The sequence below is a fragment of the Equus przewalskii genome, chromosome 29, assembly GCF_037783145.1.
Source record: "Equus przewalskii isolate Varuska chromosome 29, EquPr2, whole genome shotgun sequence".
In the NCBI taxonomy this organism is placed as follows: domain Eukaryota; kingdom Metazoa; phylum Chordata; class Mammalia; order Perissodactyla; family Equidae; genus Equus; species Equus przewalskii.
This window is the reverse complement of record NC_091859.1, coordinates 26159393-26210685: the sequence shown is the minus strand read 5'-3', so window position 1 is coordinate 26210685 and position 51293 is coordinate 26159393. Positions and strand designations below refer to the sequence as shown.

The 51293-nt window shown below is 36.9% G+C and overlaps 2 protein-coding genes across 8 annotated transcripts; one reads left to right on the top strand and one right to left on the bottom strand.

Moving 5' to 3' along the window:
* Positions 1 to 9100: 9100 nt before the first annotated feature.
* Positions 9101 to 19934, top strand: SYCP3 (synaptonemal complex protein 3). 5 transcript variants are annotated; one of them, XM_008527454.2, is made up of 9 exons: positions 9101 to 9607; positions 9698 to 9756; positions 10419 to 10564; positions 10999 to 11065; positions 11233 to 11267; positions 13320 to 13437; positions 14287 to 14386; positions 17120 to 17218; positions 19513 to 19638. In XM_008527454.2, exons 3-9 carry the CDS (start codon positions 10432 to 10434, stop codon positions 19636 to 19638), a joined length of 678 nt encoding a protein of 225 aa, XP_008525676.2. In that variant the 5' UTR covers positions 9101 to 9607; positions 9698 to 9756; positions 10419 to 10431. The 5 variants fall into 5 exon arrangements, with proteins under 5 accessions (XP_008525676.2, XP_070455894.1, XP_070455890.1 ...); XM_070599793.1 differs by lacking the exon at positions 9698 to 9756 and adding an exon at positions 19743 to 19934 and having other exon boundaries at positions 9502 to 9607; positions 19513 to 19617; XM_070599792.1 differs by having other exon boundaries at positions 9520 to 9607; positions 10415 to 10564.
* CHPT1 (choline phosphotransferase 1) lies at positions 19655 to 50972 on the bottom strand. Of its 3 annotated transcripts, none has more exons than XR_011534598.1 (9): positions 50517 to 50953; positions 38033 to 38180; positions 37600 to 37741; positions 30429 to 30513; positions 27666 to 27797; positions 25298 to 25456; positions 24700 to 24825; positions 22275 to 22474; positions 19655 to 19822 (listed from the first exon to the last, which is right to left on the bottom strand). XR_011534598.1 is itself a non-coding variant. In XM_070599787.1 (9 exons), the coding sequence occupies exons 1-9, from the start codon at positions 50787 to 50789 to the stop codon at positions 19778 to 19780; spliced, it is 1221 nt and encodes a 406-aa protein (XP_070455888.1). In that variant the 5' UTR covers positions 50790 to 50972; the 3' UTR covers positions 19655 to 19777. The 3 variants fall into 3 exon arrangements, 2 of the variants coding, with proteins under 2 accessions (XP_070455888.1, XP_070455889.1); XM_070599787.1 differs by having other exon boundaries at positions 22364 to 22474; positions 50517 to 50972; XM_070599788.1 differs by lacking the exon at positions 22275 to 22474 and having other exon boundaries at positions 50517 to 50954.
* Positions 50973 to 51293: the final 321 nt, after the last annotated feature.

The window sequence follows — 51293 nt, the reverse complement described above, 5'->3', positions numbered from 1 at the left end:
CTGTTGGTGGGGATGCAAACTGGTGCAGCCACGATGGAAAACAGTATGGAGATTCCTCAAAAGATTAAGAATAGGAATACCATACGATCCAGCTATTCCACTGCTGGATATTTATCCAAAGAACATGAAAACATAAATGCGTAAAGATACATGCACCCCTATGTTCATTGCAGCATTATTCATAATAGCCAAGACTTGGAAACAACGTAAGTGCCCATCAAGGGATGAATGGATAAAGAAGATGTGGAATATATACATAACGGAATACTACTCAACTATAAAAAAAGATGAAATTTTGCCATTTGCAACAACACAAATGGACCTTGAGGGTATTATGCTAAGTGAAATAAGTCACGGGGAGAAAGTCAAATACTGTATGGTCTCATTCATAGGTAGAAGATAACAACAATAACAACAAAAACAAACACACACACGGATACAGAGATTAGATTGGTGGTTACCAGGGAAGGGGGGAGGGAGGAGGGTGAAAGAGGTGACAGGGCACATGTGTGTGGTGATGGATGGTAATTAGCCTTTGGGTGGTGAACCTGATGTAGTCTACACAGAAATCGAAATATAGTGATGTACACCTGAAATTTATATAGTATTATAAACCAATGTTACCTCAATAAAAAAATTGTAAAAAGGGATGTCTAGGAAGTTTGTTTGATGTGCAAAGTGTCACCTCACTAAACTTTTAATAAAATCAATATCATTTAGCAATTATAGGCAAAATTGGATGGGACAACATGTGAGAGACTGGCCTCAAGATTGTGAGAGCACTGACTACCACAGGGTCCTTCTACACCCGTCTGTGCAAGCGGTTTTCCTTTTGATTAAATTAACTTCTTAGATCTATTTTGAGAAAACTTCCTTAAAGATTCAGAAATGCCTTGTGACATTTTATATACTCTAAGTAACTCACATTTGAAAGAACTATTATATTTTCCATCCAAATATCCAGATCTGTTAATAAAATATTAATTCTAATTTTTATGATTAAAATTTTTATTCTTTATGTTATTAAATATGTCTGCCACTGGTAGGCATTCATATGTTTGATATTCAGAAATAGTATACGAGTGACTCAACAAGTAATCATTATAACATTATTATGTTGATATAATATTATAATATTGATAGCTTATATTTATTGAATACTTGCTGTATGCTGTCTAGTGCCAGTAAGAGTTTTCATGCATTATTTCACTTTTTGAAATCCAAAATTCAGGGGCTGGCCCCGTGGCTGAGTGGTTAAGTTCACACGCTCTGCTTCAGCGGACCAGGGTTTTGCCAGTTCGAATCCTGGGAATGGACACGGCACTGCTCATCAAGCCATGCTGAGGAGGCATCCCGCATGCCACAACTAGAAGGACCAACAACTGAAAATACACAACTATGTACCGGGGGGCTTTGGGGAGAAAAGGAAAAATAAAATCTTAAAAAAAAAATCCAAAATTCTATGAGATAAATACATTATGTTAGTGAAGAAAGAAATGGAGGCTTAGAGAAGCCAAGTAATTTGCCCAAGGTCTCACAGTTAATAAGTGGCAAAGCCTAATTTAATTTTGAAATTAAAATTAATTTTAATTTCTTTTTGAACTTCCTCTTGGTAGGAAGCAGCTATTGCTAGCTACTCTCTTAAATCGTCGTTCTTCTTTTCCTGGGTCCTTAGCTAGTCAACATTTCCCAGCCTACCTTGCTGTTAGGTGTGACCCTGTGACTGAATTATAACCAATAAAATGTGAGCAGAAATGATGTGTGCCATTTCCAGGCCTAGCCCACAAAAACTTCCTACCTGGTGTTCCTCCATACTCTTTTCCCGTCTGGCTGGCTAGGATGGAGATCACCTCGAGGGCAACCTTGGAAGCCACATGTTGAAGATAGCATTTTCCATCAGCCTGGGGCCCTGAATGACAGCCTAGGTGAAAGCTGCCCTGAGGACCTATTCACTTCCCCAGTACTGTTAAAGGAGAAATAAATGAAAGTTTTTTTTTTTATTCACTATCATGCTTGGTTTTACTTGTTGCAGGACACGGGGATTAGTATGGCCATCTCTGCAAATAAGCCATCACAAACCTCTCAAATTTTGCATCTCCCTGTAACCCTACTTCAGTGTGAGTATTTATATTTGGTTAAGCCACTATGTGAAATGCAGCCAAATGCAATTCTAAATAACATACCAGTGCATAACTGAAATTTATTTTTTACCCAGTTTGCACTAGCTAAGGTAGACTATGTCAGAAGGAAGGTCTAAGATCCAAGAAAGAATAATGAGCACAGAAATTGGCAAATACATAATTATCAATTATATGTATATATTAATAATTACAATAATAGTAGTGTCTAATTTCAGGGGTTAAAGCCAGAAATAAGTCATGGATAACAACAACACATAAATCAGGAGGGGATGATCAGAATCAAAGTGTTCCAAAGTGTTCAAAGGAAAGGGGGCTGAGATATTAATTTTAGACTTTGTGAATGGTAAAATCAAGAGTAACCATTGAAAGAATAAAAACAGAATATATAACTTCCAAACCAGTAGAGGAGGGTAAAATGTGGAATTAAAACAGAAACAAAACCAAAAAACTCCGTTCAACACAAAGCACAGAAGGAAAAAAAGAAAACACAAGAAAATAAAGCGCTAAGTAACTTGGTAGGAGGAAGCCCAAATATATGAGTTAGCCACGATAAAAATGGACTAAACTTATCAGTTAAAACAGATTATTATATTGTATCATAAAACAAAAACAGATATTCACCATGGGATACACATGAAATATAAAAGGATATTGAATGTTAGAAACTAAACAGATGAGAAAAGATGTCCTAGATAAATATTAAACAAGAAAAAAATTGGGAAGTTTTACTAATATCAAGCAAAATAGAATTTAAGACAAAAATCATTATTAGGGTCACTACACAATGATTAAAGTTCAACTGATAGTATTAATTCTAAACTTATACGTGCCTAATTAAATAGCTTCAAAATACAAAAATTAAAAAGTTGATAACACTATAAGAAAAAATTTACAAATCCACTTTCAGAGTCAAAGATTTTAACACATGTCCAATCATTCCTCAATTATTCCTAGGTCAAGGAGACAAAAATATCAGCAAAGGCATAAAAGATTTGAATGACACAACTAATAAGCTTGATTTAATGTACATATCTAGAACTCAACATCTCCAAATTAGAACATACTCATTCTTATCAAGCATGCATAGAACAGTTTTTCAAAGGGACCTTGTGCTAGGTCATAAAGCAAGTGGTAACACATTTCAAATCATAGGTATGATTCAGATTACAGGAATATCAAGTTAGAATATTCCAATAAAAAAGATAAAATTTAAAAACCACATTTTTTTGGGGGCTGGCCCCGTGGCCGAGTGGTTAAGTTCGCGCGCTCCGCTGCAGGCGGCCCAGTGTTTCGTTAGTTCGAATCCTGGGCGCGGACATGGCACTGCTCATCAGACCACGCTGAGGCAGCGTCCCACATGCCACAACTAGAAGAACCCACAACGAAGAATACACAACTATGTACCGGGGGACTTTGGGGAGAAAAAGGAAAAAATAAAATCTTTAAAAAAAAAAAAAAAAACCACATTTGTTTGAAAGTCTAAAAACATACATTAAGTAACTCATGAGTCAAAGAAGAACTCATAATGGAAATTTTAAAATACTTAGAACTAGATGGTAACGAAAATATTGCATGTGGCAACTTGTGGGATTCAGCTAAATGGTACATAGAGAGAAATTTATCATCTTAAATGAGTATCTCGGAAAAGGAGAAAAGATGAAAGTAAACAAGCTAATGGTCCAACATAAAAAGTTAGAAAAAGAACAACAAAAGAGAGTAGAAGTAAGCAGATAATAAAGTGGAAATTAATGAAATAGAAAACTAAGATTTAATAGAAAAGATCAGTAAAATATAAAAGTTAGTTTTTTAAAAAGATTAATAGCAAGGATACATCTCTGATGATATTTAAAAAATGAGGAAAGACTTGGGGGAGAATTTGGCATATGGAGGTTAATGGTGGCCCCCTGAATCTGAATCTCTCTACACATCTTCCCTGAGAACCATAAAATAAACAGAGTGAAAGTCAAATCACGCAGAAACCATGCCTTTAGCATTACCAGAAGATACAGAAGACAGTGAACTTCTCTAAGTACAGACATAAACAACAAATTCCAACAGAGCTTGTGCCATTTCTGTGAGCACAAGTACAAGCCTGTGGGAGGGGTGGCTTAAAGGACTATACAAAAGACGGCTGGGGAGCAGCAGACCTAGATGAGGCACAAATAAAGTAACTCCCCGAGAGACAAAGTCTAACACTAAGAGCCAAAGTAGGAACAGAGGCTGGGGACTTGGTAGCTCACAGCACTGGCTGGGTTTTCAAAGTAAGCAGGACCAGTAGTGGCGGCAGCCTCAAAGAAACATTGCTTCTGGAGGAGAATTGGATAGTAAAGGAGTGGTGCTCCTTGGAGATTGGAGAAAGACAGACCTAAGGGGGAAAATGAAAGATCCTGCCCCCCAAAAAACGAAAGGAGACACACCAACCTATCTTCCTCACCCCCACCCCATTATTTCTTAAAGAAACTGCACTTCATTTTACTGTCAGAAGAAGGTGCTCTCGAGCTAGAAACCCTGTACAAAAATGCTTCGGAACAGGAAAAAAAAAAAATCAATCTAACTTCAAATGAAATAGAGAATTCCTCAGAAAAAGATAGTTTACCATAATTGACCCCAATAGTGACAAATGCTTAAAAAGACCAATTTCTACAGGAGAAATCAAGAAAACTATCAAGGAACTACTCACAGGACATCACTAGGCTCAGATGGTTTCACAAAAGAATTCCAACCAAACATTTAGGACGAAAGAGTGCCAACACTACATTAATCATTTCAGAACACAGAAAATGAATGAAAACTTCCAAATTATTTTTATGAAGCTAGTATAATATTATCTAAACCTGATAATGGCAGCAACAAAAAGACAATTACAGACCAATATCCCTTAATGTTAACGGAGAAATCCTGAACAAAGTCCAATACTACAATAAGAAAATAATACACATGGCCAAGAAGGAGTTATGTTAGGAATGCAAAGATAGATTAATATTAGCAAACATTTTAATATAATTTACCACATTATTAGGTATAAGAAAAAAACATATGATTATCTCTATAGATGCTGAAAAGACCTTCAAGAAAATCTAATACTCATTTTTAATAAAAATTCAATTGTAAAGTCATCAGCCTAGTAATGGGGAAATATCTGAGGCATTCCTACAAGTTAAAGAACAAAGCAAAAAGGCCCACCACCTCCACTACTATTTAACATTGTATTGGTGGTTTTGGCCAATGAAACTTAGCCAAGAGAAAATAAAGACACAAAAATTGGAAAGAAGTAGAATTATCTCTATTTACAGATGATATGAAAACATACTTGGAGAACTCTAGGGACTTAGTGACTAAACTAACTCAAACATTAAAAGAATTTTGCAAGGTGGCAGGATATAAAAGTAACATACAAAAACCAAAAGCCATCATATACGTAAAAGATAACCAGTTAGAAGACATAATGGAAGAGGAAACAAACTTGATGTATACTAGCAACAAAAAAGATAAAATATTTAGGAATAAACATAACAAGAAACATTCAAAACCTATATTTAAAACACTAAAAATGCTTCTTCATGATACAAAAGTATACTTGAACTAGTGGAAAGACATCTCTTGTTTCCCATTAGGACATTTCAACATCATTAAGATGTCATTTTTCCCTAAGTTAACTTATAAATTTAATGCAATCCCAATAAAAATATCAACAAGGTGTTTTTTTCCCCCTGGGAGAGAGACAAGATGACACTAAAATTCATATTTAAAAAAAATAGCTAAGAAAACCCTGAAAAAGAATAGATATGAGGGGAAACTGGCTTACCAGATAGTAAAATATACTCATAAGCTTCTATAATTCAGTGTGGTACTGGTACATGTACATCAGTGGAATGTAACAGAAAATCCAGAAGTTGACCCAATTCCTTATGGAAATCTACTGTATAATAGAGGGGGTATTTCAAATCAATGGGAGCAAAGATTGTCTTTTTAGTAAATGATGTTGGAATAAGTGAATACTCATTTGGAAAAAGATAAAATTAGATGTTTCTCATACCATTTACAATTCTGTCCCTTCTTCAGAGTTTACATTCTAATGGGGGTTGGAGGAGACCACAAATAAACAAATTACACACTACATTAAAAAATGATCAGTGCGAGGAGAAAGGTACATGGGGAAGGAGGATAGGAAAAGAGGAGAAATAAGGTTCAGAGTTTGCAATTACAATATCTACAAGCAGGGGGAGAGAGGGCCTCACTGAGATGAATAGTGGCATTTGAGTAAAGACTTGAAGAAGAGGGAGTAAGTCATGTGAATAAACTTGATTCCAAACCAGAGAAGGACAGCAGGATAAGGGAAAATTACAAGCCAATCTTAGTCATGAAAATGGACACAGAATGCAGAACAAACCAAACAGTAATGTGCTTAAAAAGTTAATATACCATCATCAACTTGGGTTTATCACAGGAATGTAGGTTCGGTTTAACATTAGAAAAATATATAAATATTACTCACTATATTAACAAATTAAAGACAAAAGATCATTTCAACAGATATACAAAAAGAATTTAATAAAATTCATGATTTAAAACACATTCATGATTTAAAACAAAATAAAATAAGCAAACAAACAAAAAACTCAGCAAACTAAGAATAGAAGCTAAACTTTCAAAAAGGGCTACTACTAAAAACCTACATACAACATCATCTTTGTTAATAGAAACTTTAGAAGCGTGACCTTTAAATAGGAAAGAATGTCCAATATTGATGCTTCATCTTTGTACTAAAGATCCTAGTCAGTGCAGTCAGATAAGGAAAAAGAGCCTAAGAATTAGAAAGAAAGAAAGAAAAATGCCATTATTCAAGATCATATCGTTACCAGGTACAAACAGATTCTTTACCCGCCACACAAGAGGGGCCAAATAAAAACTGGAATGCCTGGCTTATGGCAAAGAAAGAGTTTTAAATTCTGGTGATGTCAGCCAGGAGACGAGAGTGACCCCTCAAGTTTGTCTCATCTCCTTGAAAGATGGGAGGCCAGGGGTTTTAAATGTTGTAAGGAATGTAGCTGCTTGTAGGGAGGGGGGAGCCTATGGGTTGGTTAGTTGGTGCTTTTCCACTAGCCTGGGTTTGGCCTTGTGTGGCTGCTGACAGAGAGGAGGATAGCAAGATAAGGGAATCCGCAGGAGGATGTCCTGGGTTGTCTGCCTCCGTGGCACATAGTGGATTCTGGTGCCAGGAAGTCAAGGAGTAAGCAGGGAAAGGAGATGAGTGCTTTGGTCTTAACCTCATATATGCTAGGTTTAATGTAGGGGAACTGATATCAGGGCTGGTATCAGTATGATTGTAAAACCCCAGATTTTACAGACAAATTATTAGAAGTAATAAAAGTGTTTAGCGAGTTGCTGGATATAAGAATAAGATCAATATCAGAAGTCAATTGGATTTTTATATACTGACAACAGTTATAACAAAATAGCAATGAAATATAAGTTATTTATAAATAAATCTAATAAAAGTACAAACCCTGCATAGAGAAAAAAATTTAACTTTATTGAATGGTATTAGGGAAGTTCCAAATAAATGGAAAGTATACTATGTTCAAGAATAGGAAGAAGCAGTTTTCTGCAAATTGATCTATAGATTCAGTGCAATTCCAATAAAAATCCAGGGTTTTTTTCATGGAACTTGGAAAACGAATTCCAAAACTGACTTGAAAAGCAAAAGTTCAAGAATACACAGGATACTCCTGAAGAAAAAAATAAGGTGAGAGACTTGCACTATTAAATACCCAAGCTTAATAAAGCTGGAATGATGAAAACTGTGGTTTTGGCACAGGGATAGGCAAACTGGCCAGTGAACAGGCTAGAGAAGCAGACTCTAAAACATAGAAACGTGACATACGACATAGCTGTTTTAGGGAAAGCATGCACTATTCAATAAATTGGTGTCCACACAGGGAGAAAAAAGTAATTGGGTCCTACCTGAAAACAGGCACAAAAATCAATTCTAGATGAACAAGGACTTAAAAATAGAAAGTAAAGCCTTAAAATCTTTATGTTTTTATGACTTCAAGATAAAGATACATTTCTTTTAAAAGATACAGAAAAACAGTCACAAAGATTAATATCTAGCATATATAAAGACCTGTAAATCCATAAAAAACACATACTATCCAATAGAAAAAACGAGCAAAAAACTCAAATAGACATTTTAAGGAAAAGGAAATGCAACTGACCAATAAGCATAACAAGAGCTTAATCTTAGGAGTTATTGGAGAAATATAAAAGAAGACTCTAAAGAAATATTTTATACCCACTAGTGTGGCGAAATTAAGAAATCTGACTATACCAAGTGATGATGAGTATATTGAACACTGGGAACTCATTCTGTTGGTGGGAGCATAAATTGGAAACCAATTTGGCATTACTGAATATCATACAGCCTATGACCTAGCAACTTCACACCTAGATACTCTAAAAACTTTAGTGTATGAGATTAGAGTGTTTATACTAGCATTGTTTATATAAATCTGAAAATAACCCACGTGTCCATGGACAAGAAAAGCAAACAAATAGTGGAATAGAATCATAATGGAATTTTTTTTTTTTAAAGATTGGCAGCTGAGCTAACATCTGTTGCCAATCTTTTTCTTTTCTTCTTCTCCCCAAAGACCCCCCAATACATTATCATGTATTCTAGTTGTGGGTCCCGGTTGTGCTACATGGGACGCTGCCTCAGCTTGGCTTCATGAGTGGTCCTATGTCCCTGCCCAGGATGTGAACCAGTGAAACCCTCAGCCGCTGAAGCCGGAGCACCTGAACTTAACCACTCGGCCAATGGGTGCCCCACAATGGAATATTACAGAGTAGTGAAAATCAAAGAACTGGGGCTACATGTAATAATAAAAATTCTCTTAGTGACATAAGTAAAAACGTGAGCGGCAGAATACTACACAGAATATGGTACAGTTTTTTGTACTGCCCAAACACAAAACGAAGCGAGGTTGTTTAAGGACACATATATGTGGTAATAAAACTTAGCAAATGAGCCGGGTAAATGATTTACACAAAATTCAGGATAATTAAAAAAAATATCTCTGAATGGGGAACGGGGGGGATGCCATGCAAAGGACTTCCTGAGGAGATTCAATGCCTTTTGGTAAAATTCTACTTCACAAATGAGGTAGTGTGTTCATCATGTTTCATAACTTACGTATTCTTTTGTAACTTTCAACTAGTATAAAAATTTAAAACAAATTAAACAAAGAAACTGGAAAGCAACACTGCTCAATCGTCCTAGCCTCAAGCCAGGGCCCGCAAGGTCCTCTGGGTCAGCAGGGGGAGGAGCTTCATGGTCTGCTGCACGCATGCGTGCTGCAATCAGCCAATCAGTGACGCTCCCGGGCCAGGCGAGACTGGCTTTTCTCCCCGGGAATTCTGAGTTGCCTGAGAGGAGCGTCGCGGCTGCGAAGCGGGGACGTCAGGTGAGGAGCTGTGGTGGGGGAGGCTGGAGGGGTGGACCACCTGTCGGGAGACCTGTCGCTGTGGTCCTCGGCCATTGGGGTTCTTTTCAGGTGTGAGGAGGGCAGGAGTTTGTCAGCGCGGGAGTCGGGCCAGAGGCGACTCTTGAAGGGTGAGGAAAATCTTCCTAGTGGGCCCTCCCTGGGGCGCCGACATTCTGACAGGAAAGTGAAGGCCGGGAGGCTCGCTGAGGGCAGGGCCGCGAGCGGGCGTCGCCGTCCCTCGGGTTTACGGCGGGGGAGAGGGGCCTTCGCGGGCGCGTCTCTGCCTCCTGCCCGCCCCTAACCCGTCAGGAACCATTCCCGCCTCCTGGGGCGCCTCGGCCCTTGTCCTCCAGGTGTGTTTGGTGGAAATCTTAGTGGCCGTGAATTTTCCGAGGCACGGGGGGCAGAGCGTTGTAGTTTTGTATTTGTGTGGCTGTACACTTGTTTTTGGCATGCTCACGATCCAGCTGTCAGCAGCTACGATTTCACTTGGTGACTGAAAATCCACAAACTCCATTTGCCCCAATTTGGCGGGACTCTGGCCCATCTGAAGTTCAGATCGCCGGGTCCCCGGGTGCAAACTCTCCGTCCCGGCACCCCTGGGATCTGGGTTCACGCGCTCGGTGTCTTCTTGGTTAGCTTTTGGGCCAACAAGATAAATGGGGAGACGCCTAACATATGGTTCAGCTAAGATCATCTTTATTTGATATCTACTTTTGAAATTTGCCAGTTTATTTAAATACTGTCTTTGGATTCGGAAGGCTTGAGAGATTTATTTTTTTAAAGTCAGAGCACGTCCAAATATGGTGCCCTCTGGAAGAAAACGTGCCGGGAAGTCTGGGAAGACATCAATGGAGGATCAGATTATACGAGCCTATGACTTTGAAAAAGATGATAAAAAAATTCTGAGTGGTTCAGAGGAGGAGGTTACTGAAGGTACCGTATGTCCACTATTGTGGGACAGTGTCCATGTCCTGCAGTTCGTTTGTTTTGAACCCACTACATTTTAGAGTATAATAAAACTTTGTTTGAAAAGCATTTTCATGTACTTCATGTTTATCATTTGGAGTTAGAGAAGCTTACATAGCATCTCTTGCCCTTGCAGTCATTACTCCCAAAATGTCTGATAAATAGTACGTGTCTTATTATGACACTAACACGGGAAGACTTGGCAAATTGTTCCTATAAAATGGTCCTCGATCCTGATTTAATTCCATCTAACCTGCAGAGCAAGTATTGCATTTAAATGTCTGCTTTAAAAACTTATGTTGGCAAAAAGCCTGAACCGCGTCAAAATTAAGATATTCCTCCATTAAAAACTACCACAATAGCATACTTAATTTCAAAAATATTTTTTATTGTCAATGCAGGGAAGACTCCAGTAATTGATAAGCATGGGAAGAAAAGGACTTCTGCAGGAGTAGCTGAAGATGTGGGGTAATGTGCTGAAAATAATTTTTGCCTCTTAGATAAAATACTTCAAGAAAAGTCTATTTTGGTTGTCCAACAAGTATTGTATGTAAAATACTGGGTGTGTGATTTCTTCCAAAACAACTATGATATTTTATGGATCCTTAAAGTTTTTTAATGTAATTTCTTCACAGGGGTGAAGTACAGAATATGCTGGAAAGATTTGGAGGTAGGTTTTAGGAGATAGTTGTATTTAAAGAAAATTGTTTTAAACCATATAATTTGTATAATGGGAAATGCCAATCAGTGGACTACAAGAGTGTTGTTTAATGCCTTGTTCTTGTGTATAAAATTTTGCATAAGCATGTGTGATTCAGCTTCATAAATTTCCTTACTTAACCTTTTCCAATTTTTGATGTCGAGTGAGAATGGTACTAACAATGGTAAGAATAGTGCTTTTATTTTATACATGTGTGAATTTAATGAACTGTGGAATTTTAGAACAAAAATGGATGGGAAAAATCTCTATCCTTCTTTGTATGGATTTTCACGAACTGTTTCATGGACTAAGTGATACAAACACACATACATATCTGTATATATGTCAGTTTTTCATTTTCTCAATTTAGTTATTTTTTTTTTTTAAAGATTTTTTTTTTTATTATTTCCTTTTTCTCCCCAAAGCCCCCCGGTACATAGTTGTATATTCTTCGTTGTGGGTTCTTCTAGTTGTGGTATGTGGGACGCTGCCTCAGCGTGGTTTGATGAGCAGTGCCATGTCCGCGCCCAGGATTCGAACCAACGAAACACTGGGCCGCCTGCAGCGGAGCGCATGAACTCAACCACTCAGCCACGGGGCCAGCCCCTCAATTTAGTTATTTTTTAAGACATTCCTGTGTTCTTTTCTTTGGGAGGGGCAGTGTAAATGGAAGCCTTTAAAATAACTCTTTATTGTTATTTTTACATTGTCAAACTATGTAGTTGAGAACTAAAGATAACCTTGCTAGCTAGTGTAATCAGATAAAAAGTTCATAAACTTTAAATGGTATGTCAAATATGAGTTACATTAACTGTGGTAGGGGATAGTACTCTTAAAAAGGAGTCAATATTTGGCTCCTCTCTATGGATTATTCATAGAATCAAGTCTTTTTTGAAGGCTTTGCTCTATTTGGCAGTGGCAAAATGCTTGTTTTGTAATCTGTCTTATAAATTTATTATTACAGATGAATATTGGAAATATAAAATACTTATATAATGCAGCTCCATCATGATTACTGAAAAATAACTATTGATGGTAGATCCATATGCATGTGTTTAGCAAAGAATTATTTGAAGAATTAAAAATTTTATGAAGTGCAGTGCTTATGGTTAAAAATGTCATATAAAAGGTTCCATGAAAGTTTCCCAAAGGGTTCTTGAATGAATTTATCTAGATATTTACTTAAGATTTTTGTATGTTTAGTCTTTGTCTCTTTTAGTAATAAAATATATTTAAGAGTATCACTGACTAAATTTTTGAAACTAATTTTCTTATTCTTTAACTATTTTTATCCTTTTTTGATTCTTTTTAAAAATAGTTCTGTGTGTTTCCTATAATGAGTTCTAACAATAATTCATCTAAATAATTCATCTAAATTTGTTCTTTCAGTTGGAGAGTATTTTATAAATTTAGAAAAATTTAGCCTTTTTTAGTGTTTTCTCATGAGGAAGTTAAAGTCTGTCCTTGAGACCCTTTTTTCATTTATTAGCTCTTTTTATTATTTATTTTTAATTAAAAAAAATTTTTTTTTGAGGAAGATTAGCTCTGAGCTAACTGCTGCTAATCCTCCTCTTTTTGCGGAGGAACACTGGCCCTGAGCTAACATCCATGCCCATCTTCCTCTACTTTATACGTGGGATGCCTGCTACAGCATGGCGTGCCATGCCGTGCCATGTCCGTACCCGGGATCTGAACCAGCAAACCCCAGGCCACCGAAGCAGAACGTGCGCACTTAACCACTGCACCACCGGGCCGGCCTGTATTAGCTCTTTTTAATCATCTCTAATTTAAAAAATTATCTGAAGTAGGAAAATTAGAATTGGGATACCAATAACTAAAAGTTTTCTTAGGAAAAAAGTAAGCAAATAATCTTGCTTTTTGACAATATGTCTGTTTTAAAATTTAATTTTAAATGTCTTTTCAAAACTGTTGAACAAACTTTACTCATATTTATTTGAATATGTGGGAACAAAATAATTTTCCTCAACATTAATTTTTAATGAATATTTATTTTCAATATAGCTGACATTAACAAGGCTCTTTGTGCCAAGAGAAAAAGACTAGAAATGTATACTAAGTCTTCTCTCAAAACCAGTAACCAGAAAATTGAACATGTTTGGAAAACCCAACAAGAACAAAGGTAAGGTCATTGGTTTGTTCACAGCCACAACATTTGTATCATTTCTTAGTATTCATTGGTGCAAATTATGAAAAATACTATCATCTTCTATTTATTGAGGTCTCTAGTAAAAACTATATTTGGCTTGATTTTTCTCTTTAGTCCTTTAGCCCTGTAATTTTACTCCTTCATAGACTTGCTACATATTTCCTAGAAATCAGTGAAGATTACCTATTTCTCCTTTTAAGTAACAATTGAGTTTTTTTGCTATAAAGGTAATTTATATTCATTCTAGAAATACACTAGCTGAGTAAAAAGTAAATGTCATATAAACCGTTCGTCTTGTGTTAGTTAACTGTTAAACAATGTAGAAAAAGGTCAATCTTATATTGTAAATAATTTGTATATTTTAGCCGAAGTGAGTTAACTATTGTTTCGTACAAAATCGTTGTACCAAAGTGGGGAAAAATTAAGTGAAATATTTCTATTTGGAAATCTTATATGATAAATATAATAACCTTATTGAATCTGTTTATCATATCAGAACCTATATACAGTAGGAAAAATGAAAAATAAACTGCTTGGAGATAAAATGGACCTTTCTGGAAAATTTATAAAATAAAACTTTCTTAGTTTTCAAGAGCTAAAGTATGTGAGTGAAAGGGCTTTTCTTTTAGCTGGTTAGGAAAATAAATACTTCTGGAATCAGCATAAATCATAATTTTACTTCTTGGTTTCACATCTGAAAATTTAAGGTGTTATTATTTCCTTCTTTTATTATATAGTATAAATTATGTCAAATCAACTTTGTTTTGAATATTTTTCCATATTGGTATAAAATGTGACAATATTCATTATTATGTTTTACAGGCAGAAGCTTAACCAAGAATATTCTCAGCAGTTTCTGACTTTGTTTCAGCAATGGGATATAGATGTGCAGAAAGCTGGGGAACAGGAAGAAAAACTAGCTGTTAGTATCATGCTTAGCTTTATAATTTATCTACTATAACCAAGTGTCAAGTAGGAATGGAGAGCCTAGCCTTGTAGTAGACCCATGGAACTCAGCCAGGTTTCATTACCCATTGCTGGCTATGGGTTTTGGTCTTGCTGGGTGGTAAACCAGAGAAGTACAGGCACATACAATACTCATAAAAGCTGTTGGTCTTTGCTTCTTATATTGCTTGGGATTCTTGGAGTTCCAAGTGACAGAAATTTGTCACAGTACAAAAGAAGGATTATTGGTTTACATAAAAGAAGTCCAGGGGTAGTTTAGCTTAAGGCATAGCTGAATGGGGCTAGGGAAGGATTGCTCATGTAGTGTCATCTGGGCTCTGTCTCCAGTTCTTAGTAGGCTCTCTCAGTGTGGTAAGCAAGATAGCTTCTTGCAATCCTAGATTTATTACAAGTTTAGTATCCTCAGTGGACTAAGATGGTCTTTCTTAATAACTCTGGCAGAAAAGTCCTCTGGAGGAATATCACTGATCTAGTTTGGAGCATTTGCCCATACCTGAACCAGTCATTATGGTGAAAACATGGTTTACTCTTAATGGCCAGACTTGTGTTACCTGCTCATCTCTCTGGGAGGTGGAAGTCAGCCCTACCCATATATTATTTAACTACATTAACTGTCCTTTTATTTCATACTTTCATTGTTTGTAAAATTATCACACATTTCTTATCTAAGAGCTAAGGTAGTGTTCATATCAAATAATTTTGAGTTAGGTGATCAGCTCAGTTTTGGAAACATTAAAGATTCATTTGAAACATTCAAGGGGAGATATTGAGTGGGCCATTGGTATGTAAGTCTGGAGTTCAGGAAAAAGGTATGGGTTGAACATACAAAGTTGGAAATTCTTAACATAAAGACAGCATTTAAGCCATGAGATTGGATGAGATCACCAAAAGAGTGATTGTAAATGTAAAAGAGAAGTCTAAGGACTGAGCCCTGGAGTAAGTACTTCAGAGTTTCGAATTTTAGAAGATGAGGGAAAACCAGTAGAGGAGACTGAGAATAAGTGGCCTAATAGGTAGAAAGGAAACCACTCTAACTGAAGCCTTATAAGAAGGGGAGAGGCTTAACTTTGTCATATGCTGCTTATAGGCCAAATAAGGTGGATTTGGCAATGTAGAGGTCATTGGTGTTCTTGCTCCAAATGATTTTGGTGGAATAGTGAGTGCAAAAAGCTGATTGGAATGAGTATGAGAGAATGAGAAATAAAGAAATGGGGTGGTAGCCTAAATAGAAAAGGAATAGTATGTATTTTGTTTTTGTTTAAGAATGGAGAAAGAGCAGCATGTTTGTGTGCTGATAGGAATAATTTGAGAGAAAAATGAAAAATAATGGAAAGAGGGGGACAGTTGCTGAATTCTTGAGAATGGATGGGATAGGTAAAGAAGTTGGCCTTAGCAGAGAACACAAGAGAGAAGGTAGAGCAGACGAGCACAGGTGGATGTAGGTGGGTGGGTAGATATGGTGATGGAAGACTAAAAGTTCTCTTTGGATTGCTTCTATTTCTTTAGTAAATAATTGAGGTCATCTGATGGTGGAAAAGATGTTGCCTTTTGAGGTCAAATGAGAAGGTATAACATACTTTCCTGAGGGTGGGCCAGTGAATGGGGAAATAGAATTGCCAAGCAGCATTCAGGGTCCAGTTTAGGCTAGTGATCATAGCGATTGTGATTTAAAGTGAGACCTGTCAGCATAGTTGTGGGGTTTTCTCCAATTATAACCAGCTACAGGGATGCAGGCAGAGTGACTGGGGAGTTGGATTTTCCAGGGTTGGTTGGGGTTTAGCCAAACAAGCAAGACAGAGTAAGAAGGGAGCAAAGGAATGCACTGGAAAAATGATGATGATTGATTATGGAATTTAAGGTGGGAAAGAGGAAAGTGAGGACATGGAAATAGGGATAGGAGACAGTAAAAAGTGTAGGTAGGATGAATGTATTTTAGGTCTTGATAGAGATTATTGAGCTGTAGTACTAATGAGAGTGAGCTAGAATGTAGGGAAGTAGTGGTTGAATAGTGGGATATATGGAGAAACTGTATAGAATAATGGTTAGAGCCTGGATTCTGGAGACATCCTATTAGAAATCACCTTCTGGTTTGACCAAATGCTGGCTGTGAAACCATGGAAAAATTTTTTTATCTTTATGCCTCAGTTTCCACATCTTTGAAAGGGGGATAATAAGTACCTATCTCATAGAGTTGTTTAGAGGATTAAATGAGTTCATATATCAGTTTATTTAAAAGAGTTCAGAGTAGTATCCAACATATAGTTAATATGAAGTTTGCTATTATTAATACTATGTAGAGGTTATAGTTATTGGTAATGAAAAAATCTAGCATATAGGTATGTGTAAGTGAATGGCTAAAGTAGAGTGGAGGACAGAAATCATTGGAAAGTAGGCCAGGGAACTGAAAGACTAGCATTATTGGAAGGATCATCTGTGTTGATATTGAAAGCATGAAGAAGTAAGACATGTTTAGAGTATTGTTGAGATTTCCTATCAATGACTGGTAGGATTATTATATTAATGTTGTATATTAGGATTGAACACAAATTATTTAAACTTGGTCATAATACTTATTAAGAGAGAATGTTTATTGATTTTAAAACTATTAAGTTTGATGTAGATTATTTTTTGCTAAATTTAAAATTTTACCCAAATTGTTATCACATAATTTTTTCTTTTACATTTGTAGAATATGTTTCGACAGCAACAAAAGGTTTTTCAACAATCTAGAATTGTTCAGAGCCAGAGACTGAAAACAATTAGACAGTTATATGAGCAATTCATAAAGGTCTGTTGTATTTGGTAACACAATACATTCTTATAAAACATAATTTATATATGGAAGTAGAAAATAAGTTTTTCTTTCTAAGTTTAAAAACACTTTACTTATACATTTTAGATTCTTTCCATTTTGAATTCATTGTTTTTTATTTAATTTTAAGTGCTAAATGTATTTTTATTTTAGGATTCTAATATTTTTGTGAGGATTATTGAAAACAGGAAATGGTAAATTAGGAATTTTACCTAAAAATGTACATACAATTCATACTTTATTAATACTTTAGTGATAGTTCTCTGTTCAACTGAAAATAGAAAGTCCAGAAATCATTTCTAGGTAATCTTTTACTTGTTTTTGTATCTGCAGTGTTTGCTAAAAAGAAAGTATCCAATTGAAATTGATGTTCTTTTAAATTTTCAAGCGTATTATGTACTTAATAGCATATTTGCTTTTAGAATTATTACAGTGACTAAAAATGGCTTTATATGCCAACTGGCCCAGAGATATAATAGAATGAAAGAAAGCCAGATGAGGATCAAAAATTTGTGGATTGAGAATTATCTACTGACACATATGCATATTAGCAAATTGTGGTCTGTGGCATTGACCTCTTGTTCATGCAGATACATATTTTTTAGTAAATATTCATAGGAGTTCATTGGAATCCTGCATATACTTTTTTTTTGATGGGCGTTTCTTTTAGATAATCTCAAATACATGTTAAAATGTCATTCTTCTAAAGGAATTGGGATGCTCTGAGTAAACTAGAAAAATAGTTTTAAAATAAATTTTTTTTTTTTTTGCTGAGGAAGATTCACCCTGAGCTAACATCTGTGCCAGTTTTCCTTTTGTATGTGAGTCACTGCCACAGCATGGCCACTGACAGGTGGTGTAGGTCTGTGTTTGGGAACTGAACCCAGGCCGCCAAAGCGGAATGTGCTGAACTTAACCACTAGGCCACAGGGCTGGCCCCTAAAACAAATCTTTTTAAAGAACTTGTAAAATAATATATATGAAGACAAAAGTTATTTTTTAAAGTGTTTCCAATCAGCTTGTTCTAATGCTCCCTGAAAACCATTTAATTGGTGTGAAGGTTTAATAGAGTACTAGAAAATATTCCTTCTAATTGTTATCACTAAATGTTGCCACTTAGAGTAGGAACTTTAGTATTATATTTGACTCCTCCATCTTCCTTATTCTTCACATCCTGTAATTTCTACCTCTGCAACGGTTCTTTCTTTCTTTCAATTCCCACTGCTACTGCCCTAGTTCAGAACCTTGTCATTCTTTGCTTAGACTATTAAGATTCTTAACTGATTTCTCTGTTCTCCAACCCATCCTTCAGAGGTCTACCATATTATCTTCCTAAAACATTATCTCTTCCCTCCTGAAAAACTGTCAGTAGCTCCTCATTCTTAAATTCTTAGGTATTCAAGATCCCCTCCATAATGTGATCCTCTTTTTATGCTTCAATTACTACATTCATCCATTACTCCCACCTCTCCACATAATTGCTTTCTCTGAACTCACTCACTAGGCACTTCCATGCTTTTCCTTATACTCTTGCCCTAGAATACTTTTAACTCCTTTTTATTTATTGAAATCTTATTTTTTTGCCAACTAAATTCAAATCAATCCCCATTTTCTGTTTCATAGCCACAGCAAGTTGTGTTTCCATTGCTATTATAAAATTTTTTGTTATTTTTGTTTCTATGTTTCTTCTCACTGGAATAAGGGAGTGATCATGTATTACTATTTTTTAATTTCGCCACAGCATTTAACATAGTACCTTTTACATAGAAAGCATTAGAATCACTAATTGTTTGATGAATAGTAAATATTTATAACAATTTTTGTTTTTCATAAATTGAACAAAGAGGTATACTATAGATCATTTTATTCCTTCTAATGAATTCACATCACACTATTAGTCATAATAAGTGGAGTACAACCTGATGTTTAGAAAGATCATTAGAAATTTTCAAAATTATGGAATTTATAGACATGGGAATTAGTCTTTTTCTTTTTTATTCTATTTTGACCTTAACCGTTCATTAACTCATTGTTTTGAGCAAAGTATACTACTGTTTTACTTCCTATAATAATGTTGATTCATGTCTGACATTTTTTTATTCCTTTAGTGGGTATTTTGGTTTTCATGTATTAGAATATTTTTATCTGAAATACATAATACACATTATTTGAATATTAAAAAGTTCCTAATTTTGAAAATTAATTGTACAAGTTTAGAACCTAAGATGAAAAGTGCTGGTTTGTAACTGAACTAGCCTTTTGTGTTTTAGAGTATGGAAGACTTGGAGAAGAATCATGATAATCTACTTACTGGTGCACAAAATGAACTTAGAAAAGAAATGGCTATGTTGCAAAAGAAAATTATGATGGAAACTGTAAGTTGTATTTACAATTGAAAAAATAAGGATAATGTAAGCATTGAAATATTTTATTTGCTGAAATATGTATAACACTTATCTAAAAATTAAACAAATGTTTAATATCTCCTTTCACGTAACAGCAGCAGCAAGAGATGGCAAGTGTTCGAAAGTCTCTTCAATCCATGTTATTCTGATGACTCTTTGAAGGAAGAACTTGAACCTAAGTAATACGATACAATTATAACATTAAGTAAGAGGCATGTAAGTCTTTAGAGTGGTTTAAAAATTGTAGTTTAAAATATTATATGGTGTTAATCATCAGCTCAATTGCAAGATCCCTCTATCTGTTAACCTCTGTATAAAATATGAAGTTATTCCTAAATTATATGTACCAAGCTTTCAGCTCTTTAAAAGTAATAGTGAATTTTTCTAATACTTATCAATTAACTTTTAGCAATAAAGATGATTTAACTTAAGGTTTTGGCTTCAGTGTATCTGTATCAGTCCCAAAAGGTAGAAAGCACAATACAGAAGGTTACATTGTTCTTCTTTAAGCAAAAAATACAAAATCTATTTTATATGTATATCTTTTTGTATATACCCATTAAGTTACACAGCCAATTCTAATAAAAATAAGATTTCAAAAGAAAATCTACTCTTGACCTATGAAATTTATTAAAAGCAACTTAAATATGTGTTCTGGAATAAACTAACCTGTTAAAACCAATAAGACAACTGAACAAGATATATAAATATCAGTTTTAAGACACGGATTTGTGAATATGTCATTTCCACAAAGACATCACAATGCCATTTAATTGGGCTTGGTCCACAATTAAATGACACATGCGCTTCATAATGATTAGGAGCATGTCATTAACATACCTAATTACTTATGGTTTAAGTACTTTGTATCTGTCTTTAAAGATAAATTACCTAGAATATTTTGTTTTCCAGTTTTAATATTCAGTAAATATATGCAAGTTTGATTTTACATTCGTTTCCAAACTTGAACAGGTAATTCTTATACCTTGTCTTTTAAAATGTGCATTTTTAAATACAGAATAACATATGAAACACTTGATTTAATAAATATTAAATTGTTTCAGCATTTATTTGAAATAAGTCAGTTAAACTTACTATTTTTTGCTAAAATTGCTTTCACTGAATCAATCATTCAAAACAAAAAATATGCCCATTAGGAGGAGAGGAGTGATTTTCTCCTGTTTTTCCATGTTTCAAATTCTAATTTTTGCTCTATAATCCACCTTTATCTTAGTTTTAAGGTTTTCCAAGTTTTTAAAAACAAGACCATACCGATTCTCTTTTTCTGACTGTGATAACTTATACAGGAAGAAATTAGTCCTCCACCATTAACGAATATCTGACATTAAGGAACAGTTTACTTCCTAAATTTTTGCATTTTGTAAAGGATTTCCTTTTTAAGCCAAAGAATATGTTGGAATATAAATCTTAAGTGCTATTCAAACTTCTAACACAGTCCTTATTTGGCCAATAGTTGCAGAGGCAAAATAAGTATTCTGGAGTAATTTTTGTGTACTTAATTCACATAAGTGTAGATTTTTTCCTTTTAAGAAATATCAGCTTTCACTGTTTTTTCAATATGCCTTTTTCTTGTTTAAGATTCAACCATCATATGGCTTCTGGTCTACAGAACTGTTGTATAAAATTAACAATAGGGTAAGATGGGAGTCTGAGGATTTGGATCACCAAAGATCCTTGTGATAGTTTTGTTATTCATAATGAGCAATATAAATATTTTTAAGTGAGAGTGGAAAGATAAGAATCAGTACATAATGTACTTGGCGGTTAAATAACTGATACTTATTTTATCCCCTTTTTACCTCATATGAGTCAATGTTACTTGAAGTAACTTTGGCTGATATGCTAAAGGGAAGATATTTTTGCCATGTTCTCATAAATTATTAATTTTCTTATATGTTAACTGTGCTTTAGCCACTGTTTTACCTTTCATAAAAAGGAATGTTTAATGTCCACTTTTTTGTGATAATGAAATTTTAACTCAGAATACCAAGGAACAAGTTACCCTCACTGTAAAAATTCATTTGTTTTTCTGAATTGGTAAGACACATTCCTCTTACTAAATAAAAATTATAGACAATTCCAGTAGCCGTTTTAAATTTTAGTTGGTATGCTAAGCAAGTATTTCCTTTTATACGATAATAATTAACATACCTCTTTTGAAAGATGGCTAATAAAAAAATCATTTCCTATAACATCATTTGACTCAATAATTACAGTATTACAATCCATGTACTTATACAGTATTATGAACTCACTTGTCAATTTTCAGCAAAGTAAGCACCACCCTCAAGATGGCTAAAATACTTTAAGTCCTGAATTTTTATTTAATCTTTTGTCAATGAAAACCCCAAGTGTCTGATAAGAATTTCTGAGACAAAAAGACTGCTATTTAAACTACAATGGTTCACTTTCTTATCCTCAGAAAACTGAAATTTCTTTCTTTGGTTTTGTTTCTAATTTAACTTATAGATTGTATTACTCTGATAATACCTGTGATCAGAAATGTTGATACACAATGGGAGCTTCACAACTGAAATACGCATAATGGAATCTACAAGACTTAATGTTTTATATTCAAATATATCCTTATTTGATAGTATACTAGCCTCCTGCAAAGGGGGATTTCCTTCACTCATAGGTTCCCCTAACTGCTTCTCCTCTTTTCCTTGGGCTATTAGTCAATATGCTTGTGAACCTGTTCAGGTGCTTGATGACATGAAGTCTTGAAGATATTTAGATGAAGATGTCTTGAAATTTGCAGGCACAAAGCACTAAAGTACATCATCATATCAAATGAAGAAATGACCTTTAGAACCAAAAAAGAAAATACAAAATGGATTATGGTCTATCTTTTCTGATGCAGCAGCTGTTTTTCTAACAAATCTCAACCCTTAACCTAAAATTCTTGACTGAAAATATTACATTTTAGAGTACTTTCATATATCTCATATTTGAACTTCACTATAGTCCTCTGGGATATGTAGGGTATTTCACAATTATAGAAACTGAAGCTCAGGGTGGTAAAAGGCCTAGACTAAAATACAAAAGCTGGAAAGTAACAGAACTCAAACTCAAGTCTTCTGACTCCACATTTTTTCAATTTTCTGGGGTGCAACAAAGCCACAAATTTTCTACTAGAAGAAGCCATCAGTCATTATAATGAAATCATTCCATCATATACATTTCTTATTCCTTTGAGACTAGTTTTAGAAAGTAAAGGCCTGGAAAAGACACTATAGTTGAGGGGAGGCATATACAAAATTGTGTTGTATACAAAATTAAGGAGGAAGGCACACTATTTAAAAACTTTCCCAGAGACCAGGGACAAATGCTTCCTTTCAGAAAAAGGAGCCTCAAAGCTCTGTCATGGAGAGAGAATTCTCACCCATTGGGGAAAAGCTCCACCTGACCCTTTTCTCTCTGAAGCAAGAATCTTTTCCCTAAGGATGCCAAAGGGCACATATGTTTTGTTTGCTCCACATAATGTTATTGTTGTTTTTATTTATGGTCTACATAGTGTTTTAAAGAAAAATTGAATGTGATTTTCTCACCATAATCTCCACCACTTTGATTATTCCTTACCATAATCTCCACCACTGGAGGCCAACTCACTCAGTACAAAATAGTGCTTGAACTTTTAACACCTGACATTTTAATTATGTTAATTCCATTTGTAATACATATTTAAGTTCACTAAAAGAAACCCTACATTGAATTTTCAGGTATTTTGAATAATCACCCCCTATTTCTTAAATTTAGGTTGTTTTGGAGCCCTAAAAATACTTACAGTTGATAGCAAATTGAAGGAAATTGTTTTGATTTTCAAGTACTTTTTAGAATATTGCCTGAAAAACTTTCAAGGATTATGATTTACATCTCACTACCATTTGAAGAAGGGAAGACTTCTGAATGGACCAGGAATGGATACTAAGTTATTAATTTACTCCAAAAAAAGTATAATACTATAGAACCTAGCTTATTATAAAGGATCACCAGATGTATTCCAGTGGTCGATGCACAGAACAAAGTTTTTTTAATGCCTAAATCTTACAAAAAGTGTAATATTACAGAAATTATCAAAAAATTCACTGCAGGGTTTCTTTAAGTGCACTTTAATATGTGTTTATATATCACTAACAATTTAGTGAAGGCCAGTGAGGTCCAGAAGTAGAGAAAAATATAGCAAAATTGTTCAGAACAACCAATAGTTGAAGACAAAGCATAAAGAAAATGTCTCAATAAAATAAAAAATTTAATGCTTCCTTTATCCACTTTTGTGATTAAGGTATTACCAACACTGATTTTCTTTTCCTCAGAGGGCTAAAGCTTCTCTCTTAAGCACCATAACTATATTTTATAATCATTTTGAATAGAAATTAATGTATGTATTATCCACATCACTTTCATAAGCAGGATATAATCAACGAAGATTAAACTTTTGCTTGATGAGTCATCTTTATTAATATAAATTATGTACTATCCTCAAGGGCCATACAGATATATAGGGTTGCTTACTTCTAGCACAAAATGGTCCCAGAATCTTTTACATGATAGTATTGTCTGTTCCATTTCGTTTCCTCAATATTAGCTGACCATTCTTGATGCAATAAGTGCCTACCTTTACTAACACTAACTCTAATTTGCCTGTTACCTGCTATGAGCTGGGAATAATTCTAACAAGCTTGATTAAGTAAAAGACACTACTGTTTGTAGTCCTTTGGGCAGAGTGAAGTGATTTTTGACATCTTTACACTGTTTTTGGGGAGGGAGAAAGATATAGTTATTTTTAAAGTATATAGTCGTGTTTTTAAGGGTTTAAGTTGTTGAAAGCCTGATCTCCAGATATGTGGGCCATTTCTACATACAATAAAAAACAATTCACAGCTTAAAAGAAGTAATTTAAATGTTCAGAAACATTTACTGTATAGACCAGAGAGTGAGGCCACCTGATATCTCATTGAAAGGACTCAAGCATAGTGTTATCTGATATCTGTTAGAAATAAATAAAAATCCTAGCAGAAAAGAACTTACCATTGCTATCCATAGAATAATATATTCATCTACAAAATTATTAAAGTACTGGTCTAAAAATAAAAGACCTGGGCCAAAAAAGACAGTGTCTTGAAGAAACAGTTCACTTTTGGTCATGTGAGCTATCTATAAAAAAGAATAAAAAAAAAAAATTTCATTATTAAACTTTAAATGTTTCAGCTTTTATTTTCAGGACAGAATTAATTATAACTTTAATTCACTATTAAGACAAATAAGGATAAAGACACCACTTAATCTCACATTTGATATGGGAATACTGAATTTAAAACTTGTCAAATTCATGACTGGGTAGCTTATTAAAGTTTCCAATATTTAAAATCCTTGGTATCAGAAAGTTATAATTGATAATCATAACTAAACAAATAATTAAAAGAACTTACTATAAAGTAAGAGGCTGTCTCCCCGAATATAACATTAACTCATTCACAGTTTTACTTGGGGCACAAATAGCTAACTATTTATTATAATGATAACATCACAAAAAACCTACCCATTGTATGAAATAGTTTCCACTTTTATGTTTGAGGACTAAGTACATTATTTACACCATGAATCGTAAATTAAAAGAATTTCTTACCACCAATTTTTGTGAGACTTTAGCAAAGACGCAGCCAAACATTAGGGTATAAAGACAAGGATGCTTTTCAAACACATTAGTTGCTGACTTTTTATAGATCATTATTGCCAGTATAATAATTATCCCTATGTGGAGTCCAGGTGACAAGACACTGGTGCCCTAAGGGATAAAGCAGAAAATCAGCATCATATTTTAACATTTCATTTACGACAATGCAAACATTTTCTGAGCATCTATTTTGTGCTAGGAACTAGAGACCTAAAGAAGACTATGATGTAGTGTATGGTTTAAAGGAGTATATAGACCTTAGCTATGCTTTTCAAACATCCACAGAGCCCTAGGGTTACACAGAGGTAATACAGTGTCACAGATACTTGATTCCAATTTTATATACACACACATTTTGAACTAATAACCATTAAAAAGTAACAAAATGATTTATTCTGTACCAAATTTTACCATGCTGAAGGCCATCGACACTTGGATTGCTAAGTTAACATATCTTTGTGCAGATACTGAAATAAAGCTTAACCTGCCAATTTTACAAAATACCTTAATCACTGATTAGGAGCAGTTTAATTCTGCCCTGGATTATCTCTGTACAAACACCCTCCCTGCCCTTTTTTTTGCATTTAGACTGCAAATGCCCTCTTTTGTAACACTGTACGATCCAGCCATTAACATTTTTATCCATGTGAATCAGGATTCTCTCAGCACTGCTTATTCTAAACAAAGTAGTGAAATAAATTTGGTATTAAGACAGTAAATCTATAGCCACCAATTTAAATGTGTTCATTAAAACAGCCTTATTCTTATTTTTAAAGTTTACATGATATAAATTAGAACTTAATATAAAACTACAGTAATAATACTATACTATAATATCCTATACATAATAAAATACTATGTATAGTACATAGTAATAAATTATAAAAATTTAAACTAATAAAATAGTGCTTTTATCTATATTATGGTCCTATAGACTTTATTCAAGAAAATCTGCTACTAAAAAGGTGGAAAACCACCAGCTTAAGAGTTTAAATCAACTACTTCTTACCCATAGTGTTTGATTTCTTATCTTCCTTTAAACATGTAATCAATTATTTCTTAGTAAAATATTCTTTAATGTGGACATTGATCCTCATTAAATCTTATTTTCTTTAGTGTTACTCACATTCCAGCTAGTGCTCTATTTTATCATCCATGGTCAAGCAACAAGTATTCCTAAGCATCTTACTCAGAGTAGTGTACTGAGGTCAACTGACAAAACACCTCAAAAAGTAACAAATTAATTTTTCCAAACATATCAGAACTTATGTATCTAAATTAGTTTTATACTTGGCTTTTGAATTATATATAAAATTTATTCATAAAGATTGATAATTTATGAATTATGTGGATTCCTTTGAAATTGTCTTGAGAGTCAATTTATAGGTATTTTAAGAAAATGAGACGTTTTCTTTACTAAAAATGTGATATTTCATGTTTATTACTACTCTTTATTAGACCTGGCTCCAAATGACTTTGACTTTCTCTGAAAATCAAATCCATCCTTCAAAGACAGCAATTCTGAACTAGCACCAAAGAAATTACAGAAAATGAGCTGTAGTTTAAAGCAATTCTAAAAAGGCATTCCAACAAAGTTTTGATAGAAGATGGCATCACTGGAATAAGTACTTTTCTTTTTCAACTACTGGAAGATGACAATATGTTTTTTAAAAACATAGACATTATGTTATATTTGTGTAAAAACTTGGCAGGAATTCTGACTCCCACATGAAAGTATTGAAGAAGTTTTAAAAAACAAATATGAATAAATACAAAAGTGTTACAGCATGAGCTAGTGTAAATTATACAAACACAAGTTTTACCCACTCAAGAATTAAGGTAAAAAATTTTACCTTTTAAAATATTAGAATAGTTTTTTAAAACATAGTGAAATTTGAATAAAATTTACTTCATGGGCAATAAATTGCCCCATATGCGAAACCATGAATTTGGCAGCTTTCCTGCTGTTCAGTCAGAAAGTCACTTCCTAATCCTCTTCTCCTCTATTAGTGCAAGGCACAACATGCAAGAAAACAAATGGCAACTCTTAATTATGTACAGTAATGAAACGGTGCATGATTAAATGGAATGTCAGAAAAGTCAACTCAGAGAAAGGCTGTAGAAAGAGGAAAAATGCTTTCTCATCAGTCTAAACTGTTTTAAAAATGCTTTTGTATTATGTGCCTAAAAAGAATACTTTAAGATACTTAGTTCCCTTCCCCATTCTTGAACTTTGGTGTATTTTTAGTATCTCTGTAGCTGGTGATAAGAAAATTTATCATAAAATTAATACTAAATGATAATGAAATTAATGTCTTACTGCTATAGTAGATCCATTCTTGCCAACACCACCATGGAGGATAACATGGAAATAATTTGAACAGGAAAATATGGCTCCACCTACTACTCCAAGAACTGGAAAGATCTTCAATTTTATTTCTAGAATGGGTATCTTTAGGGGTAGAGGAAAGAAACAAATCATTAAGAAAACAGAATTTATTTTCCTCCTAAATAGTAAACATTATGATATGGCTCTGTATAATATCCTTTTTCTTATAATCAAACCTTAACTTCTGGAATGTAGCCTGAAGAGAGAACTTTTCTTTTAATGGTTTTATTCATTAAGTGAAAAATGAATCCACCAAATTCAGTGAAGACTACTTACATAATTGTGATGAACCATTTAATCTCACAAGACTTCATCTGACTTAAAGGAAACATGAAAAAGGGTATTTCACTTGAATTCAGTACCTCTAAAAGGCAGCATCACAGGAAAGTCAGACACCATGATGTGGACCATGAATGTGACAAATATCACGATGTGTGTGCATGCAAAAATTTTGTGTAGTTAATATCCAGGGTTAAATCTCTAGCAGTATATTTACCTGTTGGTCAACTGCTGTTCAAGAAAACTTCCAAAGGCAGCAAAGGATTTAAAAAACAGTAACAATGAATTGCCAAAAGCTGTAGGCTATTGTGGTTTGAAAATAGACTTTGAAATACTGAACTAAAATTTGTGGAAACTGCAGATTAACAAATTTAGAAAGTCTACATCTAAAATAAGTATTCTTGTTAGTGAGAATAAACAGGTGTGCTTTCTTCTTATGGTATTGCCAAAACATTGAATGAAATGATTTTAAGATTAAATTCTTCCCCATTATAACCAAATCAGAATTCCAAATTTAAGACAACCACATCTGACTTAATGACCAGAGTTGTCTAACTGCCTCTAGATCCACATTCACCTTCTTATGGGTACTAGCTGCGCAGCTACCATAAAAGACACAATGCATCCCTCTAGTATATTTTAGAGGCCTACAGTATCATATCCTTGATTCTGTTATTTATTCTTACAAAATGAGAAGGAATGTGAATGTCCTGGGGAATGTATCACTACCTAAAAATTGCTCAAAGTCTATTTCTGAGCCTAGTGATATGAACTGTAATTGGCAATTATGAAATTAACTGCCACAGAGAAATCTCTTACTATTTTTTTAATAGATTTAATTTTTAGAGCAATTTTAGGTTCACAGGAAAATTGTATGGAAAGTACAGAGTTCCTATATACTCCCTGCCCTCCCCCTCAGATAGCCTCCCCCACTATCAAGATCCCCCACCAGAGTGGTACATTTGTTACAATCCACGGACCTACACTGACACATCATTATCACCCAAAGTCCACAGTTTACATATATTAGGGTTCACTCTTGGTGGTGTACTTTCTATGAGTTTGGACAAATGCACAGTGACAGGTATTCATCATTACAGTATCATACAGAATAATTTCACTGCCCTAAAAATTCTCTGTACTTTGTCTATTTATCCCTCCTTCCCCAATCCTCTTGCAATCACTGATCTTTTCACTGTCTCTATAGTTTTGCCTTTTCCAAAATATCATATAGTTGGAATTATACAAGATGTAGCCTTTTCAGATTGGATTCTTTCACTAAGTAATATGTACTTAAGGTTCCTCCATGTCTTTTCATGGCTTGATAGTTCTTCCTTTTTAACACTAAATAATATTCCATTGCCTGGATGTATCATGGTTTATTTATCTGTTCACCTACTGAAGGACATCTTGGTTGCTTCCAAGTTTTGGCAATTATGAACAAAGCTGCTGTAAACATCTGTGTTCATGTTTTTGTGTGGACATAAGTTTTCAACTTAACTGGGTAAATAGCAAGGAGCATGGTCGCTGGATCCAATACTAAGAGTATCTCTTACTATTTTTACTGGAGGCATATAGCTTAGTGATTAAAAACAGAGTGTAGAATCAGTCTGCTTAATTCCTAGCTCCAGTACTTACTAGCTGTGTGTCCTTCGACAAATTACTTAATCATTCTAAGACTTATTTATAAAACAGAATAATGATAGCATCTATTTCATAGGACTGTTTTGACGGTCAGATGAAACAGTGATAGTAAAATGTTTAGAAAGAACATAATAAACATTTAATAAATGTCAGTTGTTGGCTATTGATATTATCATTATTCTCCTTATTTCATGAACATGAGGCTGTGAGTCAGCCAGGCTGTAACTCAGGTTACAGAGACTCAATAATTTGTTTCTTCATAAATTTTCTTCCTATGCAAAAGCATGAATTTATGACAGTGGCCTCCTGAGAGTCAACTTTTATCAAAATATGAGGTCACCCACCGATCAGAAAATAAAAACACTCCTTAATATGGGAAACTTCACCTCATAGTAGATTATAAAGCAAATTAACAACTTTTTTCCCCTAATATTGAGGGACAAGTTTCAAACATAAAATGTTTTACTGAATTTACTTTTTTAAATATCTATTTTATGAGATGAACTTTGGTCTGGAAAAGGTAGTTCAACTAGTGTGTTTAATTTGGTATTAGGGAAATGGGGTCGTTTTCTTCTATGTGGTAATATGTTCACACGTAGGGGAGTATGCCGTAAGGTATACAGGATAGGAAAATTATAAAATGAAGGAAAAGGTTAAGAAATGGAATGAATAGTAAATACAATGCCGAGGATTTCTAAAGAAAATTAACAATGTAATTTTTTTCCTAAATATTTAAAATACGTAAATATGAAATTAAATATTCAGATTTACCGTATAGTCCCACATTGTTGCTCCTCCAAATGCAGACAACACAAAGATGATCACTAAAGCTATCTGAATTTCAGTTACATCCACTCTAAAGAGGAAGCACAAAGAAGAGAAATGGTGTTTGTAAGTCAAATTCCTGAATATGAAGGTTAACCCTCTATTAAATATCAAAGATGTAAACATCTCTATAGGCTTATTTTTACCTTTAGTTCTATCACTGAATTATCAGTTGACTACACTGTTGAGTGAAAAAGCCTGCAGAACAACATGCGCTACATATAGGTAAACAGTCTATGCACAGGGAAAAACTTGTATAGCATATATAAAATTGCTAATAGCAGTTATCACTGAGATTACAGAAGGCTTTTACTTTCTACTTTATGTACTTCCGTAAAGTTTGAATTTTTTTTATAACAATTATGTATTACTCTTTTAATCAGGAAAAATTATAATAATATAAAATAACCAGATGATTTAGGGCAAATTCTTAAACACTCCCAAGTCAATCTCACTTAAAAAGTAGAGAAAATTCCTACAGCTTTCCTTATTAAGTACTAATAGTCACTGTAGTTTTTTGGTTTCTACAGACACTTTTCCCTTAATATATAAACATGCTTAAATTTCTGTTAAAAAAAACCACTAAACCAACAAACATCAGTCTCTAATCTTCATCCTCTGAAGCTATCGACTCCTCTCTCCTTTGCTCCATAAACTGGTTAACAGAAGAAGTAGTCTACATTTGTAATTTCCTCCTCTCTTCATATTTGCTCCTTAATCCACTGTAGTCTGGTTTTTGGCCCTATTCTACTAAAATTGTTTAAGGTAAACAGTGACTTTCCATTAGTCGAATCTAAGGGATACATTTCAGTTATTATCTTGCATAACTCCTCTGCAATATTTAAAAACCTGATCACTCGCTCTTTCTTGAAATGCTTTGCTATGTTTTTACTTATTTCATCCTCTCTCCTGATTCTCCTACCTTGCTGGAAGCTCTTCTCAGGCTCCTTCCTAGATTGCTTCTTTCTCCACCTCTTAAATGCTTCAGTTTCCAGAATTCCATCTTTTCTCCTGTTAGATTCTCTGAACAATTTTATCTATACTTTAAGACCACCATCTATATGCTAATGACCTCTAAATCCATATCTCCAAATTTACATCTTTTTTTTTGGAGCTCCAGATTTTTATATCTGTCTATCTACTTTACATCTCCTCTTGGATGCCCCAGAGTCTTTAGATGCTAGAGGAATACTTACTGCTCTGCAAATATAAGAAATGTAGGGATTAGATGATAAAATAAAATCAGTATGGAAGAAAAGACTTCTTGACTGAGTTATTTTGGGGGCATTTAGGAAGAAAAGGTGAACTTAAAATTAACCCACAAATAAAAGGAAAATATGAATCCAGTATTTGCACATCTGGTATTTGTAAGATCAGTGGCAGGCAAACCAAGGCCTCCAGGTCACATGGAGAAATAGTCAAGTTAGTTGAAAAAGGTAAACATAATAACATAACATATGGTACTTTGTGGAGAAAAAGGGGGAAAGGTACTAACATTTAGTGAGCATCTATTATGAGTCTTATGAGCTATAAATTATTCCTGTTTTTTGGAGGGGGAAATTGAAATGATTTTCCCATGCCTGTATTGGAATATCTGGATACTGCTATAGGAAAATGACTTCAAAGTCAACACTCTTCCTACTACACTTAGGATTCATTATTAGAATTTTGCACTCTTTTTCCAGTAACCATGGTAGAATTACACTGTTATCCATAATTTTCCCAGGGGGTGACTAGTGACTAGAAGCAACTAGGAAAGCTGATAGAGATTACAGAACAAACTTTCTCTCAATGAACTAAATGACACACATGGGGATTGAGCTAGGAACCCTGGCTTCACATATGCATCATTCACACAACTGATTTTAAACTAAATTCAAAGCTTCATTCTCCCTCTCTCTGCCTTTTAAGGATAAACTAAATAAGTAATACCTCTTGAGTCTGGAAAAAAAAGCTGAAAGGATACGATAAAAAGGATGGAATCACTCACAAAATCCTCAAATATCTGAACTATGAAGAGACAGTTGAAGTTTGAAAGATATGTTAGACAAACAAAAGAATATTCTGTATAACAATTTACAAACTTAGAGAACTCATCAATGAGTCCAAGTTTTTAAAAACTGGATCAAAAAAAACCTTTAAAAATTCCAAAAGATGGATACTGGGGAGATGTTGCAGGTATATCCTTAACTCCCAAACTTATCATAGAGGACAGTCTACAATAGTTCTCTTCAAAGTGTGGTCCAGGGTCTGCTACCAGTCGGCAATGAGATAAGTAAAGAAATTGAGAGTAAGCATTTAGAAACTTTTATGGTAATCCGACAGAGTAATTTTGTATCTGCTGAGTCAAATGAAATATTGGGGACTGTATTTTATGAGTCTGTTTAATTTTTTAAATTGCCTCTTATTAGTCCATGATGGATTGCAGCAGAGGAAAGGAGGAGAAATTAGTCCTTTACCACAAATTTTTGAAAAAAGGACCTAATACCATATGGAAATTCCCAGGCTTTTGAAAGAAAAGAAAATTAACACCGAGTGTAAATATTCACGTGTATATAACAAAATATCACAGAATACAAATTAACACTGGACTTGGTTTAGATTTTAAAATTAAGCTTTAAGCATTGTTTGCTCTATTGAATTACACAAGACCCTTGCTACATGGGAGTAAACATGCTATAAATAAGATAAGCCTCATCTCACATGGCAAGCATTAATATAGGGACAGATTTGGGGCCAGCCCCGTGGCCTAGTGGTTAAGTTTGGCATGCTCTGCTTCGGCAGCCTGGGTTCAGTTCTGGGCATGGACCTACACCACTCATCAGCGGCCATGCTGTGGCAGCAACCCACGTACACAAAATAGAGGAAGGTTGGCAACAGATGTTAGCTCAGGGCAAATCTTCCTCAGCAAAAAGAGGAAGATTGTCAATAGATGTTAGCTCAGGGCGAATCTTCCTCAGCAAAATAAAATTAAATAAAATATAGGAACAGATTTTAACTGTAATCCTATAAATTATTCTACTAACTATGCTAAGGAAAATACTAACTGATGTGTCACTGATTAAAAAATCTTTAATCAACAGTTGAAAATTGTAGTTAAAAATAGTCATTAATGTTTTCTGGTTTAAATTACATAATTCAAGGTAACAAATTTATATTTATACTGAAATCTATATATTTTCAAGAGATAAAACATATAACAATGAATATATCCACAAATAAAATAGAATAGTATTTCTATTTCTGTTCTATGAAACAGTATAGGACAGTATTTTTACATTCATAAGAAAAATAGAATAGTATTTAATCACTCTCTTCCTTCCCTGCTACGATTAGGAGCGGCAGTCTGGGACCCTGAGCATCCCCACACGCTTTTGCTGGTGTGCCACGAATGCAAGATCCTGAGCACTCTTTCCCGGGGCCATTCCTCAGGGTTGTGTATGCAGTGAGCAACCTTGAAGGGTGAGGTTACGTCTCCCTCAGAAGTCAGCTTGCTTCTGCTTATTAGAAAAGCAACAGATCCCTCAGTGTTCCTCTCCCATAATGCAATCCACTGTACATGTAGGCATTCATCTAGTCCTACCTGCGTGGCTCCCATGGGACTTGGGGCACTCGAACCTGGCATGAACATGAACCTCTGGCTACTGCGTTTGCCCTGAGTAATAAAGTTGTCCTCTGCCTCTGTCCAAGGAATTCTGTGTCTTCTGCCAGCATCCGTGAAACATTAACAGGCCTCCTTGGTAGCTTGAAGAGGGGTAAAATCCCAGACTCTTTACTTGACAAATAGCACCTCCCACTACCTAACACACTATAGGCAGTATTTACCTGTTTAGTTCACTTCACTGTCTGTCTCCCATATTAGACGCTAAACTCTAAGGAGGTAGGGATTGTCTGTTTTGTTTACTCTTATTGCCTTAGCACCTAGAACAGGCCCTGGCATAGACTGGATGCACAATAAATATTTGTATAAATATTGCAAAAATATTTATTCAAATTCATTGTATAAATATTACATCAGTATTCAATAAAATCACTCAATAAATTATGTTGACCTTCCATCATCAAATGCATTTTCACTCAATTTCTGCTGTATGTATGTTTATTTCCTTATGAAATTAGTTCCTTATCAGTAACTCACTGATTAATACATTAGACAACTGATTTTCTTTTAGTAAGAGTTACTTTTTAATGTCACTCATGAGAAAGTAAATATACAAAAGAAACTGAATTAAAACAAAAAGAGATGGGGCCAACCCGGTGGCACAGTAGTTAAGTTCGCACACTCTGCTTTGGTGGCCCAGGGTTTGCCGGTTTGAATCTCGGGCACAGACCTATGTGCCACTCATCAAGCCATGCTGTGGCAGCATCCCACATACAAAATAGAGGAAGACTGGCACAGATGTTAGCTCAGGAACCATCTTCCTCAAGCAAAAAGAGGAAAATTGGTAACAGATGTTAGCTCAGCGCCAATCTTCCTCACCAAAAAAAAAAAAGAGAGAGCATGACATGACAATGCTAACTTTATTTACTGAGTACTTCTGTTCTCCAGATTCTGTACTATGTCCTTTATACACATTATTATTTAATCTTCACAATAACCCTTTAACATAATTATGATTATTCTCATTTTACAGATGAAGAAACTGAGGTTAAATAACTTATTTCTGGTCAAATGACTGGTATGTTGGAGCCAGAATTTGATTCAACCCAGTCTGATTCTAGAGCCTGTGCTTTTAACCAGTATACTTAAAGCAGAAGCAATAATTTGAAGGGCTTTGAAAACTGGAAAAAATTAAGTAGTAAAATTAGTAAAACCTTAAGCTTTGTAGTCCAATTAAACTATCATTTGGCATATTTTTTATTCAGTTTTTTAAAAAGAGAGAAACCACATAAAACAGGCTTAAATCAAGAATATATTCATAAAACAAATTTCCACAGTATATTCTGAGATTGTTTGGCCTGCTTTCATCTATCTGTATTACAATAACATAAATACTATAAAAATCAAACCTCTCAAAAATGGACAGATTTTCAGGAAATCCATCCTAGCCAACAGACAATTGATACTGAGCCAGTTTGTAAGCATTTCCAGAGGCTTGGTTGATGTCTTACATATGGATCCTTCCTGTAGTTTTAAGCTGGGCCATTAATCTGTCTTACTCAATGCTCCATGATACTTTTACTTTGGCAAAGTGGAAACATCTACTGCTTAGAATCTCTGCCTTAGAGAGTTAGTATTTTAAATGGCCGCCCCCCTCGGGGCACTGCAGGATCTCCTCCATTCCCTACATGCTTGGTGCTCAGCCACAGCAGCCATTTCCCTAATGTTCTGAGTTCTTTCCTTCTGCTTCTGCCTAGAATGCTTTTACCCCAATCTGTCTGGCATATTCCATCAACAAATGACTCACCTTTGTACCTCCAGTTCTAGGCACACATTAGGCTCTCAATCAATAGCAAATGAGTATAAAATTTACAACTAGGCCAGGAATGTGAACTAATTCATTTCAGAAAGATTTTTAATGAAGTTAGAAGCCAACCAGGTAAAGCCTAAGTCATTAAATAAAAACAATAATAATAAATCAGAAAATTGCATTATTACATTTTTCCAGTTTACCACAGCAAGCTCTGCAAACTAACTAAAATGCATGAGACTTTGCAAAGCTACTTGTTCTATTTCAGCATATCTTAATCTATAATCAGGTACAGATGCTGAATTTTACACAGTTGCCTTGAACTGAATTTTTAGCCAGGCTTTTTGATCCTTGGGCTCTTGACCAGTAGGTAAGGAATCAACTAAAGACTCACGTTTGCCCTCAAAGCTTTCCTAAACAAATTCAGCCTGCAATTACTTTCTCCTTACTTAGGATTTCTTCAGTGCTTTGGAAACCTAAAGCAAGTCATTTACACTTGGTTACAGACTGTGTCACATAAGCATTATCTCATCCCTTTAATGCAGTGTACTATATAGTTCCTAAAACATGGATTAAGAAAAAATGCATTTTGTATCCTTCCACAGCATCTAATACATTGCTGATCCCATAGCACTGAGCAGCAGTCATTAACAGTGTGGGGTTTGCAGTCAAAGAGACTTGAGTTTTAATCCCAGCTCTGCACTTCCTAGCAGTATGAGGAAGTTACAGAACTCTCCACCTCATGTATACAGTGGAGGTAACACGCTCACAGGGTTCGTGTGAGGAACAAGTGAGATCACACATGGAAAGCACTTAGTGCGCTGCCCAAAACACGCAAGTGCTCAATAGGCGGTAGCCACAATTATTCCATAATTCAGAATCAATGTGAAAAATGGCCTACGGCCTTCCCTCTGCTAAACGATCCATAGTTTTGAGCTTCTCCTCTCATTTATCATTAAAAAAGATTTTTTTTCAGAGTTCCTGTTTCTCCTATGCAGCAATAAAGTGAGGCTATAAAGAATGAGCAGACATGGGAAGCCAGAGCTGAGAATGAGCCAGTGGGAGTCAGTTCTTAAAGTGGCAGAGAGGGGGCTAAAGGGACACAGGAATAGTGAATGGAGTTCCTGCTTTGTGCTTTGTGCACCATCTCCTGGTGTCTAAGAAAGAGGCATCAGAGGCATACGCATCATCTGATGCTCAGCACTAACATTTACAAGATGCTTTTACATTATCTCACCAATCGTTTACCACAGCTGAGAATCTCACAATGACCTGTTGGTGGTGACTATTGTAAGGGGTCCCACATTTTGGGCATATGAAGATTTGACCAAAAGGGACCTTTAGATTTCACAGCTCATTATTTTATTACATAAGTCAAATGCTGTTTATTTGAGTACTGCATAGCCTTTTTCTATATTATTCAGGTCCCTTATCTTTCTCCTGTCTAATGTAAACTTGGGCTAGTAAGTTGGAGAAGGGGAGAAAAAAATAAAATTATTATCAAATATGTAACTATTTATAATATGCAGAATACCTAAAAGACTTAAATTAAGGTGTAGCATTTATGAATGCTCCAATAAATTAAAAGATAATTTAAATTCCTGATTGAAGCTTTGTCCCCCTTACTATGGGTAAATGAAGTATGACAGAGTGTGAAAATTAATTCAGTTATATTTTAAAACATACAACTTAAAACACATACTTACTTTCCAAACCTCAGCACGCCTGAAACATAAGTCTGCCAATGAGCACAATAAAACATGAACATCCCAATAAAAGAGCAGAAAAACAACCAGTCCGGATGAGTTCCTAAGCGAACAGCAACTGAAGCTCCAACTGCCATAAATACTGAAAGAAACAAGGTTTAAGAACGATTAAATATTAAAAATTGTAATGAAATAACTGCCACGTACTGTTTAGAAATACTGAATTTTAAGGTATGTAATCTTGGCATTAAAATAAGGTACACTAAAAAAAATTAATTCTTGGACATACTTTTAAAATACACTATGCAAGTTTGCTCCCAAATGGACCCTATCCAAAAAACTGACAACTCAAACAGCTCAGTTCATTTTAGTTTTTAAGCCATCATTCAAAAAACACCAAATCACTTACAGATAAAAACCTCTACTAACTTACCTGTGGAAAGAGAGTCACAACCATGGTCAAAAAGTTCCCCTAAAGGCGAACAAGAATTTGTTCTTCTGGCTTGTTTCCCGTCAATAGCATCCAGTGACTGGTAGATAAAGAGTCCTAGTGCACATAAAAGGTATGTCCAGTATGGTGCCTAAAAATAAATGAAAATAATAAAGTCCGTTAAGTGACAATAAGCAAGCTTCTGTTTGAAAATAGCTCAATCTAAGCCAATTGACAAATTTTCTTGTGTTCACACTTTATATTATCTCAATATATTATCAGGGACATTCATAATCCTCCTTCTACAGATGAGAATTAAATTGAGAAGTCAAATGAATTGCTCTAAGTCATCTCGGTAGAGGGTCATAGAAGTCCATACTGTGAGAAGCACAAAGTTAAATGACCAAACGAGGATTAGGACCTGATTTTGATTCCTAGTCCACAGCTCTTTTAATATAATACTATTCATATATGGCACTAGATTTGAAATTATTCAGTAAGTCTTTGCTATGAAAAAAGACCTCAAAGACAAACCACAAACCCCTGCTTCCATTCATGATGGAGTATCGGGGGACTGAATTTCCTCTCCCACCGTTTATAACCAGAAAAGCAATAAAATATAGGATACGACAGTTTTCAGACTTTGTAGGCAGTGCAGCACTGTGATTCCTGACAGAAGCAAAACAAATGAGATGAGCCCTATGACTGCTCCAGCCTACAGCTTATAGGCTGTTTCTCAGCTACAGTTCAGGAATGGGGATCCCAAACAGAGCCCAGAGATCTTGCTGTGTTGAGGAGAAATGTAGCAGATTTCAGGGAGGTCAAGGAAGCTAGAATTTGTGAAGCAGAGCACTGGAGAAGAGGAAGCCACACAGCAGAGGGGCACAAGTTGTGGAGATCTACAGAAGGGTACCTTTGAGTCTTTGGCTGAGAACTGACCTGTGCCTGAATGAGACAAAACTACTAGCCAGGGCCAGGAAAAGAACCACTGGAAAGCTCAAGGCCACACAATTCTTGAAGCCCACACGAGTCTGGGATCATTGATATTCCCACCAGGCAGAGCTGAAAGACCTAGTATACCTAGGGGACTGGGTAGAGGTCTCAGACGTGTATTACCATAGCAGGGGGGATAAATTAGCCCTAGATTAAAGGCTTCTCTGCACAGCCCTAACAGACTTAAAATCCAGCCTCAAAAGGGTTGGACTGATTCTAGGTAACTTAGCTACAGCCAACACAAAGTACATCTTAAAAGAAAAAAATCTAGTACTCAAAAATGTAAGAGTCACAATGTTTGGCATCCAATCAACAATTACTAGCCATTCAAAGAAGCAGTGGAATATGATCTACAACTAGCAGTAAAATCAATCAATACAATCAGACCCAGGAATGACGTGGATAATGGAATTAGCAGATGAGGACATTTTAAGTTACTATAAATATGCTTCATATGCTCGAGAAGGTGGAAGAGAACATGAAAGACTCAAGTAAAACCTCTAGAAATGAAAAATACAATGTTTAAAGTGTAAAATATACTAAATGAGCTTAACAGCATATTAGACACTGCAGGAGAAAAGATCAGTGAACTGGGAGACTACCACTGGAAACTATCCAGAATGAGGCACAGAAAGAAAAAAGACTAACAACAATTGAATGGGGCCTCAGTGACCTGTGGGGCAGCAGAAAGCAGTCTAACACGTATGTAATTGGTGTCTCAGAAGGAGAGAAGAGAGCGGGTAGGACATGAAAAATATAAAAAGAAATAATGGCTGAAAAATTCCAAATTTGATAAAATCCAGAAACTCCTATCTGGGAAGCTCAACAAACTCCAAGCAGAATAAATATTTTTTTTTAAACCCACTAAGGCATATCATAATCAAATTAATGAAAACCAGTAATAAAATCATAAAAGAAGCCAGAGAAAAAAGACACATTACATATCGAAGGACAGACAATAACGACAAAGGAAAGAGTCAGTAAATTTGAAGAGGGATTAATAGAAACAATCCAATGTGAACAAGAGAGAGAAAAAAAGATTTTAAAACAACCATTCTTCTCTTTCAGCACTTTATAAATGTATTCCACTTCCTCAGAGACCTGTGTGATGGTAGCAATGGTCAACCCAGAATTCTATGTCTTAGAGAGGAAGGAAAGCAAAATTGTTAAGAACTAGAGTTTTTAAGTTAGATCTGTGTTTGAGTCCTTGGCTCTGTCATTTAATAGCCAAGTGACGTTGGGCAAGTCAGTTAAGCTTTGGTTACTTTATCTGTAAGATGTGAATAATACTTACACTGTATCTGATGAAAAAATCCTTAAGATAGCTCTTTACACAGAACCCAGCACATAGTATGTGCTAATAAAGGTAGCTATTGTCATTAAATTGTGTTTTGCATACTTTTCGTGGCAAATATAATTTTTAAAATACCAACCCATGTATGGTTTATGTGGTACTTCTACAAATATCCAATCAAACTGTTCTCCCATTCCTCAATCTTCTAAGTAAATACAAGCTGAAGTTATTAAAATTTCTGGAATAACATAAAAAGTCATTTTCTTCTTACCATCTATTTTCCATCAAATACTATTACCCTAAATGATAAACTTCTGAAAGTAAGTCACCTACCTGAGAGAGATTCCATTTCTCCATTCTATGCACAGCACCTTCTAATATTGAAAATGTGGAGCTTCTCAAGAAGCACTCCCAAAGAGCCACATTAATAAAAGCTTAATTCTGACCTCTGATCTGGGAGACTGGCTGCAGGCAAATCTAAAGGTCAAGGCATCAATGGAAATCTATACTGAAATAAATTTGGGTACTCCTGGCCACCACAGTTGGGGTGACTCTGCCCCTCATTTAGAAAAGAAATGAAGACTGGCTCACTTCTTTAAAACTATTTCCCTAGGATACTAGAGGAGTCAAGATTTATAGTATAAATAGGTAAAGACAGACAAGGGGAATTTAAACAGGGACGAGAGAGAGGAGGTCCAGGCAGAAACCTAGCAAGAGGCCTAAAAGTGAAAGGCTGACTCAGAGTAAGTGCCCAGATCCGTGTTTCTGGAACAGAAGATCCACAGGTAATTCTAAGAGAGAAGATTGGAAAGGTAATAACGTTTCTTAAACAGTACAACAAAGGGCATTTTTTTATGCATTATTTTATTTGATATAGCAATTCACAGAGACGGGGCAGGCATCATGTTCTTTCTATTAAAGATGAAAGTGAACCTTAGGGAGGGGTGACACTCACATCAGCACAAGCAGCTAGACTGGGTCTGGGTCTTCTGACTTGCCCTGCGATATGAGATCTGTCATGCTGCAGGCTACAGACCGGATGGAGCTCCTCACCTGGGTTCTTATGTCACAGACCCCCTATTCCTTCCAACCCGCTGAGAAGCACTTTCCTGCTCACACAATGCAATTTCAAGTGCAGGGAGCCCTGGGAAATGGCTGCGAGCCACGTGAGGCTTCCTTCCTTAAGAAAAGCATACTGGGGCTGGCCCCATGGCCGAGTGGTTAAGTTTGTGCGCTCCGCTGCAGGCGGCCCAGTGTTTCGTTGGTTCGAATCCTGGGGGCGGACATGGCACTGCTCATCAGACCACGCTGAAGCAGCGTCCCACATGCCACAACTAGAAGGACACACAACGAAGAATATACAACTATGTACGGGGGACTTTGGGGAGAAAAAGGAAAAAATAAAATCTTTAAAAAAAAAAAAAAGAAAAGAAAAGCATACTGGTTCACCAGTACCTGGTCACTCATTTTCCAGTCTTCCCAAGGCCTCAGGAGCCCGACCTATCTTCTCTTTTCCCTGCTGTCAACACCTCCATTCCCACCTGGAAGCTGCGAAATAGTTTGCAAATGTTCAACTTCTTTTCTAACCTGTTACCTCTGCAAAACAAGTTCAGGTTGAAAATCTCCTTGGCCCAGCACAGAGGCACGCTTCCTTCCAGGAGTCTTCCCCAGAGGTAGTTACAGACTTCTGGAGGAAGCAGATCTACAGAGCCACCCCAGCTCAATTCTAGCTTTCAGGTGAAGTTATTTTCAAAAATTTTAAATGTAAGCATGGAAAAAGTAGACTTGGATGATGAATTATAGAGTCCTAAGTGTCAAAACTGACTTGAGTGGAGCCATTTTAAGACAGAGATGGAAGTGACTTTCCAGAGAAACTGCCTTGCCATCTTGAACTCTGGACTGGGCCAAAATGGCAATTGTTTTACCAGCAACCGTTTGAGAAGTCAGCAGGAGAACAGACATCCTGATCACAAAGACTGAGGATTGTGGACTTTCTGATGATAGAATCAATAGTCAATCAATGGTTAGCCAAGACTAGCTCTCTGCCTCCGATTCCAATTAAAATTCTTTGTAATACAACCTCCCTTCTTTGCCTTTAAAAGCCCCTGACTTTTACTCCCCAGTGGGACACTATTTGGGTTTCTACCTGAATCTGTGCTTCCTAAATTGCAATCTTTGATCCCCAATAAACGCTTTGCCTCTTAAACTAGTTTCTGTTTTGAACGTTGACATAAGCAATGTATCAGAAGACTTGTATAGAAGACTTCTATATTCCAAAAGGTAGAACTTCTCCAGGTCATATTGGATTCTTAACATTTAAAGTTTTTAATTATATAATTTTCATATTTGTATGCTTTAAGATCAGAATTTAACGATATGTCACAGAAATCTTTCCAGGCCAAACATCAAGCTCTACTTTATTCTTGTAAATCACTGCATGGTATTCAATTATGTGGATATACCACAATTTAAGTAATAGCTTTACTAATGAGGAGTCTTACATGATTTCAAGAAAGATTATATAAGTTTATTTTAGAAAACAAAATAATTGCTAAGAATCAATCATAACTCCTAGTCATAAAAAAAAACAAAACACTCCACTAATAAGTTTAAATTGCTTTTCAGTTACGCCACTGAAAAAGAGCTGTATAAAAGTAAGAATTTGAGGGGCCGGCCCAGTGGCACAGGTTAAGTTCATACATTCTGGTTTGGTGGCCTGAGGTTCGCTGGTTTGGATCCCGGGTGTGGATCTAAGCACTGCTTATCAAACCATGCTGTGGCAGGCGTCCCACATATAAAGTAGAGGAAGATGGGCACGATGTTAGCTCTGGCCAGTCTTCCTCAGCAAAAAGAGGAGGATTGGCAGCAGATGTTAGCTCAGGGTTAATCTTCCTCAAAAAAAAAAAGTAAGAATTTGGGAAATTTTACTTTTTTCTAGTTACTTGAATTATAAAATGCTATTATTCATTATAGAGTTAGAGAAACCAGAGATCTGAACCAGACCAAAAGGCAACTGTTCTTCTTGAAAATAACTCTGGGGACCAGCCCCATAGCTGAGTGGTTAAGTTTGTGTGCTCTGCTTCAGCAGTCCAGGGTTTTGCCAGTTCAGATCCTGGGCATGGACACAGTACCACTCATCAAGCCATGTTGACACTGCATCCCACATACCACAACCAGAAAGACCTACAACTAGAATATACAACCATACACTGCAGGACTTTCGGGAGAAGAAGAAGGAAAAAAAGAAGATTGGCCACACATGTTAGGTCGGGTGCCAATCTTTACAAAAATAACTCTGGGTCAGAGAGAACACTCTTATAGATCAACTGTTCACCCTGGGTATCAATCCTCTTTTTCTATGCATGCTTGAAAGAGCATACACATCAGAAAAAAGAAGAAAAGGCAAGACTAAGAAAGTGATCAATGAGCATATCTCTGCTCACTGGACAAACTTCTTAGGTCTTCTGTAAATGAAAATGCTACATAGATAGTCTCCAAGGCCCCAGCCTTCGTATTAGAACATAATCCTCTCAAAGGTACGAGGCACGTTTTTGTTTTTAAAATCTGTACCTACCATGGGAGCTAAATAACTAGATGACTAAAATCAACTGGAGATGTAACTGTCTCCTATCAGGTAATGGTTTCCAAAGGGAAGGCTCCATGCAGAGTGCTTAGGAGTGTGGCCTCTGGACTCTAGCTGCATCCAGATCCTTGCTTTGCCATTACCAGCTAAGTGAATTGGATGAGTTACGTAACCTCTCAGTGCCTCAGTTTCCCTTTATGAAAAATGGAAATAATCACTCTTCCTGTCTCATTGTGAGAATTAAATGAATTAGTACATATTAAGTGCTTAGAAAAGTACCTGGCATATGGAAGGAACTCAGTATATTTTAATTATTATTATATAATTTATATTAATATTAATATTTATATTAATATTGTTATATAATACTAGATAATTTTAGATGATTCATGAGTAAACTTTTCATTTTATTATTTATGTCTCTATTTTAATGTATTTTGGAAAAATTAATATATTTTTAAAAAATAGCTAGCATAGCTATCAAATCTATGATTTTACAGATATTAAGGCTTAGAATGAATCTAAGTCTTTAAAAAGGAGTAGATTTAAAGTTGATGTAAAGAAAAATAGTAAATAAAAAATAGTATAGGTAACACACAAAAGCAAAAATCTTCCCAAATTAAAATTTAGGAAATACTAGACCTATACAATGCCTATATATGAATTTTTATACTTAAAAAATGCCTCTTTGCTTTAAATGGCCTTGAGTGTGAGTTGACACATATGCAAAAGGTATTACATAACCAGTAACTATTGGTCAGCTGGTAACAGGGAGATTTCAATTATTATTTTCATTATCCAAACATCAATTGGACTTCTCTCTCCATAAAAATAGAAACTGCATTTATAAGAGGTAGAAAGGAAGGGTGATTCTAGTAATTGTTAAAAGAAAATTCATGGAGTTTCTAATAGACCATGAATGTGACACCACTCGAACCCATATTATGTGCCTGTGATACAGTTAAGACGTTGTTTACTCTGAGTCTGTGCCCGATGGGCATGTCCTTGTTTACAGAGAGAGGGCTCCCACCTGAGGCCTGAAAGGGACCAGAGGCGGTTGCTGGCCAGGAAGGGTAAGATCATTCTCAGGCCAATCAGGAAGGGTCCTACGTGGCTTACTGGTTTCAACCTGGACTTTTGGCCTCAGTTCTGGTTAGAGGCCAGCATTTGAGAACAGCACACCCATTTTCTGGAAACGAGTCAGGGTGAAGCTGGGGAAGGCAAGCAGGCAGTTGGCACAAATGCAGTCCAGCCAGCACTTTAGGGCCAAAGGGGCTTTCTCATGACATTAGAAACCTATAGTACTTTGAAAGGTAGTTTTCCTTCTTTTTATATTTTGTGTGAATAATTTTCTTTCTAACCTCCTTTAGCACTTACTGGAGTTCTTGTTGAAAATGCCAGCCTCTCTCCGTGCTAAGGGGAACAGGAAGGGAGAGGGGTTTGAAGAGAATCTCTGGGCCAGATCTGCTACCATCATCAAGTCTACTGGATGCTTTCACATCGGTAACTTCACAAAACCCACGTGGTTAGAGCCTTACACCCAGGTCAAATACACCACGAGTGGGATTTAAAGCTCCTCCCATACACCACAGTGTCTTGTTTCAGCCACACATAAACCAGAATTCTGAAGAAGCAGCAGCTTATTCCTTGGGAATAAAGTATAGGAAAGCCACAGGAATCAAAGGGACAAATCCCAAAGCAAAACCACTCCACATGATGAAGAAATGACAAGCAATAGGATATAATGGAGTATATAAGGAAGCCATTCGCTTTAAAACTAATTCGGCCTGACCTTGTTCTTCCAAAAAGGTCTGACGTGGCTTGTTGAGCGCGCTTTGTACATCTGTTTTAAACATTTCCAATGTCTCAAAGACAAGAATGATGCCCTTCATGACAGAGATATGGCTTCCCTCCATATTGGCATTTCTTTAAGGATAAGCATTCCTTCCTAGAAACCAAGGATTAATTACCGACCTGCTGTGTTCACCTTGTGTCCACTAACTTGCTGTGCCAGCAAAGCAATCTTGTGACTGTTGTGAAAGGGACATTCCTGTCATATGTGATGTATGCTCTTTGATCCAAGACAGTATATAATCACTCTGTACAGCCCACTTCTTTGGTGTGCTTCCTTCCTTGGGGAAGGAAGCCCTCGGGCTATAGTCCTCAGACCTGGCTCATATAATGAACTCACCTCGATTTTGATTTATAGATTGATTATGGATTGTGACAGGCATTACCTGCAGAAGCTTCTTCCAGACAGGGCTGGGACTAGGGTGAGGCAAGTGAGGTGCCCAGGCTGCAGAATTTAAGGAGGCATTTACTCTCAAGGTCTTGCACGTGCCTCACTCTAGTCCCTGCCCTGTTTCTACAGCTTTCACCTCCTGAAAGTTTGGAGTGTATATTTTGTTTTAGTAAGAGAGGTCACTCCCTTATAAGAGTCCTACCTTAATAAGTGATGTTTGATATGTTATTGAGCTGGTTAAAAAAAATAAACGAGGGCCATAGGTGATAAAAAAAAAAAAGGAAATATACTAGATTTCAAAGAAACCAAACCTATAAAAACATCTGAGCAGGAATCTACAGATTACTGCCTTATCTTACTATTCCCCCAATAAATAACTTGTTATTCCCCCAATAAATAGCTCTTTATAGTGCAAAGCCAACTATAATATGAATTATTCAGAGAATAGACAATTTCTTAAAGTCTTTCTGACTTACTCTGATATACTTGATTTTTAGTTTGACTTTCTATCTTCATAAACAGAAGAAATGTATCATTCAATGCCCTTTGACCTGACCATAAGCTAGGAACTTGTCTGCTATAAACATATTCTTAACAGAGGGCAGAACAAAAACATTTAATCAAATAAGCTTAAAGGACAACGGAGCCACAGTTTACCCCAGTCAAAACTAAGCGTATGAGTGTTTTGTAGTAGAGAATGCTACTAGGCTGGAATCTCAAGAATTAGATTTGAATCACTGAGTTTTCTCATATACAAATGTAGGAACTGCATTAAATAAACTCTAAGGTCCTTTCAAACCCTAAGAGTCTGTGATTCTATTTTAGGATTAGGCAGCCCAGGAATGGGGGCCAAGGAGTACACACAGAGTAGCATTCAGAGAAAACTGCTTCATCAAGGTGAGGAGGCCATTAGGTTCTTGCTTTCTCTATTCACGCTAATTCTTGCTTCCTCTTGTTAAAATTACCCAGGCCAAACAACTGATAAGTATTTCATCTAAGACCAGCAAAAGCTGAATAAGGATGGGAAAACATCATCTCCCAAGATTACATATTGTTATTTCATTCATGCAGTCAATAATTTAGCAAATATTTCCTAAGCATCTGCTTTATGCAAGGCACTGTGCTGTGGTGAAGGAACAGATGGGCAATCACTGTCTTAACTTAAAATTGGGGAAGTTGTCCTGCTCAATAAGGACACACATAACCAAAATAAAATGGAGAAGTTCCACAGGAGAGCTACAAGGCCCTGTGGTGGAAGCACAGCTTTCTGGCTTGGAATCCTGGTCCCGACTGAACGTTCTGTAACTTGGAAGAGGTTAATTTCCCTTCAGTTTCCTCATCTACAAAATGGGGATAATACTATTGTCTTTTCATAAAGTTGTTGAGAGAATTAAATGAGACAATAGACAAAAGCAGCATAAAATAATGCCTAGTACACAGTTGACAACTAAATGTTAGTTATTACTGTTGTTATTATTGGAGTTTAGATGAATAAGTGGTTGATTTGACTCTGGAGAAGGAAAAAAACATTCTTAAGGAAGTAGTGTTAGAAGTGGGCAATGAAAGATGGAAGTGGGGCAGAAGAAAGGAAGCAGAAGGAGAAAAGAGAGGGGCAAGAAGGAGAGAAATCCTGCTATAGTAAGTAGTTCAATTTGGCTGGAGTGGAAAGTTCCTTAACAGAAACGGTGGCATGAAATGCAGTTCAGGGCTCCATTGTAGAAGCTTAATATAAATCATTTAACTTTTTTCTATTAATTTCCCTTCATCCCCAGTCATGTCCTAGAAATTAACACAGTAGTTTAAAAATAGATCAAATGTTATTATTACTATAGATACGTAGTCAGCATTATGTCCTATATGGGGAAAGAAGCGCAAGCATCAGAGTCCAAAAACTTTCTGTGTGCTTCTTGACCTCTTCTGGAAACAATCTGTCGATTCTGAAAAAGCACTAAGAATTCTTAAGTCTAAGAAACAGAAAACAAGTTCCAAGCTAGGTAAAATCACTTAACCCTCCAGGCCTCAATTTTCTCTTAATAAAAATATATACTACTATTACTTCCGGATGGATGGATAGAAGAAATACTCAAATGGTGGGAAGGGCATTCTAGGAAGGGAAACAACTTGCCGACCTCCTTGGGTTGACATAAGACACAAACCCAACAATGGATGTGAAAGCGCTTCACATACCTGATAAATATTATATAAAATGTTAGGTATTTTTCCTACATGCCATGTAAAGGGAGGTAGGAACTCCAGAAGAAAAGATGGTGGTATATGGTTAAAAAAAAAAAAAAAAAAGTAGCTTTGGGGTCAGACAACTTAAATCTGAATGCTTCCGGGTCCTGTCATTAACTAGCCCTGTGACCTGGAAGCAAAATAGCCGCAACTGCTACGATTTTTCTTGCTACTGCTGGGATTTTGTCAAACAGGCAATGCGAATCCTGTGATGGTGTTCCCCTCCCTGCTCCAGGCACTTAGAAGCATGTGCAGGATCTAATTACATTTCAGAAACTCTTCTCAATTTCATCTTATTATTTTAACCCTTTCTCTCCCCTTTTGGGCCATTATGATTTTTTTTTTAATACCTCAGGTCCCCCACTCCCTTTGTTTTCTAAATGAGGCTGAGCCTAAAAATCAATTAATCATAATTTGACCTCTTCCATCAGGCCTCCCTGACATCCCTAAACAGAATCGCTTGGACTTGCTTGTATGCCCTGCTTTTTGTAAGCGCTCCACAAATGGTTCCTAAATTAATAATAATATTGAGATGTTCATAATTTAACTCACAAATATCAGAAACATAGTATAGTTTAGTTCTTGACAAGAACGTCTGCCAAGAAATCATATATAATAAACATATCCTTTAACTGTCAAGCTATGTTTAAAATGTTAGTGCCCTGGGTGGATTCTGACTCCTAGCGCCCCTGTGTACAGCAGAGTGGAACCCTGCCCAGTGTTTTGCACCATCCTCTCACCTTCTGGTGCTCTATCAGACATGCTCCACTGCTGTTCATAGGCTTTTCATGGCCAATTCTTTCAGCAGTGGGTGGCCAGGTCCTTCTTCCTAGTCTGTCTTAGCCTGGAAGCTCCACTGAAACCTGTCCACCATGGGTGTCCCTGCTGGTATTTGAAATACCGGTGGCATAGCTTTCAGCATCACAGCAACACACAGCCGCCACAGTATGACCACCGACAGACGGGTGATGTGGTTCCCTGACCAGGAAATGAATGCAGTCAGAGGTGGTGAGAGCAAAGAATCTTAACCACTAGACCACCAGAGCTGGAGTGCTCAAAATGTAGGCTCCATCAAATATTTTTAAAAATGGATGCGGGTATGGAGGGCATGGAATATTTCCACTGTATTCCTGCTATCCAACCTCAACTCGAATTAGTTCTCCACAGGACCTATACTCAAATATCATTATAAAGGGATTTCACTATTTGGAGGGCAAAGAAAAGAAAGCAATGTCACAGAATGTGCAGTGTAATATTTATCCCATGTCCTCTAAAAAGCTACAGATAGAAGGGAACTCCCCCCGCCTCCCGTCCCCTCCCCACTCAGCCATAAGGGGTGCTTCTGACGAACAGTAGGTCAAAGCCCGCATTATTTATTCTTCTTATTTCGGACATATGTCAAATACTCATTGCTAATAAAATTTGTTGGCTTTTATGATCTCTGGGCCATGATGATAAGGATTATTACCTCGCTTAGTTTTTCACGAAAAGTCAATAAAACAAGGAGGAAGTTCCTTCTTAAAAGCACCTTATCTTTGATCAGTGCCACCAGTAATTTCAGGATCACTACCGCAACCTTTGACAAACAGGATTACGAAAGTGTCCGAAGGGTATCTCGGGCTTGGCCAAGCGGACGACAAGCCCTGGTGCCTGGTAGGACAGAGATGGGGGTGTTCAGTCCCTAGTGTGCAAAGTAACCGACAGCTTGTCCATCCCACAGCTTGGCGCCGGAGCGGGTGGCGGCCAGGCAGGCAGGGCCCGGCACGCAGTGGCCCACACAGCCCCCTCCGCCGCCCGGGGGAGGCTGGGGGTGGACCCAAGACTGTGGCAGTGACCTTGACAGCCTCTCCGCCGCCCGGGGGGCGGCGGGCTCAGGGTGGACACGGGACTGGGGTAGTGGCGTGACAGCCCCTGGGCGGCCCGGGAAGTCTGGGGCGGACAGCGGCGCCGGGGCAGTGGCCGTGTCCGTCCCTCCGCGGCCCCGAGAGGCTCAGCCGCGCGGGGGTCTCCCCGGTCCCCGGGCGCCTCCAGTGGCGAGACCGCGGCGCACCCGGGGCGGGGCTCGGGCGGGGGACGCGGGGCTCCGGGGGACAGCAGTTGGGGGTCCGGCCGCGGGCCGCGGGCGGGCGGCGGGCCCTACCTCCTCGGTGGCCGTGGGGCAGTAGGAGATGAGCACGAGCGTGGTGAGGAGGTTGATGGCGAGGCCCAGCAGCGTGATGGAGTTGGGGGCCATCCACAGCGGGACCCACTGGAGCAGCCAGGTCCAGTAGAGCTGCAGCGGCGGCTCGAGCAGCGAGGCGCCCGTGGCGCTGTAGCGGTGCTCCTCCAGCCGCCGCAGCTGCGCCGCGCTCAGCGGCTCCGCCAGCGCCTTCAGCCAGCGCGGCGCCGGCCTGGCCGCGGCGCCCGCCGTCATGGCCGCCTGCGGGGCCCGCCGCTGCGAGGGAGCGCGGCCCGCGCCGGGCGCCAGGGCGGGCCGAGGCCGAGGGCGGGGCCGGGGCCTGGGCTCGTGGCCGGGGCCTGCGCCGGCGGGGTGGAAGCCGCCGGTCCGGCCCGCTGGGCCGAGGTCGAGGTCAGCCCGGGCCGCCCCTGGTCCCGGGCCCCCGCCCCCAGTGCGGCGGCGGCGGGGCGGCGGCTCCGGCCGCGGGCGGGGGCGGGGCCTCGGGGGCGGGGCCCCGGGGGAGGGCTGGGGAGAGCCGGGCGAGGCGGCAGGGAGGGCAGGGTCGGCTCCCGCAGCCCACCGGCTCGCCATTAGGGCTCCGCAGACAGTAACGTTCTCATTGGTCCGCAGGCCCCTGACTTTCCCGAGGGCCTCCTGCACCTGTCTCTAAGGTCAGATTCTTCTCCCGGGACGTCTGGCAGCGCTCCCCGGAGGGAAGTCTTCTCGCTGGCCGAACCGTCAGGAAGCTGCTTCCTCCAA

Excerpts from the sequence above, each read along its gene's own strand:
- SYCP3 (XM_070599793.1), top strand. The coding sequence starts at position 10,432 with ATGGTGCCCTCTGGAAGAAAACGTGCCGGGAAGTCTGGGAAGACATCA. Across the intron at positions 10,565-10,998 it reads AGAGGAGGAGGTTACTGAAG|GGAAGACTCCAGTAATTGAT; the intron begins GTACCGTATGTC and ends TTGTCAATGCAG. Across the intron at positions 13,438-14,286 it reads AAAACCCAACAAGAACAAAG|GCAGAAGCTTAACCAAGAAT; the intron begins GTAAGGTCATTG and ends TATGTTTTACAG.
- CHPT1 (XM_070599787.1), bottom strand. The coding sequence starts at position 50,789 with ATGACGGCGGGCGCCGCGGCCAGGCCGGCGCCGCGCTGGCTGAAGGCG. Across the intron at positions 24,826-25,297 it reads AAGTCTCACAAAAATTGGTG|ATAGCTCACATGACCAAAAG; the intron begins GTAAGAAATTCT and ends TCTTTTTTATAG. Across the intron at positions 19,823-22,363 it reads GTCATCAAGCACCTGAACAG|GTTCAAGTTCTTCCTTCAAA; the intron begins GTTCACAAGCAT and ends CGTATTACTTAG.